This window comes from Lepidochelys olivacea (assembly GCF_965140295.1).
Source record: "Lepidochelys olivacea isolate rLepOli2 genome assembly, chromosome: 3".
In the NCBI taxonomy this organism is placed as follows: Eukaryota; Metazoa; Chordata; order Testudines; family Cheloniidae; genus Lepidochelys; species Lepidochelys olivacea.
The window spans coordinates 158,731,047-158,795,577 of record NC_140413.1 but is presented as its reverse complement, the minus strand read 5'-3'; the positions used below and the strand labels follow the sequence as shown (position 1 = coordinate 158,795,577).

At 41.4% G+C, this 64,531-nt stretch overlaps 1 protein-coding gene across 2 annotated transcripts; it reads right to left on the bottom strand.

Annotated features, from left to right (window-relative positions):
- Positions 1–5,113: 5,113 nt before the first annotated feature.
- Positions 5,114–60,392, bottom strand: LIN9 (lin-9 DREAM MuvB core complex component). Of its 2 annotated transcripts, XM_084623763.1 has the most exons (16): positions 60,211–60,261; positions 46,665–46,697; positions 46,340–46,448; positions 44,687–44,781; positions 38,644–38,748; positions 37,374–37,507; positions 33,509–33,634; positions 26,952–27,109; positions 25,985–26,118; positions 24,011–24,130; positions 23,730–23,831; positions 12,481–12,561; positions 9,566–9,691; positions 9,057–9,239; positions 8,769–8,866; positions 5,117–6,334 (listed from the first exon to the last, which is right to left on the bottom strand). In XM_084623763.1, exons 4-16 carry the CDS (start codon positions 44,687–44,689, stop codon positions 6,229–6,231), a joined length of 1,476 nt encoding a protein of 491 aa, XP_084479889.1. In that variant the 5' UTR covers positions 44,690–44,781; positions 46,340–46,448; positions 46,665–46,697; positions 60,211–60,261; the 3' UTR covers positions 5,117–6,228. The 2 variants fall into 2 exon arrangements, with proteins under 2 accessions (XP_084479888.1, XP_084479889.1); XM_084623762.1 differs by lacking the exon at positions 46,340–46,448 and having other exon boundaries at positions 5,114–6,334; positions 60,211–60,392.
- Positions 60,393–64,531: the final 4,139 nt, after the last annotated feature.

Sequence of the window (64,531 nt, the reverse complement as noted above, 5' to 3'; positions counted from 1 at the left end):
GCGTAGATAGCTCCTATGGCAATCCCATTCTTGGACCAAGGGGAGGTAGTATTTCTGTAGCATGCTACATTCAAACAAACCCTGGAGGGCTGATGACTCTTTGGGAACTATTGCTAGGTGGCATAGTTTAGAGGCTCCTGGGTTGCTCTAAACTACACTGAGGTTGGGGCTAGCATAGAACTAGACAAGGAATCAAGGAGTCACAACTGGCTCTTGGATGACTCCCTCCTCTGCTGTGACCTGTGGTAGTCCTGCTAAAGAAAGAATGTGGGCCTACATTTTTAAGTGACTTGCTAAAGGCTACACATGCAGGTAGCGGCAGAGCTAATAACACCTCCTGAGAAATCAGTTCTAAGACCCATAATTATCCACTAGACTGGTGCTGCTTGTACAACTACTTCAAAATTTTGTACCTAATTAGGTCAAATTAAAATAATAATGCTTACCTAACGCACTCTGAAATCTACAGATGGAAAACCTGTGTGTAAATACAGAGCATTATTAGATATATTTGTTGAGGCGGTGACTAAAGACTTGTTGACAGAGGTAATTTGTCCTGGCTGTAGCCATTGATGGCCAACCAGCCAGCATAGCTGTGCTATGTAAATGATTACAGATTCCATGGCCAAAGGGACATGTATAACAGTCCATAGAACTTCCCTGGAATAATTCCTGTTTGAACCAGAGCATAACTTTTATAAAAACATTCAATCTTGATTTAAAAAAAAATCACCAGTTGAGGCTACACAGGTACAGCTACTATAAACAGCAATTTACAATGGTACCACTTACCCCAGTTTCAAGCAGGGGTAAACCACCTGGGTAAAAATTGTGGCTTATTAACATCTACACTAATAGATATTTTTGCTGGCTGTTCATGGCTGGAAAGCAGTATGGACAAGGCCTGAGTTCCATAGTAACATGCTTTGTACAGTGTAGACTGAATGAGGCAGATCTCTTTAGGAGCCATTACTAGTTTGGGAAACAGAGCTAATTTAATGTAGTAATCTTATAACATATGCATTCCATCTATTTTATATGGTCTTCATTTACTTACCTAGCAGGAGAAAATGAAGGATGTCAAAAAAATCAGTGGAAATTCCAAAATCAATTAACTTTGTTTAAAATACCAGTAACAATTGCTAAGTGACAATATTATAGTAACCTATCACATCATTTAGAAAGCCCAGGCACTTAAAAGTAATTAAATTGGTAAGTTAGAACATCATAAAACTTATACTTCCCACATGATAAGATTGGTGTGTGTTTTATTAAGTATAAAGAAATGGAAGATTTCTTACCCAAAATTTCTTTCTAGTAGTAATATCCCCCAGAATCTATAATGAATGGACTAAGCCTTTTTCCTGCAGAATTCTGAGCTTTTGTTGTCAGAGGCTCCAGGAATAAAATCTGTCCCTCACTTCCTACCACCAGCAGAGTTCTTCCAAAGCTGCAGAGATACTCAAGCACAATATGATCATCATCACTAATGCACTTACCTTTACACAATTTCATCACAGCTTGGAAACCTAAAACACATTCTGGCAATCAAGACAACTGCTAGGGTGGATCAGATTGAGATGGAACTACCAGAAAGGAAATTGCTGGGTAAGGAATTTTCCATTCTACTATATAGCACATCCCATAGCAAGTGGAATGTAACAGTATATCACGTAAGCGAGGAGGGAAGAAGTAAGGCAGAATTATTTTGTTTACATTAAGGTAGAATAAAAGATATAAATTCCTTCATAAGACACTTTTTAAAATTAAGCAATTATTTGGTAACCACCATATGCAGCACCTTTCTAGCAAAGGATGCCTCTGCAGAAGAAGAGAAACCTCCTTTCTAGAGTTCAATAAACGTATTGAATGATTTTGAGGCTATGAGGGCCTGGTGTTTTGGATGGAATGAGATCAACATGACCTATATGTATACAAAGAGGAGTTGTCAAGCATTTGAACCTGGAGCCTCTTGTACATAAAGTGAGATCAGACTTGTAGACCAAGCAAGCTACTTGGAAGTAACCAAGCTATTTGGTTTCCACCAAGCAGATCTTCTTTACCCATGACAAGTCTAATTCTTGGTCTTTAGATGATCACTCCATGGTATAGTTCTTCTTGAAAGATAAGAGGCTTTTAAACAGGGCTTGAATTAGGGGCTTGCAAAGGCTTGGTGTCCCAATACATTTTTGATGTGGCTATGTTGTGCTCCTGAATCTAGACTTTCTTGAAAAAAGACTCTAGCCTTCATGATTGAAGAGATATTTTTCCAAATGTGAACTAAATGTAAACTGAAGGAGTAATGCCTACCTAAGTTTGTCAGAGAGCCTGAAACAATAGCTCTAAGAGCTCTTTCACGTCATTTAATTTTAATTTCACTTAGGTGTTAACTCAGATGTCCAAAGATGACAATTTAAATGGGAACATTGCTATTTCCTTGCTGGTCAAAGCATGTCAGAAGAAGAGAAAAGTGGTCACGTGAAGAACTGCAGTACTGGGAAAGACAACTTTTTTGGCATCAGGAGTGGACTGCACTTGGTAGAGTACCACCACTTAGGGCTGGTCTGAATGCACTTTTTGTACTGATGTAACTATACTGGACTGCAACAATTAAATCAGTACAAAAACTGTGCATAGACTCTTTGATATACTTAAATCAGTTGAACCCCCTATTGTAGATGTAGTTATACCAGTATAAAAATATTTAAATTTCAGTACATTTACTGAAATAAGCTATATCAATAAGCACTTTTCTATTGCTATTTCCACATTAGAGGTTGCAACTATTTCACTTTCTAACCAATATAGTTAAATTCTGTAGATAAGCCTTACATTTACCCCACAGTCTGACCTGTGGTTCCAACAAGTCAGAGGGCAAAAGCAGGGGCCCAGGAAATAATCTGAGCATTACCAACGGATAGCCAATCCTGCAGAGCCCAGCAGTGCATCCAAGTCCCACCAAGGAGAAGTGAAGCAAGGGGATCCAGTAAAGCCCTGTAAAAGTACTTGTAAGGATAAGCTAAGCCCAGGAGACCAGCAGGTAATCTGAGTCACTCAGAGAGGAAGATGAGCCCAGCAGTGGCCACTTAATAATATTTTAAACATCTGCATGATCTAAGTGGCATTTCACTTTGAAATCTTAAGTGGACAGAACTCAGAAGAATACCACTCCCCCTTGGTCAAGTTTGATCCCTGTTGCTAATTATGCCTGCTTAGCTGCGTACAAAACTTGGGAAACTTTACGGACTGCCCTTAGTCTCGTGGACTATGGGATCTTTTGGGCATAAGTCCCCTTCTAAAAGGGTGACTATATCTTTCATCTCTGGGGCAACTGCTGTACCACCCTTTGGTACCAGCGATGATGGTTCCTGTAATTTATGAGCTTTCCTTGTGGCTTAACTTAACATTTTAGTGTTACTCGCAGTTCCAATACACATCGCATGAGGTCCACTAAAGAGGAGAGTATGAGAAGCCCAGCTTCTAAGTCTGTTTGGAGGACAGATATTTTCCCTTAGTTTTGGGACCTTGTTCCTCTGTTTTGCCTTATCAGCCTTGCAGCTATAGTATAAAAACATGCAAAGGAAGAAAAGTATGTGGCTCTGTTGGCCTTGACTGAGCCTGGGTGCTTCTCTGCTGCTGTGTACTCTCCTCTTTAGTGGAGGGCAGAGAGAGCCCAGCAGAGGTACTGAACTGGAGGACCCAGAGGGTTGAAGCCTCAATGCACAGGCAATCCTACAATGGAGAAGAGGGAAAGAGGAGGACTAGAAATTGAAATGGGATCATTACTGCCTGAAAATTGAATACAAATAAAATATATAAAGCAAACTGGTTGATTTGTTCCAAACTACTAACTTGTTCCACTGCTGAAGGGAGAACTTAAAGTGGTGGAAAGTGTGGTAGGTCTTAGGGCCAGAGCCCCCAACAACAACACATGACCACCTCCAAACTCTACAGGGAAGAGGCACTATCATTTCTTACTGATTGTGGGAGAATTCTAGGATGCATATTTCATCACAACACAACAATCTGACCGTACATAAATATTATTCTTATATTAGTGATCTCAAGATTTAAACATGACATCCTTTTGGAAGAGCAATGTAAAAAATTCATTTAAGTTCACATTAAATACACGTATTGTTCTACCCTCAAATACAAGTGCACATGTGTAGTTTTACCATAAAAATCAATATTATACAGTTTTTCCTACAGTAATTATAGGTAATTTCAACAAAAAATCTCAGCAACTTTCAATTGATATTTTCTGTTTAAGAGTATTCTTTGAAAGAACATATTTAGATATCAAAATCAAGATAATATATAAAAAAACACTGCTACCATCATTCAGAGATAAGATTGTGGTATGGTGATGAAAATATGTCTCTCTTTATATTTGATAAGAGCATGTGTATTATGTAGACATTGGCCTATCTGGCAGCCTGATATTAGTACACTAAAGTCCTGATCCGAGCATGCAAGTAGTCCCACTGACATCAGTCAGTACCTCAGTACCTTGATGCAGTGGGAAAGACTGAGCACCTTGTGGTTAACCCTACTGTCAATTCAAAGAATATGGCTGATTGGTTCTGGCAGAGGACACATTCCGGTCTCTTTACCAGATGGAAGATAACACCACAACGTAACAGGGAAGTAGGGTGGAAAGGGGAAGCATATAAAAATATTCTAGGGTCAATCCTCACAAAATGACAAATTTAGGTTTAGATTTGTAGATCACCATATGCAACTCATTAGGATTACCACTTAGTACTATTCTGTAATTTCCCTTGTAGTTTTTAAAATCTCTCCTAAAACACTCACCTTGCCAAGCAAGCAAAATGCTTCATTTTTATAAATTAATTATGCATACTTTTTCTGTTCAAATGAAATTGGACCTGCCTTTCAGTGCAAGAAGTTTGCATTTTTGTAAAATATATCAACTCTCATAGGTCAATTTATTTAGAATTAGAAATGTCATTGAGAATAAAAGATTTATGGATTTCTTAATTAACAGAACAAGTTTAGGTAAATATAAACTCTGCACTAAAGTTTTGCAGTGGCACAATACCATCACAATACAGAAGCATTTTTTAAACTATACAAAATTCCAAAATTGAAAATAACGTTTACATTTTCTTTATACATGAACATATAAAAGACCTCATTTCATGAGGCATCCAAAAGAATCAAAACATCTCTACAGCTATCTCTGAAAATTCAAATCTGGAAACAATTTATTACACTGAAGCTTTACAAGACTATTAAACAAACAATCCAATAACCACTTTTTACAAGATTAACATTCCAGAATACACTTGGAGGCATTTTTAAAAAACAGTTCACAACACTGGTTATCTCATTTATTATCAAAATCTTTTTATTTATATATGTTGGGTATTGTTGAATAACCAGTTATCTAAATTGAAAGTTGTGCAAACAATAAAAAATGGAAAACCAATATGTTATCAGTCATTTGTATAAAATATCAATTACAGGACTTTTTGCCCTGTATGGAGGGAAAAAGCCATAGCAAATATGTTCCTAGGAATTTAGCAGTTATGTTTTTCTATTCCTTCATTAGACTCCTTATATAAGTTATGATAAATTAAACATTCCAAAAAGGTATTAACTGATTTATAGAGCAGCCAGTATCCAAGTGTACAATATCTATCTATTCACTCTCATCTATTTTCTGTCCATATTCTGCTGCTGTTTCATAAGGTCAGGAATATACATACTGCTTCACCACACTGTAGACTAAAGTCTGAGATGGTGACTCTCAGGTAATAGAACTGTAGCTTTCAAGAACAAAGGACTGCCATACAGCCACTGATTTGTACCATTTCCTCTTCATTGTCTTTAACACATCAATAAAGCAATCTGCATGAATTGGGCAAAATTTACCCAAACTTTTAAAAATAAAGTTGATATATTCTTAGTTGAAATTGCATGAAAGCATATTCATATACTTCCAGTTTAAAATAAAAACGGTAGTTACTAATAGAAGTTAGCTCTTAGCAAAACTACTGTATGTATATAACAAATGGAAAAATCTAATGTATGCAGGCCAGTAATGCTGGTTTCTTAAGAAGCAGTACAGTTTACCGAAAATGGCCTTTTTAGAGGTTTCTTCTCCCTTATCTCCCCGCAGTTAGGATATTTGGTGAAGCCTATGTTAAAGAAGAGGATTTCACAGAATTACATGCTGTACACTTGAAATAGACATCGCTTTCAGTCTCTGTTGGTGTTATTGGCTGCAAAGGCATGTAAATTTCCCATCTGGCTCAGGCCACTCTGAATATGTGCAACATGGATCTCAACATTATTCTGAAAACAACTAAAGAAAAGAAAGAACGGTTAAATCTCATATTTTAAGGCTCAATTTATTAACTTATCACACCTGAACATGACTATAATGAACACTAATTGCCTTCAAGACGAGGTATGAACATAGGAAGTAGTAAAAGTTTAGAAGGGCCAACATGCCAGAGAGCAAGATCTCTTTATCAAATTCTGTTACTGTAAGAGAAAAGAGCAAAAAACATTATCTGGGCTACAGCCCTATGAAGCCAGTAGAAAGGTTCCCATACCTACATGCCAGTGTATAGGTTTTGCATGATTGAAGTTCACAGAAATATATGAATATCGTGGTCTCTGATGATTAAGTATAAAGAAGGAAAGCCTCAAATTACTTAAATCCACTGCAATGTGTGATTTGTAATTCTGCTTATAGTGAAGTTTAGTTAAGAGTGGAGTTTTTCCAAAGGGGAAAAAACTGCTATAATAAAGGATGCCACCACTGTACTATGTTCTATGCTTTGGATAATTTAGAATACATTTACTAGTTGGAAAAAAAACGATAATTTTTCTTTTAATATTTAAATTATGGCTGTTCATTAATCACAGTTAACTCACGCGATTAAGTCAAAAAATTAACTGTGATTAAAAAAATTAATCACGGTTAATTGCACTGTTAAACAATAGAATACCAACTGAAATTTATTAAATATTTTTGGATGTTTTTCTACATTTTCAAATATATTGATTTCTATTACAACACAGAATACAAAGTTTACAGTACTCACTTTATAGTATTATTTTGATTACAAATATTTTTGCACTGTAAAAATGATAAAAAGAAATAGTATTTTTCAATTCACCTCAGACAAGTACTGTAGTGCAATCTCTTTGTTGTGAAAGTGTAACTTACACATGCAGATTTTTGGTTACATAACTGCACTCAAAAACAAAACAATGTAAAACTTTAGAGGCTACAAGTCCACTCAGTCCTACTTCTTGTTCAGCCAATTGCTAAGACAAACAAGTTTGTTCACATTTACGGGAGATAACGTTGCCGGCTTCTTATTTACAATGTCACCTGAAAGTGAGAACAGGCATTTGCATGGCACTTTTGCAGGTATTATGCAGGCAAGGTATTTACGTGCCATATATGCTCAACATTTATACGCCCCTTCATGCTTCAGCCACCATTCCAGAGGACATGCTTCCATGCTGATGATGCTCGTTAAAAAAATAATGCCTTAATTAAATTTGTGACTGAACTCCTGTTTTACCCACATTCTGCCATATGTTTCATGTTAAAACAGTCTCGGATGATGACCCAGCAGATTTGACAAAACCCAAAGAAGGTACCAATGTGAGATTTCTAAGGATAGATACAGCAGTTGACCCAAGGTTTAAGAATCTGAAGTGCCTTCAAAAATCTGAGAGGGATGAGGTGTGGAGAATGCTTTTAAATGTCTTAAAAGAGCAACACTCCACTACAGAAACTACAGAACCCGAACCACCAAAAAAGAAAATCAACCTTCTGCTGGTGGCATCTGACAGATGATGAAAATGAACATGTGTCAGTCCACTCTGCTTTGGATCGTTATCAAGCAGAACCTGCCATCAGTATGGATGCATATATTCTAGAATAGTGGTTGAAGCATGAAGGGACATATGTATCTTTAGCGCATCTTGCGATGCTGGCTACAATAGTGCCATGCAAACGCCTGTTCTCCCTTTCAGGTGACATTGTAAACAAGACGTGGGCAGCAGTATTTCCTGCAAATTGTAACCAAACTTGTTTGTCTGAGCGATTGGCTGAAGTAGGACTGAGTGGACTTGTAGGTTCTAAAGATTTACATGGTTTTATTTTAGAATGCAGTTATTCTTTGTACATAATTCAACATTTGTAAGTTCAACTTCCATGACAAAAAGAGATTGCACTACAGTACTTGTATTTGGTGAACTGAAATATACTATTTTTTTTGTTTTTTACAGTGCAAATATTTGTAATAAAAAATAAATGTAAAGTGAGCACTGAACACTTTGTATTCTGTGTTGTAATTGAAATCAATATATTTGAAAATGTAGAAAACATCCACAAATATTTAAATTGTATTCTATTATTAACAGTGCGATTAATGTTTTTACCGCCTGACAGCCCTAATTTAAATCTTCTTTAAAAACAATTACATACATCAATAACTACTTGTTCAAATTAAAGATACATTTTGAAAGACTGAATGGCAAAGGAGATTCTAGTCTATACTGGATTAATTTAAATATATATTTTAATATTCTTTTTATATCTACTGAAGTTAGGTAGCCTTTTTCAATAGGACTATTCCTATAAGAACTGCAGAATTAGACTCAATTATATAAATACATAAACATTTCCGCTCTGAAGTGTGTTAAGAATATGTAATCATGAAAGATGCATGTAGGAACAAAAATATGTATGTATCATTATTAAAAGTTAATACCTGATATTGGAAGAATCTATTGAATTCTTGATGTCATTTAATGAATCTGTTAGTGATTTAAATTCAAAGGAATTCAGGTCACCTCCTTCTGCTAGACACTAGAAGAAATTAAGAAACAAATTTAGAATTGACTCTACAATTCTACTACATAATTTTAATTTCTATTCAAATACATGTTTTGACTTACTTCAACACAGAAATTTGACTGATGTCTATGGGTTGCCAGGGCTTTAAAATGTTGTGTATTATGTGTGAGGAAACATTAGAAATTTTTAGTAAACAATTTACCTTAATCTGCAGTAATATTGCTGTAAGTCTAGAGATCAGATCCGTCAGGTTTTCATTTTCCACACAAAGATGTCCTGTTGTTGATGCATTTGCTTGTCTAACTATCTCCTGAGCTTCTTCTTCACATCGGCGCCTCAGATCTGTTGGCTGGTCTGAAGGCTGGAGGCCTTGGTCTGGAGCAAGCTACACAGATATAATTAGAAGTAAAGATTAAGGGTCTGATTCTACAGCTGGTGTGGGGTGAACCGGTAGTCAACTTTAAAGGGGGTTTCATAAGTGAAGAGCCTGCAAAAATAACCAGGCCCTCATACTGTTAACCAAAACTGTCCATTGACATCAATGAGAGTTACTGATATTCGGAAAGAGAGAAGTGAAAGCATATATGGCCCCAGTTACTTAAAGTTTGGCATTTGTGTCTAAATGGTCCTTTTTTATATATGAAATTTCAGTTGACTTATTTATATGTTAAACACAATGCCAAATAAACTAAGAGGTTAGCAACATATTACCTCATAACAGTACTGTTGAACCTTATGCAAAACTTTGTTTAGGTCCTTATTCAGTTGTTCTAGATCTAGAACAATAGTTGCATATCTTCTCTGAAACTCAATGCTGATGGGCATAGAATAGGATTTCTGTGAAGAAGACAATAAAGCATATCAAGTTTATAAATCACAAACACTATACATCTTTATTTACTAAAGTTGCACTTTACTGTCTAGATGCTTCCCTTGGATGACTAGTATCACCTTTATTTTGTCCTTCTTGTGAAATTTTAAGTAGAGAGTTTATACACCAATCCTTTTCACCCAGATTTGTTCTGCTATTTCTCCAAAATACAAATGACTTAGCTCAGTGGTTTTCAACCTTTTTTCATTTGCGGACCCCTAAAAGAATTTCACATGGAGGTTTGGACCCCTTTGGAAATGTTAGGCATAGTCTGAAGATCCCCAGGGGTCTGCGGACCACAGGTTGAAAATCACTGTTCTATGGTAACAGTAACCTTTTGCGGACCTCCTAGACATGGTCTGCGGACCACAGGTTGAAAACCACTACTTAGCTAAATGAATTTAATTGGCTTATTCATTGCTTAGATAACTGTGGCAGATACAACTTTTTTTACAGTCCTCAAATAGGAATAATATACTGAAGACAAAAACCTCTAAAGAACACTAACTGTTCCCTTCAAAAAAATGAAACTCAAAATGTACAATTGTGTGTATTAGTAACCCCTGTTAAGGAACCCTCTGCATTTTGTCATTAGAAACTAGTATTATTGCCAGACACTAATGTACTAATTTAGGATCTGCTTTGAGTATGGTTAAACAGTTCCACTTACTAAATATTAAACTGGTCACTAACTTATAACATGGGCACAAAAGGATTCCCCTTTAACCAAAACCAAAAATGTCACTCTGTTTCACTTTAACCAAAAATTATTGTATCAACATTAGCTAATTGATAAAATCTTTAAAGAATTTAAATCTGTATATTATTTTGGTCATGTTCAAGACAGGCAAGTGTTTGAGAAAATATTTTTGATTAAATGAAATACATTTTAAAGGCAGAAACTGACTGAAGACAGGCTAAGAACATAACCCCCTGGAAAGATATCACCTCCTGTAGTTTTATCAGAATAGCCATGAGCATTCACAAAAGTTACTGTATAAGAGGCTTATTTACAAAGTAATGAATAAAAAGGAGATTCAAAATATCTCATATCCCTAACTAAGCTAAACAGACCAAAATATATCAAATTGAATATATATCCTTGTTCCCCTTCCCTCCTGTTGCTTCTTTGTTTGTCCCAATATTCTTTATTTTCCTTCTGACGCTTCTCATTTCTCCTTTCCTCATTAAGTTTAATTTGTGATTTAGTATTTAAGTTTTGTTCATATTTTAAGGCAGTCATCTTCTTGTAATGAGAGAAGGCTTTCTGTAATCCCAACCTGTTTGATAGTTTATTTTTGTATAAGTGTCATACTTAGACTTTTAGTTAAATTTTAAAAACAAACTTTTAAAAAGCGGCATATTTTTCAGCATTAGATTTAAAATCTGTGACAAACTTTATATGTAATTTATTTTAATCCCTTTTTTGCTATAGTTGCATAGATTTTAATGATTAAACTGTACAGCTGAAACAATTTTCTTTAAAAAAAATTAAGAGAAAGCACAGTTAATGCACAGGAGAGTGAAATAATAATGCCAGCATTGAAGAATGGGATGTGGGTATGGGGTAGGAGAAGGGGACGGTGGACATGGGAAAGGGGAAGCAGAGAATGGAGAGAAAGAGTGAGCATACATGCGCCCACAGGTGGCCACGGGGGGCAGAGAGAAGAAATATTTTATCCATATTAAAAACCTTAAATGCTTTGTGAAAAATTTTAAGCACTTAGGTCTGGGTCCCCAAAGGGACTTAGGCGTTACAATGCAGAGCACTGCAATGCTTAACTTTTAGGCACCTAGCTAATCATAGGGATGACGTTTTGATCACCAAAGCCTGAATTAGGTGTCTAGGCTCCCTACATAATGCAAGTGGAGTGATAGGTGGCCTAGAATGTGGTATACAAAAGCCAGCATGCTAGGTGGGGAGCTGCCTAAGCTAGCAAATGAGAGATGCTAATGAGAACGGTGTATCGTCAGCCCCTCTGCATACCTCATATGCTGGGCCTGATCCAGGAGGCATGCTCAGAGGCTGCTTAGATTTACACAAAACAGCTGAAGGAGGCCCTCCCATATAACCTATAGGGCAACATATAGGGTCTTCACCTAGAATGTAAGAGAGCACTAGTTCAAGTCCCCACTCTGCCCTCATGAGGAGAAGGGATCTGAACAGGGATCTGCCACCTCTCAGGCAAGTGCTCGAACCACTGGATTATAGATCCATTCTCACTTGCTCTCTGGCCCAGTTAATATCTAATTATTCAGCTAAGGTGAAACAACTTCAACAGGCAAGACTGAGATAGCCCCACATCAGGATATCCCATAGTCCAGTGGTTAGAACACTCCCTTGAGAGGCTGTAGATACTTGTTCAAATCCCTTTTCCATCAGGCAATGGGGTGACCTAAGCCAGTGGTATCTCATGTGAGTACCCTGACCACTAGGTTAAAGCTTAAATGGGAGCTGCTGCTCCTCTTCCAGATCATCATTTTGCGTGGAGTTAGGCAGCCTTTGTAAGCTCAGGAAGTTTTATTTAACGATAAACACATTTTGAAAATGTTGACCGTAGTGATTTGCATAAAGTCATACCCCAGGTGGGAACAGAACCCAAACCTGTACTTTAACCACAAGATAATCCATTCCTCACTGATTATTAGTACTACTGTCTCTGTTTGTATGAAGATTATTTTTTGATTATAGCAGATACCTATAAAACAGGATATCAAAACTCATTCAAGAACTGAAAAAATAACATGTTTTTACCAGCTTTTCCGCTTCTGTGTTCATCTCCCTTAACTGCTTGATGTGCTCCTTCTTAATCATAAGGATTTTTGATAACCTAGTCTATAGACAAAGAGGAAATTTTTTTTTTTTTAGGACAAACATCTTTAAACAGTTTTAAAATGAATGATAAAATTATTGAAAAATATCAGACACTTTTTGCTAAAAGTGTAAAGATATTTCTCAGACTGACTACAAATTAAGATGTATAAATTAAAAATATTTTTTTTCCACAGAAATTATAAACAGTACTTTCAGGGAGCCTTACCTCTATGAAGCCAAAGCACAATGGTTGAAATTCCCTACACAAAGACTGAGTAAATAGGATTTGTGGACATATTTTGAGGATGAAGGGAACAGAATCCTTCCCTCCCTACAGCCTGAAGATATAATATAGGACTTTTGCACAGCAAGGCTGTGGATGTAATTATCGTGGGCTACAGTAGAGATCAGCTGTTTCACCATCGCCTTCCCCATAAGGTTTTCACCCTGTTGATGGACTCACTTGTCATGTCCCAGACTGGACACAAACCCATTGTGTGCACTCCTGCAACAACAGCTGAAACACAACATGGGTTTGCAGCAAACAAGAGGGCTCTGGAGGTTTTTCACTTCTTGGGCTCTTCCTTCAAAACAGAAGTGCTCTGTATCTGCTGCATTTGGGGTGTAATGTGCCCATAGAAAGGTCTGCTAGATTTTGTCCAACGTGAATCTAACTACTTGAAGTGTGGATGTCAGCTGGGACGGATGGGTGTAATCCTAGTGCCACTGCAGTCAACAGGAATTGAGCCATTGATTTCAGTAGGGTCAGAATTTCCTCCTGTATGATGACGGTACCTATACTGGAATTCAGTGCAGTTGGGAACAAGGTATACTAGAATTTTCACAGTGATATGTTATAATTGAAGACTAAATGAAAGTTAGTACGAAACAGTTTATTATAGAAACTAGCTACTTTCAGTTCCCAATCTTGTAGTCCTCTTCATGAAGGCAGAACTACCACTGAAATTAAGGAAAGGAACGCAGGAACAGGCTGAATTAGTGTATGTTTGTTTGAGTTAGCAATTTATACTTGAATTTGAGTTACTACAAAACAACTATAGGGACACCGAAGTATTTTTAGTGTTTAAATATTTTACTCTATATTGTTTGTAGTATCTTCTGAGAAGTTTGAAAAACATGCATTTTTTCCTACCAATTTTGTATTTTCCTATTTGTTTTACACATCCCTCCTCTCTTTCCCCCCTCACCATTTAAACTAGAATTTAGATTTATTTCCTTGTATTTAATTTACACTAGTGAGGAAAACGTGCACAGTTCTGGGAAAATACTGCATTAGTTAACATGCTCCCTCTACTGGACATGCAGGAGCACAGAAAAAAAAAGTCATTTCTGTCTACATTCTGTTTTTATTATATCTTAATTTTTAACTCATCCTCAAAAAAAGAAGGATACTGCTAATCATTTGGAAAACTAGATTCTAACACAGCTGACAAACTGGGACCCCATACAAAGGGAATCCCATCCATCGGTTTTGAACTAAAATGTAATATATTTTAAATTGAATCCAGTATCCCCAGAAACATTTAATCTTGTACGTGAGGATAAAATATTTTCATGATTTTTGTCAGTATTCCATTTAGCTTGGATGTAAATATTAATGTACAAGAGATGGTCAACTGATATAGCAAATTCCTTTTGGAGCTACCATTTCTCTAATATGCATAACTTTGTCTTAATAAAAGAGAAAGTTACTCACCCTGTGCAGTAACTAAAGTTCTTTGAGATGGTTGTCCCTGTGGGTGCTCCATTTTAGGTGTCTTGGCGCCCTGCGCTTACAATTGGAGATTTGTAGCAGCAATGCCGCGGTTCACTGTGCATGTGTGCCAGCCTTCTCTTGCTGCTCTGAGCGGCTACCTCGCATGCGCAGCCAACTGACCCCCAGTTCCTTCTCTACCCCAGAGGATCAGCGTGAAACTCCGAAGTAGAGGGGAGAAGGGTGCATAATGGAGCTCCCACAGGGACAACCATCTTGAAGAATCTGAGTTACTGCACAGGGTGAGTAACCTTCTCTTCTTCTTCTTTGAGGAGTGTCCCTGTGGGTGCTCCACTTTAGGTGACTATGGAGCAGTACCCCTTGGTGGAAGAAGGGGCTTCAGAGTATCTTTGTTGAGGGTAGATAGCACCGAGAGTCTGAATTGAGTGTTGGCAGAGGAATGTTGTTCCAGGGCATAGTGTTTGGTAAACGAGTGGGCCGAGGCTCAGGTAGCTGCCCTGCAAATGTCTACAATGGGTACATTATTGAGAAACCCTACTGACGTGGATAGCTCTCTGGTAGAGTGTGTACAAATCACAGCTAGAGTCGGGATGTTGCTCTGATGATAGCAGAGGTGGATATAGCCAGAAATCCACTTAGATAGTCTTTGTTTGGAGATGGCCTCACCCTTCAATCACTCTGTGACTGACAGAAAGAGACATGACGATTTTCTAAATGTCTTTGTTCTTTCTAGGTAGAAGGCCAGAGCTCTACAGACATCGAGTGTGTGAAGGGATGCCTCCCTGGCATTGGTGTGGGATTTTGGAAAAAAACATAAGTAAGTAAATGGGTTGGTTTAAATGAAATGAGGAGGCTACTTTAGGTATAAATTTAGGGGGGCTCTTAGGATCACTTTATGGAATGTGGTATATGGTGGGTGTGCCATTAGGGCCCCTAGTTCCCCTACTCTTCTTGCTGAAGTGATCGCAATAAGAAAGGAGACCTTCATCGATAGATGTAGCAATGAGCAAGTCGCAAGGGGTTGCCCATGAGGGTACACAGCACTAGGTTAAGGTCCCATATAAGAGTAGGGTGTTTTAGGGGAGGGTAGATGTTGGTCATGCCCTTTAAGAATCGTTTAGTTGTTGAATGAGCAAAGATCATGGTTCCATCTACCTTATCATGTAGTGAGGTGATAGCTGCTAAGTGTATCTTTACGGAGCTATTGGAGAGGCCCGCCTTTTTAAGGCGTAATATATAGTCTAGGACTCTGGGTAGAGGGGCAGAATGAGGAAACATATGGTGAGCCTCGCACCAGATGCAGAAACATACCCACTTATGAGCACATATTTTGTGTGTGCTTGGTTTGCGACTATTCAAGAGAATGTCTTTAACCTCCTCAGAGTAATCCTGATCCAGCCCCGTTGGCCATGGAGTAACCAGGCCTTGAGGCAGAGAACCACTAGGTTGGGGTGAATGACATGGCCAGTGTCCTGTGTCAGGAGGTGAGGAAGTTTTGGAAGGGTTTGAGGAGGTTTCACTGCCATCTGTATTAGTTATGGGAACCACGTCTGTCTGGGCCATGTGGGTGCGATGAGTATGACCCTGGCCTTGTCCTGTCTGATTTTGTGTAAAACCCAGCTCAGTAGAGGAATCGGCGGGGTGGGGGTGGGGAACCACATGTACATTAGTGGTGCTTCCCATTCTGTGAGGAGGGCATTGCCCATTGAGTGGTGCCTGAGCCTTGCTCGGGAGCAATATTAAGGGCATTTTCTATTGTGAGCTGTCGCAAATAAATCTACAGTAGGGAACCCCCACTAGTTGAATATGGGGGTTTGGTTGAATATTCGAGGGTCGGGCAGTCCATCTCTCACTTGTGGGTTTGTGAGAAGTGTCTGCTCAGATGGTCTGCTGTGGTGTTCTGAAGTCCTGGAAGGTAAGCTGCAGAAATGTCTATCTTGTTGAAGATGAACCATTTCCATAGGTGTAGTGTCTCGATTCAGAGAGGGTATGATTGAGTTCCACCCTGTCTGTTTATATAAAACATGCAAGTTGTGTTGTCCACGGGGACTCTGATGGTATTGTTGCAGATAAGTGGAAGGAAGCGTTCACATGCTCTTCTAATGCTTGGAGCTCTAGAATGTTTATGTATAGGTTGGTTTCCGCTGCGGACCAGCGTCCCTGGATGGTGGTGTTGTCCAGATGGGCTCCCCATCCCATGAGGGAGGCATCTGTGGTGATTGTGATAGTGCGAGCTTTTTGTTGAAATGGGACCCCGAGCAGATGTTTTGCGGTTGCATCCAACGCTTGAGGGAGTCCTTCACTCTGCGGGGCATAGTGAGCCGTTTGTGGAGGGAATGCTTGTCTGGTATATAGCAGGTGCAGAGCCAGGCCTGTAGGCATCCCATATGCAGTCTGGCATGTTTGACTACATAAGTTGTAGCAGTCATATGCTTAAGGAGTTGTAGACAGGCCCTGGAGGATGTTTGGGGGCTGAGTTTGTTATCATCAGCCTGGTTAGGTTGAGGAATCGCTGTTGGGGTAATCTCACTTGTGCTGAGAGGCAGTCGAGATAGGCCCCTATAAACTCTAGTTGCTGGACAGGGACCAAGGTGGACTTTTGGACGTTTATTTGAAACCCAAGGTTGGTGAAGAGGGTTATAGTGGTTTGTGTAGCTTGTACTGCCATCTGCTGAGTTGGTGTTCTTATGAGGCAGTTGTCCAAGTATGGGAAGATCATTATCCCTAGCCCGTGGAGGTGAGCTGCAGCGACGGCTAGGACTTTGGAAAATACCCTTGGGACTGTCGATAAGCCGAAGGGTAGTACCTTGTATTGGTAATATTGATGGCCTAGTGTGAAGTGCAGAAATCATTTGTGTGCTGGAAGAATGCTGACAGGAAATTATGCGTCTTGTAGGTTGAGGGACAAGAGCCAATCTCCTTTCTCTAATGCCAGAATTATGGTTGCCAGGGTAACCATTTTGAAGGGCTGTGTCCTTATGAACTTCTTGAGTTTGCATAAGTCCAGAATGAGTCTCCAGCCACCATTCTTTTTCTGTGTGAGACAAAACCCTCTTCCCCTGTGTTGGAGAAGTACTATTTCCATGGCTCCTAGTTGCAGGAGATGGTTTATTTCCTGCTGCAACAGGGTCTCGTGAAATGGGGGCCTGAAGAGGGATGGAGAAGGTGGGTGGGTAGGGGGATAGAAATAAATGGGAGAGAGTATCCCTTTTGGACAATTTCCAGCACTCATTTGTCTGTAGTTCTTTGGGTATTTAATCTGCCCTGTTTTTTCTTGTGGTGGTTCTTGAGTCCTTTAAGGTATGTAGAGATGCATCTGTGCGTTCCGCAAATACTTTTTGTCCCTCAAAGGGCAAGTCCTCAACTGTGACTTGTACTTTCCTAGGAAATCCGGAAAGGTGGAGCCATGATGCTCGATTCATGACCAGTGCTGTTTTCCCCTTTGGTTTACTGCCGATATGACCAGTGAATTTGGAGCTGGGTAAGTAAATAAGAACTCAGCCCTTTCGCTGGTACATAATATTTTCTGTCTCCATTTACAGGAGGGTGGGTCAGTGGCAGGTGTCTGCCATATTATCTTTGCAGGATCCATTATAGCAGTGTTGATGGGCAGAACTATCTTTGCTGATGGGGATGCCTGCAAGATGTCAGTAAGTTTGTGCTGGGTCTCTGGCAGCTCTGCTAAAGAGATGTCCAGGGATTCTGCAACAATTTTGAATAAGTCCTGGAAGGACTTAAATCATCTCTTATGGCGGGAGGCAGTGGCATAATTATTTTGTCCTGGGACAAGGACAAAATATGGGTGAGCGGCAATGTGTTGCCTTCAGGAGCTTCTTCTGGCTTTTCTCCCTCTTTCTCCTGGGCCTCCGATGGTGGTGGGTTCATGGGTGAAGGGGACCAGGTGGCCCTTGATGCTGGTGGGTTGTGGGGTTTAAGATTTTGGGCTCTGTAGATTGCCCGTGTGTCCCAGCCAATTGGGTGGCATAACAACGGGCGGTGGCATCCATGGCTGTGCCTGCCAGCTTTGCCCTTGCATAGGTGGCTGTTGGTGAGAGGGTCCCAGTTTTGGGGAGGGATGATGAGGGATATAAAGACCGGAATCATTCTCTTCATCCTCATTACTAGATAGTGCAGATCCACTAGGAGTGCCTATTCGGCTCGATCCTGGTCTGACTAGGGTACCATTGTTGCCAAAGAGGGGGTTCCTGGCGTGGTGGAGATTGCCAGGTCTGCCAGTCAGGTAAAGGGTTGCAGTACTGGGAAGCTCGGTGCCACAGATGGCAGCGTAGTGTGCTCTGACGGTGCAGAGGTCTTGTTAGGCCAGGGGTTCTCAAACTGGGGGTCGGGACCCCTCAGGGGTCATGAGGTTATTACTTGGGGGGTCACGAGCTGTCAGCCTCCACCCCAAACCCCACTTTGCCTCCAGCATATATAATGGTGTTAAATATATTAAAAAGTGTTTTTAGTTAAAAAAAGGGGCGGGGGGGAGGCGGGTTGCACACAGAGGCTTGCTATGTGAAAGGGGTCACCAGTACAATAGTTTGAGAACCACTGTGTTAGGCTGTGTATATGCAGCAGGTGGTGCCATTACACTAGCCGGTGCTGAGATGTTCTTCGGTACTATTGGCACCAAGCTAGGGAGCTTAGCTTTAGCTCGTGCACCGGAGTCAGAGCCTGGCCGTGTCAGTGCCTTGGGTCCTCGGGATGTCTCGGTACTGGACATTCCCGGTATCTCTCGGTCCGAGGTTCTTGGTGCCGTTGGTACTGGAGAAGATTTCTTGCCAGGAGACCGCTTCTTTTTAGGAGGATCTCTCTGTGGTGGATGACTGCAACCGATGTTTGGTCACCTACTTAGGTGCAGCGTCCTTAGACACGGTTTGTATAGAGCCCTTGTCTGAGGCTGCTGCTGGAGACGATTGGCCAGAAGGAGTTCTGGACTCTGGATTGGAGGCTGGCCTGAGGGATTTCTCCATCATTAATAATTTTAGTTGGAGGTCCCTGGCTTTCAGTGTCCTGGCAGATAAATTCTTGCAGTGTGGACACTTCTGTGGTACATGGGTTTCCCCGAGACAGCGGATGAACTGAGCATGACCATCCGATACAGGAATTGATAGTGCGCAGGTCAGGCAACGTTTAAAGTCAGGGGAACCGGGCATGCCTGAGGAGGTCCAGGTCTATAGAAAATAGCCGTAGTTCAGTCACTGTCGGCAGAGACCCGCTGGTGGCAGAGGGAAGCAAACTAAAAAAATTTTTTTTTAAAGTGGGTAAATGATGGGAAAATGGAAGAAAACCAACAAATAAGGATAAATAAAGGTGGGAATATAAACAATTTACAAAATAGACAGGGGTGCTGCTCTTGCTCTGATTCAAGCCAAAGGAACTGGGGGTCGGTTGGCTGCGCATGCGAGGTAGCCACTCAGAGCAGCAGGAGATGGCTGACATGTGCGATCAACTGGGACACTGTTACTACAAATCTCCGATTATAAGCGCAGGGCACCGAGATACCTAAAGTGGAGCACCCACAGGGACAATCTGTGAAGAAGAACTAGAAAGATCATTTAGATACCAAAAGAAGAAAGGTCAATGAACATATTGATTTGATAAAGTGGGACCTGTCAGTCTTCATTGATAAATTATGGTAAAAATCAGTCTTACAAGGCCTGATTTTGGACCAAATTTCTTTTAGAATACTAACTAAATTTTTGCTTACAATCAATTGAGGGTGCAAAATTACTGGTGCAGATCACGATGTCTTCACATCTAATCATCTCGTGACCAGAAATCAACTGTTAGACTTCTAAACATTATAATTAGTTCCCACAATTAATTACAGGCACAAAATTAGAGGCTGGGTGGAAACCCCTTTGAAGATATATAACCTGTTATATTTATTTTTTTCAAACTGAAATCTTTCAATGAATTTAATAGATGTTACCAAATAACTTGTCTTGAATACTTGTATAACCACTATGTAATAAATGCATAATGTTAACAGTGATACTTCATTTTTGTAAACACATTCCAATTTCTGATGCGTTAGATTTTGAATAATTAGGTAATCTAAATGATAGATATAACCACCATCAATGTGAAGCATAGTTCCATCAAGCTCCATATAGATATCTTGAGGAATCTGGTCTACAAACCACGTTAAAATATGCTGACCTTCCTTATGTACCCACCCATTGCCCTTTGGATGGAACTTGATAAAATCTCATGTGTCAGGATCTAGTATGTCAGTATTCTTCCAGACCAGTGCCACAGATTGTATACCTGATTTTCTCTACTAGTTGTGGTTTTCATGAAGGTAAAAGTTTTGAGTCACAGCATAAGATTCTCTAAAGGAGATCTCTAATTATCTGGTACTTTCTTTTGTCTTATCAAATCATGTATTAGTCATGACTCTCATGTCTGACTTTCCATATAAAGTGCAAATGAAACTTTTGATTGTTGTCATGTCTGAGGAAATTTCAGCTGTTTATAAGCCCTGAGCATGTTCTTAAAGCTTCTTTGGGCTTTTCTATGAACTGAAGAGGACACATTTTTCCTTTGCACATGCCTAAAGCATTGTAATTATAGCCTGAAAAAAGCAATAATTTCAGGTAGAAGAGCAAAGGGGAAATTCCATTTTTGCAGCAAGGCTGTAATAACTTCTCAGTCCAAGATCCAGCCATATAATGGTAATCAACCTTTAACATAACAATATTACAGTACCTAGACAATATGTTTCTGTTACTCTCACAACGGTGCTGGCCATCAGGTGAAAGAGATGATTCACTTACAATACAATCAGTGTTAGCTTTTTCACAGCAACACCTAAGCTCAGCAACACTGCTTGAAATGTCTTCAAATAAAAATAATTTATACTCTAGGCTTAAATATAATGTGTGGCCTTTAAGCAGAGCTTTTTTTGCATCCTTCTCTCATTCCTTTATTAGAGACATGAATTGGGTAGCCCTGAAATGACCAGACAAGAGTCCACACTGAAAATCTTTGCTCTGATTTTGTTCAGGCATATTTTGGCAATTTTTGCTTGCTCGGTGTCCTTGAAAAATGCAGTCAGAAGCATCACAGGCAAGAAGCCCATGCTTTGTAAGCTCAGTTTACTTAATGTGAGTAGGTGAATATAACCAAATATAGGTTGAAATTTGAAAGTTTTCTGATTTAAAATACAGCATCAACATCACACAAATCAACTGTGATTGCGTAACTGAGATTTATTGGCTCTTCAGTTTCTTGGTCAGTTTGGTCTTATCAGTTTTGCAGATCATTCTCCCTACTATGTCTGACGAATCAGACTGAGAGGATAACTCTAGATCAAGTGTAGCAGTAGAAACAAATCTCATGCCTTGCAATTAATGAATCTTCATATATTAGTGCCTTATTTTTACTATAATTGTATTTAATGTAACGTCCTTGACCTTACTAAACACTATCTTACCCTACTTCTTACTATTTTTGGCCATTACATTTCCCTTAATCCAGTGGTTCTCAACAGAGGTCTGTGGCCCCCTGGGGGTCTGCAATCTCTTTCAAGGGGGCCACGGGGCTCTGTGGCTGAAACCTAGAGCCCGAGCCCCAGCACCCCCACACAGGCTGAAGTCAGGAGTGGAGGCTGAAGCCCCAATCCGCAGAGCCAATCACGTAGCTGAAGCTGGGAGGTGTGGGGCTGAAGCCCTGATCCCCGGCACCCACCGCGGGGTTGAAGCTGGGAGGCACCAGGCTGAAGCCCCAATCCCTGGTGCCCCCCACGGGGCTGAAGCCGGGAGGCATGGGGCTGAATCCCGGAGACCCGAGCCCTAGTGCTCCCTGTGGGGCAAAAGTCCTGAGCCCATGGGCAGAGTTGGGGACATGAAGGGCTTTGCCCCCTCCCCACACCAAACTGCAGTGCAAGCACAGGACATTTCTGGGGCAGCTCCACACCTCCCCCAGGTCAGAAGCAGGAAGCTGGGGCTGGGCAGTGAGTGCGGGGCAGCTGCTGCTCTGGCTGGCGCCATGGAGCAGGCAGCTGCAGCGTTCCCTTGTCTCCTGTTGGTACCCCGGGTTGAAGCTGCTCCTCAGCTTCCAGCCCCCTTTGCTCACGCATCCAGTAAGAGCTGCCTGGGCTGGGGGACCTGGCCCTGTGGCTGGCAGAGCCCTCAGGGAACAAGAACTGCAGGGGAGCCCTCCTGGCACACAGCCTCTAGCTACCCCCCTCCCTGCACCCTTAGCTACCCAGTTTGCACACAGCCCCTAGCTATCCCCCTGCCTGCACCCTGAGCTGTTTTCAAACCCTCCACCTTTGAGTTATAATTGTTGGTTTCCCGCCCCCGACAGACTGAGTGACCTGCTGAGGTTAGTCAGGGGGTGGAGGTGCCACTCCCTCCCTGGACTCACCGTGTGGAGCTGGCTTGAGCCCCACTGGCTTGAGCCCCGCTGGCTCCTGCTCTCCCAAAATAGACGTCAAACTACGCCTATGCCCAAGTCCCCTGCGCCTATGCCCAATGTCCCATCCCCGCTGGGCCCTGGCGTTTTTAATAGTGGGGGGGGGGGGGGAAGAGTGTCTCAGAAAGAGAAAGGTTGAGAACCCCTGCCTTTATCAGTTTTATTAAGCTCTCTGACAAGCAATATTTACTGCAAGTAATACGCACCATAAGTTGAATGGCCAAAACAGAAATATATTTTATATGAATTGAAGATAACTGATTAAAGAACTGAATTTTATGTAATCTTTAAGAACTTTGTCAGAACTTCCTTCAGTTCTTATTCGAGAATATCCTGTTTTGATTCGCTTTATGCTAGTTTTTGCAAAAATTATAATGGAATTTAACTTCTTTCATTATCAAGTTGACATTACTAATGATATTGTTTTGTCATCTAGAATAACAACTTGCTTAGATTAGTTTCTGTGCTTCCTGGATCTCGACTTCCCAGTATTACATTTTCACACTTCGCTGAACACATTCTCAGAATAAGCTAAACTATTATCTTCAAACACATAAAAGGAGGATAAAGATAGATTTGGAACACTAGAATTTATATCTTGAGGGATAGGAAGCGTTTGGTTTAGACATATCTTTTTCACCTCCCTTTGATTTTGGGAATGCAGAGCTGCCTCTCTTGTTCTCAAAGTAGGCAGGACATCCCACTAGTTGCCGTGGCTTACTGGATGGGATGTGTCGAATACTTTTTTTAAAAAAGGATATATCAGTACCATGCAATGTGAAAATTAAAATCTTAAAAAGCAGTAACTGACAAAACAGTACATACAAAGAAGTTCTACATATAGTGAAAAAAACCCCTCAACATGTCAAAACAAAGATTTTGACTAACAATTCATGACAAGTTCCTTTTTTATATTAGCAAGCCTCTTATGAATTAATATCTAGTGTGAGTTAACCACATAAGAGTTCAACACAATAGATGTAAAAAGGCCAATGCACATAAAATTAAAAGAAGAGCAGTTAACACTCACCACTTGGATAAGAAATTCTACTGGAAAACCACCTAGTGTTTCGCTATCTGAGCCTGAAATTTTGTTTTTCCAAGAGGATTGTCCTAATAAAGGATCACTGTCCTATACAAGAAAGAAAGTTGCATTTAACAACTTATTTCTAGAAAGATTTTTAAAAAACTTTTATCTTGTTAAATATCCTCAGGTAATTCATTTCAATAATATACTGAATTACTAGATTAATGTTTCATATCATATTGAATAATTAAGCAATGACACATTTTCTGGTACATATTACTTACTGTAATTGGAGACTGGAGAGAAGGTGTGTAGTGTAATCGAGGAGGGGTCATGAAAAATCTAGAAGGCCGTTGTTTTTGTCCAAAAGCAGTAATTGGCATAGTTTCATGAGGCTCATTGCTCTGTTGAGACAGAAAAATGAAGAAAAAACTATTCTAGGGTGACTTTAAAGAGACCAAAAGTTTTACACACCTCTTGAACATCAGAAACCCATGGATTTATATTTCAGACTAAAACATGTTAAGAGGGTTGGTAGGCTAGCATTAATGTAATACACTGCTTTAGAAAGATCAAGCTTAAGATACTCCCTTTCCTCAACCCTTTGCTTCCAGGCTACCATGGATGGAGAACATCACTTAAATAACCTTCTCCCCAATAAAAGGGGATATGTGGCATTGCATCAGGGAATGCAATAGTATTTTGAAAGGATGCTCCACTTTCCTCATTGGAGCTGTCGTAGATCAACACTGATAACAAGCAGGAAGATGCTCAAGATTGCCAGAACAGAACCTGATCTGTTAAGCACCTACAGTTGCGTTTGACACTTTAGAGGATACAGAAGAAAACCTGGCCGCTGCTCTAACTCATAAGGCAGGAGAATTCCTTTAATTGCAGGTAAACCAGCCAGGTAAGGTAAGATAATCCCCGAATTAAGTTTCAGTCCAAGGCACTTTTATTGTGACAAAAGGATCTGAAACAAGAGCGAAACAACTCATAACACTTGGTGCCAGTCATCAGAGGCATTTCCAGTTTTCAGCAAGTTAGGAGAGGACAGGACACAGCCTTCCCACTGGGTAGCCTTTCCTGAATACCCTCCAGGACATCTGCCAGTACCCCATGGAAGAACTCCCTTTGAGGTTTTATTGTAACCATGGGCGATGGGTGAAACCCCCATTCGGGCAGGCTAGCCCAGGCCCCACCCCTTACCCGCTGGAGCCCAGAGGCCCACCCTCTCCCTGTGGCTGGAGGTGCCCCAGCTGAACTGCCCCGACCCACGGCTTAACCCCAGGGCCTGCCCAAGCAGTGGCCCGAGTCCCAAGCTCCAGGAAGATGGGGGTGAGGAGGGACGCAGTGGGCAGCCTTGTTGGGGAGGGAAGTGGAGGGACGTGGTGGGCTGCAGGGGGTTTTGCAGGGGTGTTGGGTGGAGGAGGGATGTGGTGAGTTGGGGGGGGGAAGGTCTCATGGGGGAGAAAGGACTCACCAGGCAGTGGGGGCCTCAAGGAAGAGGTGGAGCAGGGAGGGGAAGAGGCAGAGCCCAGGTGGGGCCACCACAGCCCAGGCATCCGGCAGTGGGGTTCATGGCGGCTGCATCAGGGGATGCTTAGCCTCCCCCATGCCTAGTATACCCGCCGCTCATTATTGTAACCCTTATATTGCTTCATACTGAGCTTAGGATAACCCATAGTTCCCAAATGTGATCACCTGATTCATGGTCACATGACTACAGTATGTTCAGACCCTTCCTGGAATGCCTGGTCTTTTAAAGGACCTAAGGACTGTAACAGGTACACTGGGATGCAAGCATCTGCCCCAAGGCCCAGTGCCCTATTACAATGGGGTAAGAGGAAGTTTAAAGGAAAAACTGTTGACCTTCCATGCAGGTCAAGGTTATAGCCTTTCCACACAACTGTCTCAACCTGAAGGTTTGTGCACATCTCCCTGGGCAAGGACAGCCATAAGACAGACAGCAGGGAAATGGGGAACCTGAAATTATATTAAAGATCAAATTCTCCCCTCAAATATATATGTGCAACTCTCAATAAAGATATTAAAATATCAAGTATTTATTTACAGAAGGATACTTTTATGGCCATTTTCTATGTGTTTGATTTGTCTTTTTTCTGCTTTATGGCCAATAGCATCTGGATTTTATTCCTGTACCATCTTTTGCTTAATTTATATATACACATTGGTATATTTTGGAAAAAATCATTTTACATTCCAGCTAGTTTCACAAATGGATAAATAATACTTACAAGAACTTCATAATCTGGGACTGTATGTGTTCCAAGCCCTGCCCTGTCAAAAGTTACTCTGTAAGTAGCATTAAGTGTGTCTACAGCATCTATCTGTCCAGTGAACAGTCCATCATGTACACCACGCAACCGTGCTAAGAAAGGAAACACAAATATCAAAAATACTTATTTGAGGAAGATAGATGTTAAGAAGTCTTTTTCAAGCACTGGCAATATACAGAATACCTCAGATGGCATATTCATTATAACACATACACATTAACGAAAAACACTGTAAACTCAGAAAAATAATTCTATGTAACAGAAATACTGTCAAGCTTTAATCATAATTTATCTTTACAGGTCAAATGTAATATTTAAAAAAACACAATCATCACCACAGGAATCAATTTGAAAAGAAATTTTGCTTCATAACCAGTACCATCTACTACTCTGATTTTATGGAAAATTTTTTGTAGGTATCATGGCAAAGGAGAGTTTTGAAGAGGGATCTGAAGGTAGATAATGAAGTAGCTTTGTAGATGTTTATGCAAACGCCTCCCAAGGGTGTTATATGGGTGCTTGTGTGCCTGTTCTTCAACAAGAGTCAGTGTTTGGACAACGACACCTAGTAAAGGATTGTTTAAGATTTAATGTTTAAAGGCCAGATTAGGGACTGCAGAGATATATGTATTTAAACTGTTGTCTTTTCAGGATTTGATGAACTGTCTGGATTTTTAATAAATTAGATCACTTACAACTGACATAGTAGTAGTAATAAAATTATTAGTTATTTGATGTTTAAATCTTCAAAGCATGCTACTTCTTTAGAAACATTAACTAATCCTCATAACTTCCCGCAGTGAATTAAGAAAGGTAAAAACATAAAATCTTCACTCAAAAAATGAAATAATTAACTTATCTGAGCTATACGTTAGTGTGCAGTATTTACTGATATATTTGCAAAAATATTTGTTTTTAAAATTACCTGTAACTTTTGTTCCTATAACAAGTGGTAATGGAATTTCATCTGGAAGATCCTTAAATTGTGAAATATCTGCAACTTTCCGTTGTTGTAAAAGTCGGATTTTCTGCCGTTTCTGTTTTAATGCTGACCTCTCCTCCTCAAAGAATGCAGAAGAACATCTATAATACACAATAAGGGAAAACCATATATTTATAGATTCCAAGGCCAGATGGGACCATTGTGATCATCTAGTCTGACCTTCCTGTATAATATAGGCCCATATAATTCTCTAACTAATTCTTAGGGCATATTTAGAAAAACATCCAATATTGATTTAAAAATTTCCAGTAATCTAAAATACACCACGATCTTTGCTAAAAACTGTTCCAGTGGTTAAATACCCTCACAGTTAAATATTTACACCTTATTTCCAGTCTGAACTTGTCTAGCTTTAACTTCCAGCCTTTGGAGTGGGTTATACCTTTCTCTGCTAGACTGAAGAGACCATTATCAAATTTTTGTTCCCCATGTAGGTACTTATAGACTATAATCAATCACCCCATAACTTTATCTTTGTTAAGCTAAATAGATTGAGCTCCTTGAGTGCATAACTATAAGGCAGATTTCTAATCTTTTACTCATTCTTGCGGCTCTTTTCTGAACCCTCTCCAACTTATCAACATCCTCTTGCGTTGTGGACAACAGAACTGGACACAGTATTCCAGCAGCAGTTGCATCAGTACCAAATACAGCAGTAAAATAAAAAATGGTTACTCACCTTCTTGTAACTGTTTTTCTTCGAGATGTTCATGTCCATTCAATCAGGTGTGTGTGTGTGCATGCGCATGGCAGCTAGAAGATTTTTCCCCTAGCATTATCCTTCAGGTCAGTCCGTGTGCCCCCTGGAGTGGCGCCTTCCTAGCGCTCAATATAGGGCCCTACTAACCCGCCACCCCCTCTGTTCATTCTTGACGGCTACTCCAACAGAGGGGTAGGTGGGTGGGTGTTGGAATGGACATGAGAAACACATCTCAAAAAACAACAGTTACGAGAAAGTTAGGAACCATTTTTTCTTCTTCGAATGCTTGTTCATGTCAATTCCAACCAGGGACTCCCAAGCCCAGGTTCCAGAGGCAGGGTTGGAGTTCAGATGTCTACTGATTGGAGCACTGCTCTGCCAAAGGCTGCATCGTCTCTGGCCTGCTCGGTAATTGCATAATGTGCTGTGAAAGTATGTATGGAGGACCATGTCGCCACTCTGCATATTTCCTGGGTTGGAACTCGCGCCAGGAACGCTGCTGAAGAAGCCTACACCCTAGTGGAGTGCACTGTGAGCAGAGGGGCAGGCACCTCTGCCAGGTTATATCATTCACGGATGCAGGATGTGATCCATGACAAAATTCGTTGGGAGGAGTCTGGGAGATCCTTCATCCTGTCTGCCATGGCTACAAACAGTTGAATGGACTTCTTAAACGGTTTCGTTCTTTCTACATAAAAGACTAGTGCTCTGCAGATATCCAATGAGTGAAGCCTCTGTTCCCTGCTGCTCAAGTGCGGCTTAGAATAGAACACTGGGAGGAAGATGTCCTGGTTGATGTGAAATTGGGAAACAACCTTTGGGAGGAAAGTTGGATGCGGCCTGAGCTGAACCTTGTTCTTATAGAACATGGTGTAAGGAGGCTCTGATGTTAGGGCCTTGAGCTCAGACACCCTTGTGGCTGAGGTTACTGCTACGAGAAACGCCACCTCGTATGAGAGATAGAGCAGGGAGCACGTTGCCAGTGGTTCGAAGGGTGGTCTCGTCAGTCTAGAAAGGATCAGATTAAGGCCCCAGGCCAGGACCGGTTGTCAGACATGTGGGTATAGCCTGTTGAGACCTTTCAGGAAACGGCTAACCATATGGTTGGCAAAGATCGACCAGCTGTCTGTGCCTGGATGGAAGGCAGAGATGGCAGCCAAGTGAACCCTTATTGACAACATGGACAGTCCTTGGTTCTTGAAGTGGAGAAGGTAGTCCAGTATGAGCGGTAAAGAGGTGAGCGTCAGGGACGAATGATGCTGCGCTGACCAGATGGAGAATCTCTTCCACTTGGCAAGGTAGGTAGCCCTGGTGGAGGGTTTCCTGTTGCCAAGGAGGACTTGTCTAACTGGGTCCGAGCAGGAGAGCTCCATAGGGTTCAGACATGGAGCTTCCATGCTGTGAGGTGCAACGACTCGAGGTTCGGGTGCTGAAGACAGCTGAGTTATTAAGACTGGGAGGAACGACAAGGTTGGGGCGTCCATGGAAGATTCCAGTAGAGATGCATACCAGTGCTGGCGGGGCGAAGCTGGAGCTATCAATATCACTGAAGCCTCTTCCCTCCGTATCTTGAGGAGCACTTTGTGAATGAGAGAGATGGGCAGGAACGCGTAGGGGAAAAGGCCCACTTATGGGAGGAGGAACGCGTCCACGATGGAGCCTGGGATGCAATTCAGGAAGGAGCAAGACTGCTGGCACTTCCTGTTGTGTCGTGTGGCAAACAGGTCTATCTGGGGAAAGCCCCACCACTGGAAGATTGAGTTCACAATGTCTTGGCGTAAGGACCACTTGTGGCCGTGGAACAACCTGTTGAGACAGTCTGCCAACTTGTTCGGCACCCCGGGGAGGTACGATGCTTTCAGGTGTATTGAATGCTCTATGCAGAAGTCCCACAACATGAGGGCTTCCTGGCACAGGAGAGAGGATTGTGCACCCCCAATTTGTTGACACAGAACATCGCTGTGGTGTTGTCTGTCATGACTGATACACATCTCCCTGTCAAGTGGGCTCAGAAAGTCTGGCATGGCAGACGCACTGCTCTCAGCTCTCTGACACTGATGTGGGGAGCGAGTTCGGCCTGAGACCAGAGGCCTTGTGTCCTGAGGTCTCCCAGATGTGCTCCCCAGCCCAAGGCTGACACATCCATCACTAGTGAGAGGGATGGCTGAGCACCAGTGAAAGGGACCCCTACACACACTACCTGTGGGTCGAGCCACCACTGGAGGGAGTCGAGGACCTGGTGAGGCAGAGTCACAACCCTGTCCAAACTGTCCCGAGCTGGCCGATACACTGAGGCTAGCCACAATTGGAGAGGCCAGAGTGTGAGTCTGGCGTGTTGCACCACATAGGTACAAGTGGACAGGTGCCCTAGAAATTTCAGGCAATTCCTTGCTGCGGTGGTGGGAAACTGCCTGAGCCTTCGAATGATGTCGCCCAGTGCCTGAAACCTCACTTCTGGGAGGTATGCCCTGGCCTGTGTCGAGTCCAGCACTGCCCCTATGAACTCTATCCGCTGAACCGGGGACAGAGTCGATTTCCTCACGTTGAGGAGAAGGCCCAATTCATCAAACGGCATTCTTATAAAGTCGACTTGTGCCTCCATTTGAGCCCTGGAGCAGCCCTTGATCAGCCAGTCGTCAAGGTACAGGAACACCCGTACCTGGTGCCAGCGTAGAAATGTCGCCATGACTGCCAAGCACTTGGTAAACACATGAGGCGCCGCTGACAGGCCAAAAGGGAGGACTGTGAACTGCTAGTGGTTGTTGCTCACCACAAACCTGAGGTACCTTCTGTGGGATGGTGTAATTGCTATATGAAAGTATGCGTCCTTCAAGTCAAGGGTGGCATACCAGTCCCCTGGATCCAAGGAAGGGATGATGGAGGCCTAGGAGACCATGTTGAACTTCAATTTCTTCATGAACCTGTTGAGCTCTTGCAGGTCTACGAGCCCACCTTTGACTTTCGGTATTAGGAAATATCGGGAATAGAAGCTCTTGCCCTTCAGCTCCCGAGGAGCCTCTTCCACTGCTCCTAGCAATAGGAGCGAATGCACCTCCTGTATGAGGAGTTGCTCATGAGAAGGGTCCCTGAAGAGGGATAGAGAAGGGGGTGGGAGGGCAGAGAATTGGAGGGAGTATCCCCTCTCTACCATGCGGAGCACCCAGCGGTCCGGGATTGGTAGTAGTCCGACTCCGACGTCTCCGAAAAGGAGGACCACGGAGGAGCGGTACTTCAAGGCGCCGAGAGTCCGTGCAGAGGGCTCGGGGACTGATGAAGCTGCTGACCCTGTTCTGGCACTGGGGAGAGGTGCCCCGGGGATGAGACCATCGGGACATCATTGAGGGTTTTCCCATTGATAATGCCAGGGGAGCGACCGGTGCTGGTGATCTATCCCATCTAGGCAGGGAGAATGGTGCCATGAGCTGGAGCAGGTCCCGGGCTCCCTTGAATGCCTCCGGGGTTGACAGGAGGTGTAGTTATTGGCTTGGTCTTGGTGAGCGAGAAGGGTCCGGACTTGACTGCCCTTCCATGGGGGTAGGAGTTGACATGACCGTCTCTGGCAGTGGGGCCGAAGTAGTGTGGCCTGACTCGGGTCTCACAACGGATGGCTCCTTGGGTCTAGCTGTGGGGGAACGACCCCCCTCTGGCCTCCTCTTGTTTTGCGGCACTGGCGATTGAGATTGGTGCCTGCCTGGGGCACGTAAGGTGCAAGTGGAGCCATGATGGTGCAGAGAGTCCTTGTGTTTACTTGGCACCGATCCCTGTGCCGATAGTGCCGGGGCACTGTGTATTGAAGAGGAGATACTTGGCGCTGGGTCTGCTGATCCGGGGTCAGACTGGGGCCAGAGTACTGCTTCCATTAGTAGGATCTTCAGGCGCTGATCTTTCAGTGTCCTGGGGCGAAACGCCCTGTAGATCCTACAGTGATCCTTTTGATGGCTCTCCCCAAAAACACTTCAAACATGAAATGTGAGGATCGCTTCTGGTCATACACTTGCCGCAGACTTCACAGGCTTTGAAGCCAGGAGACCACAGCATGCCCTAGCACCGGGATAGTACTAGAGGGGAAACCCCCACCCCCAAAGGAAACTTAAAAACTAAGTGAAGTACCTATTAACTACTTAACGCTAACTACAAAAACTGATTAAATATATATAGACTATCAAATGTGCTTGTCACGACAAGAGCAAGGGGAAGTTCCAGCTAACTGTCAATGGCGGTAAGAAGGAACTGAGAGGGTGGCGGGTCGGTAGGGCCCTATATTGAGCGCCAGGAAGGTGCCACTCTAGGGGGTGTGTGGACTGACCCAACAGATATGGCTAGGGGAAAATTCTTGTGGCTGCCGTGCACACACACACCTGACTGGAATTGACATGAACAAGCACTCGAAGAACCACCTCTGTTTTCCAACTCAAAATTCCCATGTTTATGCATCCAAGGATCACATTTGCCCTTGTGGTCACAGCATCACACTGAGGAGTCATGTTTACCTGATTACCCTCCACAACGCCCAAATCTTTTACAGAGTTACTGCTTTCCAGGATAGAGTCCCCAATGTGTAAGTATGACCTGCACTCTTTGTTCCTAGATGTATACATTTGCAGTTAGCCATAATATGTTATCTGCTTGTGTTTAGCTTACTAAGTGATCCAGATTGCACTGTAGCAGTTATTTATCATTCTCCCAATTTTTTTGCCATCTGCAAACTTCATCAGTGATGACTTTATGTTTTCTTTCAGGTCATTGATAAAAAGGTTAAATAGCATAGGGCCAAGCACCAACACTTGTGGAACCCCTTTAGAAACACACCTGCTCAACAATGATTTTCCATTTATATTTTGAGATCTAACAGTTAGCCAGCATTTAACTGTCATTATAGTTTTTTAATCAAATGTTATGCAGTACCAAATCAAATACCTTACAGAAATCTAAGAATATTACATCAATACTATTACCTTTAGCGACCAAACTTGTAATCTCACCCAAAAAAGTTATCAAGTTACTTTGACAAGACGTATTTTTAAAAAACCCATGTTGATTGGCATTTATTATATTACCCTCCTTTAATTTTTTATTAATCAAATCCTGTATGAGCTACTCTATTATTTTGCCCAGGGGCTAAGTCAGACTGATAGGCTGATAATTACCCAGGTCATCCTGTTTACCCTTTTTAAATATTGGTACAACATAAGATTTCTTCCAGTCTTCTGGAACTTCCCCAGTATTCCTATACTTATTGCAAATCATTATTAATGGTCCAATGAGTTCCCCAGCCAGCTCTTTTAAAGCTCTTGGATACAAGTTATTCAGACCTTCTGACTTAAAAATGTCTAACTTCAGTGGCTGCTGTTTAGCATCATAGTTAAAGTCAGCACTGAAAATACACATATATGGAGAGATTTAAGAAGTTATGCTGTGGAAAACAGCTTGGGTTCCATTACCAGATGACATTGGAACATGAGAGATAATTATTCCACTATTTTTTCATCCTGTTTCGGAAGGGCCCAATGATCTGCAGGTTTGGCAGCATTGTATGGGCTGGCCATACTCAAGTAACTTACTTGGAATTTAAAAAAATACAATTCCTATATCCATTTCATACAGACACAAGTAAAGGCATGTTGCTTTATGCTCAGTGATACCTGTATTCAAAATAAATGCAACCATATTTTAGTAAGATGATCCAGAAACGATTAAGAAAACAATATTAATCCTCAGAAAAATGCATTAAAAGTAAAATAAAATTCTCTCTCTATATATAGATAGATATATTTTTTACCTTCGTGGTTTTCCCATTAGTCGTCTGATTTTTCCCCATTCCACTCTTGTTAATTTTCGGGTTTTCAGGTTTGGAAAAGACTCTTTCAGGCATACACAGAAATCATTATCTCCCTCAAATAAAGGTCTGTTAAACACAAGTGACACTCTGTTAATTACAAACCTGTTAACTACATCCAGAAAATGTCTGTCATGAGGAGCTAAGAAATCTCCATCCTCACAAGAAGAAATGTGTGGAACGAAATTACTGAAAATGTTAAAGTATAAATTGCTCTGCAAGGGACACTATCAACTTGAAATTAAGTTAATTTAAAAAAAATAAAGTGTATAAAATAGTTTTAGGAGCTACATTTGCACTTGAATCCTCCTACCAATAGATATGGGTTACAATGAATCACATTTTCTCTCTCCTTTTAAAATGTTTCTCTCTCCCTTGTTGCTGTGTGGAAAAACACACAGAAATGGAGGCCCTGAACATACATTGTGACCCATGCACGTGGGCTGCTGCATCTGGGTGGACCCCCACTGAAGTCAATGAGACTCCATACAGGTACATCAGTCTACCTGTACAAATCACAGTAAAGGAGTGAGATTTCAGAGGAAAATGAGTGACTTACACAAAAGAGGTGTGAAAATGTCTATGCAGAAGGTGCTGTCATATGCACTAAGTAAATAAACTGAGAAAGAAAATATATTTGTATTCCAATCTGTTTCAAATAGAGCATGGATTCTCAACTTGGGGTCACAAATAGGTCCAAAAGGGCTGAGACTACCCTGCTTTTTTCTATGGTTAGACAGAAGGGGTTATCTATTGTAATGTGGGGTCATGGGTGGTATGAGAAAATTGAGAACCACTGAATTATTGTAATCTTAGGTTTTTCTTGTATCAATAAAAAGTAAAAATTTTCAAACAGAAATATGATTTTTAAATTGATGTAGTCAATATTAAACCCATCATAACCCATATCAAAGTAGAAATATTTTACAATAGTTAGATTAAAATAACTAACAATGGTTGTATACTGAGTAACATTGGTACTTGACAAATACATCTGTGCAATTTCTAATTCTGTTTCATATAAAATATTTATATTAGTATTTATTATGTAAAAGAAAGGTCTAGATGAAACGATTCATAACAAAATAGCTCATTCTAAACAGTTTGTTAAAAGATATGTTGTTTCTAAATAAACTGCAATTTACAGGATGGTCATATATCTTATTAGTATTTATTTCAAACTGTGACAAATTTACTTTGAAAATCACCATTTTCAGAGCTAGGAGACTTTGGGAATTACCTACTACATACCTCACATTTCAGTTAACTAACGGACTGAACAATTATATACATTATTATTACTAGTATAAGCTAAAAAGTTCTTAAAGGGACGTAGTCAAGGATGGTGGAATACAAATGTTACTTATGCAAAAATATAACAGTAATTTGTTCCCAGTATCCTAGTAAAACATTTAACAAGACCATCTGTTGAAAAAAAACTCAACAACCCCCCTGTATGCTGTGAATGTAAAGCAAATTAAGTGTAATTTTTATACCCATAACAGGCATATACATAATACTTTTTCTCTGCTGTGCCTATCTGCTGAGTTCAGAGAATATTGTTTCAACAATCCTGACAGAAGCTATTCTGATTGAACATTGGAATACATTTATGTATCCTGAACAAATGCTAAGGAAAAATATTGGTTAACAAAGATGTGATCTTTTAAAATAAAAAGTGGCAAAGTATGGTTCTGGCTTGTATTGTATTTCACTGATGGGTCACACCAGTTTTTGAACAACTCTGAGCTGCTACTGACCAATTTTCCAATGGTCTTGCATTTAGATTTGAACTGTTACAAATCTGTGACGGGATATACAAACCACACAGTAGGCAAGAAGGGGTTAAAGAGCAGCTTTGGGCTCACGCAGCCCTGCCCCACTGCCCCTGCGAGGTATGCCAATCTTGGAGAAGACCTGAATTTCTCTCTTTTCAATTCAGAAGGCCCAGCCTGGAGCGGGGGACGGAGCTCTAATCCTCAGTTCCCACGACAGAGAACTAAACTATATTGACTGAACACAGAAAAGCAGGACAGACAGCTGGAAGATCCAGGGTGGGCCACAGAATCTGGAGGAGCTCTTTATTTCTGTTAATTTATTTTCTCTTCCATTGTTACCTTGAGGATTGAGACCAGGGGGTTGTGAATATGAGCCCTTTGAGGAGAAGGTGGCCACATTGTAGGAAGCAGCTCAGGGAAGAAACAAGAGGTCTGATGAGACAGACCTTAACCGCTTGCAACCACTTGCCGCAAGGCTCCCTCAGCTGGAACCTAGGTAGGGGGAGGGACTGGATTCTCCTACAGCCTCACCATAAAGACTAGCCAGAAGACCCCAGGCACAAGAGCCCAGAAGGACTGTTGGGCCTGGGCCAGTACTGTCAACCTGGTGTGAAGGCCTGGGACTAGTGGGTGAAAACCCTGATTTACCCCAAAAGGGGTGAGACCAAAGAGGGCCACATCACAAGGCAAGAGGGGACCAATAGCAGACTTCGGCAGCAGGACTACAAAGAACAAAACCCAGAAATGTTTCTCCTAGCCACAAAGTGGCCCACAGGCAGGTAAGTCACCTTACCACAAGTGATGGAGAACGTAGGCATCTGTGCAGCACTGCTAAAGGGTGTGACATTAAAAAAAAAAAAAGCCTTACGCCCCTTAACAAGGTTGAGGCGGAGTCTAGAAGACAGTCAAATCTGGACTCATTTCCAAGAGGGACAACTGCAGTTATTGCAGCAGCTAGTATAGCTGTAGTGGAAGATGCAAGTGGTTCTTATTGGCAGAGATTGATGCAGAAGGCGCAGATGATACAACAATCCCCCAACATGACAGGTGCTCTATGGACTGTGCATATGCAGAGGTGTGGACTGTGGGCCTGCAAGCAAAGCCGGGCTAACTTGCAGGTGAATGGAATGGAAGTGGTGGAGATGTTGGACTTCAGTTGTAACCAGTATCAGGAATTAGGCCCTGCAGCAGAGCCAGACTCTGGGTAATCTAATGAGTGCATTTTACTGTAGTAGGCTAACTGATTGGCTACACAGCCTGATTGGCTGAAAGGATGAGCAGACCTGCTCTTGAGCAGAGGTAGCAGTCTATTCTATTCCATCTATTCAAAGGATTGACCCATAGCTGCGATAGCTCCTACCTGGACCCAGCCCTGCTCCTGTGTTGCCTCACCCAATTCTAACTCTGGGCTCCAATTCCTGCCTCTAGCCCTGACCTGAGGCTCTGATATCTGGCTTCTGACTCCAGTTCTGACCCTGCACTTTGATATCTGGTTATCGACTCCTTCTCCGACTATTATACATGACTCCTTCTCTGACCACTAGGCATGACTGCCCACATCCCAGTCACTGACAGCCAGACTGTGGTCTGCGACCACCTGATTGGCTCAGAGGAGGTCCCAGAGAACTTCCCCCCTCCCCCCCATTGTGTCCATGGGTATGTGAAGTTTACTCCATCCAGTGAGTTTAGCTGACAGTAGATCTCTACTGGTAGGACTGACCCCAAGACTTGCTTATCCAGTCATCCTATGCCAGGATTGGGAATCCTTCGTAGAAGTGTTGGGCTGATCACTTGTTGGAAGGAACCTTGGAGACCCAGGGTAGTGCTGACTTGGAACCAATAAAACTGGTAGGGCTTCGGGAAAAAGAGGATCCCAGTGAAGGAAACTCTGGCCACTCAGCATCCCCTTCACATTCTTGGGCAATTAGGGACCCAGAGGCTGCTCAACTGTGAGAAAGTGTCAATTCCAGGGAGTAACTTTAGTTTCTACAGTAATAAATAAAAATAATATATAAAGAAATAGTACGTACTTATCTATATTTGAGTAGAACCATTCATATATGCACCATTTGTGTGCTTTGGGAAGTTTGAGTAGATTACGTAACCGTAATCCAATCTTCTGTGATGCTTTTTTGTCTGGCGTTGGCATTGTTGCAGTAAACTTCTAAGCAATAAAATAAAGGAGAGGTTACTAGCAGCTGAACTTCCAAAGTGAAAATGAAAGCATTTGCAGCATTAAATGTGCTAAACAGTAAAATTAATCAAACGAACAGGAGCCTTCTCAAATTCTTCAATTGTTTATTAAATATTCAGAATCCTTTAACTAGATAAACAAAGTTCATTTTCTTGATAAAAATGAATACATTAGCAATTGCAATGTTTTAATTCAAATGTATTGTTCCATGGTTTCTTTAATTTTTATTTCAAAGATAATACTAATATAAAATGGCAAGTATTATAACTATACAATAAAACACACAACTGATGCCAAGAGCTAGCAGAGATAATGCCACAAACTATTAGCTGGTCAGGGTCTCTACACTAGGCCTTTTTGTGAAAATTTCCCACTAGCAGTTCAGCTCCAGTGGTGGTGGCCCTCATATAGACAGGACTCCAAGTAACCTTAATGTGTTAAGGTTAATCTAACTTGGCTCCATGCAGGGCTGCATGAACATGCTGGCTAAAGTGCTACCATCACTCAAACTGAACCAGAAATTTTAATGAAATAAGCATAATATAGACAATGCCTTCTTGAGCACAGTTTCTAAATAAGTTTTTAACAACTGATAACCATGCTTGGTGTAGACACAAACCATGTTAGGTTTTGTTTGAAAACTGTTTTACAAGATATAGTAAGGACAAGACCTTAGGTCCTACCTACACTACAAGAACTATAAGGTGCCTGCAGCTCCTGGTGGTTTTTTTTTTTAACCCCATGGCAGCTCCAGCATTGCTGGGTCCATTTAGTCAGTGTTCCCTACTCTGCCTGATACAGCAGAGAGTGCTAATGAGATGAGTGTTCCAATAGTTCTGCCCGTGCTTAGGTATGGTGGAGCACCAGTCAGCATTTTCCCCGATAGACTCAATGGTAGAGGATCAGCATGAACAGAGCTCTCTATGTCACTGAGGGACCCACTTGTGGGGAGGAAAAAGGATGTATTCTGAGCCACAGCCTTTACCTAGGAATAGGTCCTCCCACCCAAAATTAATAAACTTATTATGCAAATTGAGAAGAAAACACAATTTATTTTAAAGGCTTGCTTTCCCTTTTGGTAATGTTACTGCATAACACATACATACCTGTGGAACCATTGCAATCTTCTGATTTCTTTTGGGGGACCTTGTATTTAACTGTCTGTCTTCTTCTTCACAAAAGAGACGACTCCGTTTTGAATTTCTGAAGGGCTGTATATATCAAAATTAGGAAGTAATTAAACAAAAAAGCTCATTTCTTCCTTTGATATCCAGAACCCATGATAACACAAATATAATCTATTTTCCTTTCCTAGCTAGATACCTTGGACACTTGAAGTGCCTCCTAACACAGTTATGGTCAAAGATTCAATCATTTAATTATTTCTTTGTTTATAAAACATCTTTTAAACAGCTTGCCCTTAACTTAAAAATAAAAAGGAAGGGCCTTCAAACAATCTATTTATTTTGATAAATTCTCATTAAAAAGCCAAGCTGGATAGAACAGTTACTTACAGAAGTAAATTAATCTACTAGTATTTTTAACATGTGCTACTGCCCAGGACTGTAATGGACGTGTCTTTGTGTAATGGACGTGTCTTTGAGTAATGTCATTCATAATGGTATCACACTTTAAATTATTACAATACACTTCATGATGATGTTTCAAGGATCACTTATGTATCAAAGTATTTTGACAATTTTTAAAACTCATACCATAAAAACTTCCCTCACACCCGAAAATGCCAAAAAAACTGAGGAAATTGAACCATCAAATGTTCAATTTATGTAAAGATCTAACATGAGAGAGGAAGGATTTTCAAATTTAAGGCTGTTCAATGCTAACTGTAACCCTTTCCTGTGCTAAGATACTACAGCTGCAATAAAATTAGTGGAGTTTGCTGAAAAAAAAAAGTAGAAAATCATATATTGCAAATTTGTGGCATGAAGTTTTCACACACTTAAATTTTAGATATTTCTTTACAAAATTTCTTCATATGTCAAAGAAAATTGTCATAATTGAAGATTGAAGGACAAATTCTGGCTCATTCTGGCATGGGAGTGATGAGTGCAAAGAGCTTCCTTCTCACACACCTTGTGACCCAATACGGGAGCCAGTCCCTGCACTCTGCCTAGCACAGGGACTGAACCCTGCTAGCTTCTCCTAGAGTGCAAACTACTTACAGAGGAAGAGATTGAGCTGGATTCAGATCTCACTGATTTCCTTGGTTTTCTGACACCCTGTGCCAGATGAAGAGAGAGAGCCAGAAACTTGAGGGCCAATGGCAGAAAACAAAGGTTGATACAGACCAGATGAAACAACAAATTCCTCCAAGTTGTATATGGTTGCCAACCCTCCAGGATTGTCCTGGAGTCCCCAGGAATTAAAGATGAACCTTTAATTAAAGAAAAGGAGTACTAGTGGCACCTTAGAGACTAACCAATTTATTTGAACATAAGCTTTCGTGAGCTACACTGAAGTGAGCTGTAGCTCACGAAAGCTTATGCTCAAATAAATTGGTTAGTCTCTAAGGTGCCACAAGTACTCCTTTTCTTTTTGCGAATACAGACTAACATGGCTGTTACTCTGAAACCTTTAATTAAAGACTATGTCATGAGATAAAACCTCCAGGAATACTTCCATCCCAAAATGGCAACACTATTATGATGAGGCTGTATTCCAGGCCAAGAGAACCTTCCTATCACCACCTTTCACTAATGCTGCCAAATCTTGCCCCAGGGAGCTGTCCAGAGCGGTAAATTGTTTCCCCAATCCTGAGTGTCTACAGTCTGCATCAGAACAGGGTGCTGAATGCTGTGAACTATCATCATGCTTTGCTGAAAAAATTGTGCATATATGAGAAGGATTTTCGAACAACATGGATCTGCTTTGCCTACACCCACCAACTAATAATCCTCCCATGTGGAGTTCAATACACTCACTCATCGAGAAATTCTGGACACCCTAAAGAAGCCTTGACTCAAGACCCATGAATCTGACTCTCATCTTTCCTGGCTTGCGAAAGAGAGGCACAAGCAACTGGGGCCTCTCATGACTGAAAGAGCCAATGCCTCATTCAGGGAAGGAACTTTTCTTTCCTCCTTCAAATATGCAATAGTCTGACCAACACTGAAGAAACCCCCTCTGGATACACTGGTTTTAGTCATCCACTACCCATTGTCAAACTTCCTGTTCCTGAGCAAATTCAGAGAGAAGCTAGCCTAATTGAAGTTAATATCCTAGACCTGGCACAATCTGGATTCTAGTCAGGATATGGAACCTAAACTACTTTAGTGGCAGTGATGGATAATCTCCTGCTATCAATAGATCAGAGGGCAGACATCCATTCTCATCTTCTATAGGCTTGTCTACACTACTGAGTTTTGTTGACAAAACTTATGTCAACACCCAAAAGTCGACAAAATAAAAACTGCCAAAGGGTGTTCACACTTGTTCCCTCTGTCGACAGATCATGTCCACACTGGGGACACCATCATCGACAGGGTGAGCAATGCACCATGGGTATGTATCCCACAGTGCAGTGTTATGGGAAGGAAGAGCTGATCGCTGCGCCTCTTAGGATTCTCTCTGAATTCTCCCACAGCCCCCTCAGCTGCCAAGAGCAGCATCATGAGTAGCTCTGTGAGCTCTCCGTGCTGAGGAATGGCAAAGCAGCACAGCAGTTTGTCCCCCTCCCCCTGCAGCAGCAGGCTGCCTGCTGCTGTGTTTCTAGTGCAAGGCAGAACAGGGGCATACCAATTATTTGCTCTTTGTTTGTTCCCCAAATGGAGCAGCACACAGATACTTCCTGGAGCTTTGAAAGGGGAGGAGCACATGCCTCCAGGGCAGCAGAGATCAAAACACTGAGCAGAGCATTCAGGGCAGGCATTGTGGGATACTGGTGGAAGATAGTTCTGTTGACAAAACAATCAGCAGTGTCTACACTGGCTCTTTGTCGACAATAAAGGGAGGGGAAAAGACAAAGGTCTCTCGTAAGGGTGGACTTTTTTGTCACCAAAACTGGGTATTTTTCACAACAAAAGTCCCATTGTAGTGTGTACGCTCTTGCTGTTTTGTAGCCAAAAGTTTTTGTCACCAAAACTTTCCAGTGTAGACAAGCCCTAGGACCTCTCTGCAGCACATGTCATCAGATATTGCTGTCTTGTTGAACAGAGCTGGCTGGAGTCCAACATAATACATTACAGTGGTTTGTGTCTTTCCTAAAGGGACACACCCAATGAATAGTGATGGGAAATTGTACTTCCACCACTAGACCTTTCATTTGTGGAGTCCACAAGGATCAATTCTTTCTCCAATCCTATTCAACAAGTACATGCAGCCATCTGGTGAACTAGTCAGATGATACTGTTATGAGCTGGGTGAAACCTTTTATGGGTCAATTTAAAACTTCAAAGTTAAAATCAATCTGAGACTGAGGAGTGTGAACTCACCCTTCAGTTAACATAACTGTAAGGATAAATTAATCAAAAGTCCTTACCTGAGATAAAGGGGTTTTGTGAACACACCCAGGAGTTTTGTGTGCGTGGAGGGCCTTAGCTGTGTATTGTTCTGGGTAAATCAGTCTGTCTGTGAGTGAGTTAGTACGCAGAACACTGGGGACCAGAGAGCTAGCCTGTAGGAGCTGCTGAAAACAGTGTGTGACCCTGAATGAAATCTGGGGAATGGTTCTTTGGCTCAGAGGTGTTGGCTGAAAAGAGTGTTCTTGCTGCTGGGAGCCAAAGAAGCTGTTTCCTGCTATTTGCTTCCTTCTGTGTTCAGAGACAAAGGTACATTCTTTGTAAATAAACAAAACTACATCTGAGGCTTTGTCTACACAGCCCAGTTGTAATCAAGGCTCCAGCACTGGGCAAGAGCTCTCCCAGCACTGTAAAAAAACCCACCTCCACAAGGAGCATAGCTCCCAGTGCTGGGACACTGCCACCCTTACTTTCGTACTGCTTTTTGTACTTTGTGCTGCTGGCGGGGTGCTGTCTTCAGCGCTGGGCACCTGGCCAACAGCCGCTGCTCTCTGGCCACCCAGCTCTGAAGGCAATACAGAAGTAAGGGTGGCAATACCGTGACCCCTCTAAAACAATCTTGTGACCCCCCTGCAACTCCCTTTTGGGTCCGGACCCCGAATTTAAGAAATGCTAGTCTCCCCCATGGAAGCTGTATAGTATAGGGTAAAAGCACACAAAAGACCAGATTGCACAGGGGGAGACTGGATTTCATGGTCCGTGATGCGTTTTTCATGGCTGTGAATTTGGTATGGCCCTAACTATCACCAAGATGTCCCAGTGCTTGGATGAGATTAACTAATGGATGAAGAACAGCTGGTTGAAGGTGAACCTGACCGAGACAGAAGTTATGCTGATGGACAGAGGAAAGCATTTAAGAGTTTGCAGCCATAGTGCAGTCTCCTTTGGTTGATGGCACACACCCACCATTGGCTGATTCAGTTAATAGTTTAGGAGTCAGCTTTGATTCCTCACTGATGCTAAGCTCTTGCGTAACAGCATTTGTGAATAATGCTTTCTACCATCTTTGGTTGGCAAGGAGACTCCATCTCATCCTGGAGGAAGACGAGCTGACCTCAATTATTATTGATGCCTTCATCACCTCTCAACTGAACTATGTTGTTGGCATAAACCCTTCAGTGCTTAGGAAACCGCAACTAGTACAGAATACTGCAGCATATCTCCTCTGCAACACAGGCTACTGTGAGCACATCAAACCTGTTCTCCGCTTTCTACACTGACCTTCCATAGAATATTGAGTCAAGTTCAAGGTCTCAGTCCTTTTCTTCTTAGGTGTTCAATGGCCTGGGTCCAGGGTATCTAAAAGTTCACCTGAAGCCCCAGGATAAAGATCAGGGTCAACAACTTTGCTCATCTGGCAGAATGGTACTTTCCACAATAAGTGCAAATTTTATCTGTGCAGGAGACGCAGCTTCTTCAGGGGCCGCCTGAGACTGTGGAATGAACTGCCCCGGAACGAAGGACTATCACAAACCTCACCACTTTCCATTCCAAGAATAAGGTGCATTTTTGACCTACTATGATGGGGAGAGTGATATAAGTGTCTACATAGAATTGAACAGAATTCCTCCTAACAATACATCACTCCCCTCAAGATAAATGAGCACTTCACTCATAAAATAAAGCAAATAAATAAATAATGTAGTCAGCTAGTTTCTTGTGGGTGTTGTGGAAGAAGTGGTGTTCAGGAGGGAGTTCAGAGAGAAGAGGCTCTGCACACTAGTTCCCAAAGGGTGTTCTGTGCATATGGGAGGTGCCATGGAAAAAGCACAGACACAGTTACGGAAAAAGTGGACAAACAGGGAATCAAGACTGATAACACTGGCAGAATGAACTTTGCCAACTGAGAGGGGTTAGGAGACAATGCTGTACACAACAAAATAAGTAGGTTATGTAGGAAGCTGATGGTGATCACAAGAAGCTTGAACCTGATGCAATGGAGAAGATTTAAAAAGCGGAAGATGTGGTCGGATCAAAAGAAAGGGAAATCACCTTATAGGCTGTAAAACATTTCATAAACACAGTTTTGCTTTTTTGTTTTAAATGGCAGTTCTTTTTTAACTTGTTTAACTTCTCCCGATATTCCCCCATCCCCAGAATATTGCAGGAAACTCTACTTCTATGCATTCATTTTTATTAGAATATCCCCCATAGAATGGCACAATAATGTAAGAGCATCATAGGATTTTCCCACCTTTTCCTAAAGCACCAGTAACCAGCCACTGCCAGAGGCAGAATATTGGACTAGGCAGAACAGATGGTCTGAGCTGGAGTGGCAATTCTTATGTTCTTTATAGTACAAAATAAACACAGTCCATATAACACTTGTAAAAAGGTAGCAAATCATTAAAACTGGTTCATTAAAATGTGAAACTGGTTACCAATGTAATTTTCATATTTATTTATAAAACATGCTTTCATTTCACATTAGAGTTGTATACACTGCTTTATTCATAAAGGATATTCATTTAGATATTCACAAATTGTGAAATAAATATATTTTTAAGCAGTTGATCTGATCTGTGACTATGAGTGATTTTATGCCATTACTACATGAACCCCAAACTTAATTGACTTTTTTATCACAGGCATATCAATATTTACTTCTTACCATTTCTACAGCAGAACCAGCGTTCCTGCTTTTCCAAATAGGCGTTTTCTGTAGAGAACTGTACTTTTCATTCCATGTGCTGGATAAACTTCCCTCTGTCATGAACAGTCACATACTATTAATGCATTCTTTTAATCTAACTATTGTCAAAATGGCAGCAGTATACTCTTAAACACTACCTTAATGTTTTTTTCCCCTTCACTGTTTGTAATGCCTTCTTAAATGGCAATGCAAATGGGTTTAAAATTCCATCATCTTCAGTCAATTATGCTGAACGCCTCCACTAACCAGGCTATAAGAGACATTCAGACCATTTCTTCCCACCACAAAGTTTGTCTCTCATGAGGTCTATCTAGCTTCAACTCCCTTGTGACACCCATCTAGATAGCTATGTTGCAGCTACCACAGAACCACACTGGAGTATAAAGCCAGTTTATATAGATTAGTCTTTTTTAAAATTACCTTTTAAAAGCTTACCAAGCTCTGAAAATTTTGGCTCAATAAGGGCACCAGTAACAGGAAGGAAAATGAACCAGGCCCTTCTGTCTCCCCACACACATTGTTGATCATACATCACTAGTAAAGGAGGAGTAGGATTCTGATTCATGCTTCTATCTTCTACCATGCTCCTTAGGGGGCCAAAAAATAATCTTCCAAATATTGGAAATTCTACCTATCCTACACCAGAAAACTGAGATCCAGGAGTGATACTCCTACACAGATGGTACCTTTACCAGAAAGATGCCTCTCCTTTGTATGTGACTATGTTTCCACTATTACCTTGTTTATGCTCATCAATTAGAACAGCATAAAGGCTCTTGGAATATAGTTTGTTAACTTTTGAAGCACCATTTAATATACTGTGGGCCTTATATAATGAATGGTGATGGCATTGTTTTATTACTTAAATTTCTATAGGACAGTTAGGTGCATTTATTTTTAAAGAAATATTTAGAATTCAGAGAACATTTCACATTTGATTATAACAATTTTAAGACAAATAAATATTTGGCCTGTAACTAATTGACATTTTCCCTTTAAAGTTAAGCTCTTCCAGAAGATATTTGACTATAGAATTTATTTCTTCCAAGGACAATATTCCAGCAAACATCTGGAATCCATTTTGAACATGTCAGTTTGAAATTAGTATGTTTAGGCATTCCATTTGCCAATAAAATAGCTTTAATCTATGCTGGGAATAAAATTGCTTTTAAACGGTTTAGAACTTTGTAGGCTATAAAAACAATTTGCCTAGCATGACTGTTACAAAATGTGCTCTAGAAAATGATTTTTGAATGGACATAAGCTGCACAATAAAACTGAGTGATCTAAATAGCCTGCACCAAAATTTAGACCGTTCAAAACTAGTTCAGTAAACAGGTTTTCTCCCCAGTGTAAATGGGGATCTTATAATACATAACAAAATTTCTGGCACTAGGCAGAGCAGAAGGATTCTAAATGTTGATGCAATATGCATGAATAGAATTTTTCTCCAGTGTTAAGACAATATAAGCAACAGCTCTGTTGCGTTGGCCCACTAGTTATTGGTAGAAGACAGTGAGATTACAAATTTCCTTTACAATATAAATTCCATCATAAGTAAAGGTCCCACTGGTAATCCTTCTATCTCACCCCCAAGAAAGGAAAAATTACCTCAAATTTCATGTCAGACCTGATGCCTAGGCAGTACTTAAAGTGGAAGCACCTATTTCAGAAATGGCACTCCAAAGGGTCTCATTTTCAAAAGCAGCATCCAAAGAAGCTGCAATATAAGTAGAGTTTGACTAGTGAGTACCAAACTACTCAGGCTACAGATATCTAAAATAAAACAATTATCAGCATATATTTTATAAAAACTATCTTCATAATTTTCCTTTGGAGAGGCTTTCTGAAATCAGAAACTCTAGTTATGATCTGAAGTCAATTTACATCTCTCATTTATACCACACATAAAGAATACATTGTATTTATTTCTTACCTTTCAAGCTCACAAGTGCTTTTGCTGAAGAACCTGCAATTTATTTAAAAAAAAAAACAAAAACAAATTTTTCATAGTTGGTTCACAACTGGTGCAATAGCTACATATCAATTATATATTTTTCTTCAGAGGCAGGGAACTATTCTGAAATTAACCCCTTAACTACTGAGTGGGTGAATCCATTATACTCTCCACAACACAATGTGCAGTATTGTGTGAGGTGTGGCCCAGTAAGCACTGAAGACATATATTTAAATTTTAATTATGCCCTTTAGTTTTACATCCACAATGCTCCTTGAACCTAGAGCTATATAAATGAATGTAGCCAACTCTAGGCAAACTTTACTTCTGAAATACACATTTCTATGTGGATTCACATATTTGATACTGTTTTAATTAGGACATGTAAACATTATTTAAGTGTCACCATTTTGTGGTAGAATGTAGTCTACCAAGGTTCCACAATGAAATTTAAAAAAAAAAGGGGGGCGGAATTTCTTTTGCTTCTTCAATCTTGGGGTACAAGTGGGGGACAATGAGATGGAAGGTTGTCTCTGTGGTGCAATGCTCCCCCCACAGATATCCAGTAGATTCACAGATTTTAAAGCCCAGAAGGGACTTGAAGAGCACTTCTACAAATCACGTCACATGTCTCAAGTTAGGAACTCAAAAATATGAGGAACACTCAATTTGTGGCCAACTGTAAAAATTTGTTTCAAGGGACTTGCCCAAAATCACACAGGAATTCAGTGGCAGAGGCAGGGATAGAATTAAATTCTCAAGGATGGCTTCAACTGCCTTAACCACAAACTATCCTTTCTCTTTCTGAAATCCCATGCCTTATTAGCGACACACCTTCCAACTTCTTCAACAGATGAGGCAGAGGTTCTAAAGAAAACAGTCTCATTCGCTACACAAAACCCTGAAACACTGTTCATCCCAACTAAAAGAGGATGGGGTTGATGGAAAAAAAAAAGTGTAATATGTTCTTGTAATTAAAGATGGTATCTGCGACACTGGCAAACCAGGTGTCAGCTAGGTCAGAACCCCAGCCAATTCACTTGGGTGTTAGTATAGATCAAAGCATTAAATGAGTAAGTGTGTATTCAGATGTTTAAACTTCATGAAAACTAGTGGAATGTTACTTGTATTGTGTTCACTTATCTATATCTTATTATAATGGAATGGCAAACTTGTACATTGTGTATACACCCCTGTAACTAAATAACGCATCAAAGGAGAAAAATCTTTTGGAATGCAAATGAAGAACTTTAACATAAAAAGCTAATTTCAAAGCAAGTGGTCATTGTGTGTGATGACTTAGGACTCTAAGTGCATTCCTCATTCATTGTCGTCAAAGGAAAAGCCCATGTGGGTAATGACACTGCTTGGTTTCTGTGAGAAGCAGCTATAAATTGTATTCCTGGAAAGATCCTTTCTCTCTATTTGGATTCTTACAGGGCAGTGTACCAGACGCAAAGCAGAGATCCCCAGAGATAATCTGGGTACCCTGAAATCACTTTTGGGAAAATGGCATTTTATTACATTACTGCTACCATTTGGAAGTACAAACTGTGATTTACCTGTTAACATATTTTACATGCTTTAACCTCTCAATAACTCTCATTTCCTTTTCTTAGCTAATAAACCTATAGTTAGTTTACTATAGAATTGGCTGCCAGCAATTGTCTTTGATGTAAGAACTGGAGTACCAATTGATCTGGGGTAGGTGACTGATCCCTTGGGACTGGGAGCAATCTGATGTGATATGGTTTTTGGTTTATCACAAAGTCCAGTTTGCCTGGGTGGCAAGATAGACTGGAGAGTCTAGGGGACTGTCTGTGACTCCACAGTAAGATTGGTATACTGATCCAGGAGCGCACATTTGTTACTAGTTTGGTGAAATCTAATTACAGAAAATACTACCAGTTTTTTTGGGGGGCTCTGTCCTGTTTTTTGACAGTTTGCGTGAGGTAGGCACTCACAGTTATGAGCCACTCCAGAAAGTGTGACAGTATCATAGTGCATACATACAAAAGAACCAAATTAACGTTGCACCTATTGCTTGACTTTGCAACGTTAACATCATTTAAATGTAGGGGATTTTATAGGTAAATCTACATTAAAAAAAAAAAAGAAAAAACAACAAAAATCCAGTAGTATTTCCATCATATCTAACTATACTGACCCCCACATGAGTCATCAACATGCTGGAGCCTTTAGTTTTCCACCATGCAGAGCAGTCACTAGAAGAGTCTGAGATACACATTTTGCCAGTGGATTTACAGCTATTTGCTGGCAACAGAGAAATGTTGGGGTTCAGGAATTCTAGATTCTGTTCCACGTTTTGGAAATGAGTAGTTTTTAGTGGTTACAAACCTTTCTGCTCTTGTTCCCCACAGCCTGTCCCCTTCCGCACCCCTCCTTTAGCATGTTCTCACCAGAGCCTATTTCTCTGCTTCTGTCTCCCATTCCCACCCCAACCTGTCCCTATTCCCCTTTCTCCTATCCCTGCTCCCATGCTGGCACCATGCCTCTGCCCCCTCTGCTCCCCCAATAAACTTTTCACGCTTCTTCAGCTGAATCTGCGTGTTCTCTTCTCTTCTATAGTGCCACAATATCAACAGGGCGAGCATGGCCAGCACAGGAGAGAGACTCCCTACTTTCAATTCTGGTACATGTTGCCACAGTGGCCTATAGCTGCCAGGAGCAGCAACTGTAGAAGTCCTGCTCAGCCCCAGGATTGAGCATGCTCAGTATAACTGGGACAAAGAGTGGTGAAACAGCATTCTCCAAACATTATACTATATTATGTAAGCATTTTGCTCTCAGACTCTAAGATGCCTATAATGATCATGTGCGATTTTCAGAGGCTATTAATTCAGCCAAATTTGGGTAGATTTTCATGAGGAAAGAAAAGTAATTTCTCATTCACCACTGTCATCTCCTTTCCAAATTTCTAGTCACTGCTCCAAAACATGGAAGTACTAGAGTTTCTCAGTGCAACTGTAAAAAGTATTTTAAAAAAAAAATACTGGCAAAATATCAATTTCCCCCTAACCTAGTTCTTGGAAATGACTGAACAGTTTTTGCTGAAACTTTCCCTCCAAAAATAAGCTTGAAGCAGACACTTGGTATTGGAAATTTTATCCAAATGGTTGAAGTCTGGCAAAGTTATAAGTAACTGAAGACAGGTTTTTATAAAATGGGAACTGTTAGGCAACCTTAACTACAGGCAGCATTGCCAGCTCTGCCTATTCTAGGAAGGTGAACTAAAAGCTCAGAGAAATGTAATGGTTGAAAAGCTCTCTCAATACAAGACCATTACTTTTTATTGTAGATATTTCCCCCCCCCCCATACCTTGAACATAGATAGGAGATGAAACATGGAGAATGTGTCTAAGAGCAATCTATAATAGAAGAGAGGTGTGAATCTCCATACTTTTTCAGTTCTTTATTTTGAAGTATATTCATAGTTTCATTCATATAGGTTACAGAGATGGATTCCAACAGGGAATGGGCAGCTCCAATGGAGGAATTTTATTTTAAGGTGGGCAAGACAGTTTGTCTTGTCCAAACTGGCCCTCTGTTAAATTAAAGAGCAACAAGTCACTAGAGTGGAAGGTCCAAGACACTAGCTGCCATACTGTAGCAGTCACGCAGAAAAGGTAGATGGGGCACTCCCATTTATCCTCTCTAACAACATGAGAACAAGGGAACAAACATTCAAAAAACTGAAAGAGAACAAATTTAAACCAGGTGAAATATTTGAATTAAAAAACATCAAGAAGCATAATTCATCTCTGGAACTCACTAACACAAGAAATCACTGAGATCAAGAGCTTGCAGGATTTCAAAAGGGATTAGGCGTTAATGTGGATGATGAGAAGTTACACCATATATAATATTTTTCAGTAGTGGATATGAATGCTCATACTTCGGGCCCTAAGCCAATCATCAGGTAGATTGATTTAAATCAGCAAACAAGAAATCTTGATATAATTCAAAATAATCAATTTTAATATTGTTTTGTATTTGTACTTTTTGGTATTTTCATAAATATTTAAAATTTTCATATAAATTTAGCAGCTTCCTTTTTTGTTGTTGTTGTTATCCAAGTGGTTATGCTATGTCTATATACATTTATTCAAGTAATTATATAGCTTAACATTTATTCAGAGTTTTAATTTACATTTTTTATTATGTACTTATTTACTAGGTGATAAAATCACTAATAAAAAATTAATGTCAAACTCTTGGATGAAAATTGCAAGTCAATTAATGCACAAAACAGTATTTTAAATTTGTTTTTTATTAGTTAAATAAAACTATCTTAAATATGCTGGATACATAAGAAAAAAAGGAAGTTTATCAAAACATGCTTTGCATTTAAAACTAACTGATGGATTAAACAATAGTGAATTGAAGTGATTGTTTCTGGTCACCATGTTCTTCACAATTTTAAAACTAGTAGATCTCATCCTCTCAACATTTAGCTTTTATTCATAGATTGGAATAAGTTTTCCTGCTAACAAGTTTTAACAAGTTTTCCTGCTTTTCCAACTCCCAAATGGTATCTTAACATTGAACAACAAATCACAGAACAGAATTAGCTGAATAAAATGAAAGGAAGAAAATATTCTCTCTTCATCTGCAGAAGAGGCTACTGCTGTTAAAAGCTGGTTGCATTTCAACACACTCTGGTTACAGGCACTTAGTCAGCGATTTCCATCAGTACAGCAGTTTGACTTTTTTGGCCTTAACATAGATTGTCATAAATTTCAAATTTAATTTTAAATAACTTTAAATTAAATACATTTTTCTTTTTAAAAATAAATGTAAAAAATCCAATTTTTAGTTTTTAAATCATCAGTTTTTATTCACTAAGCCAACTACTAACAGGGAAGTTAGAAAAAAAATTCCTCTGAGGACTATTCCCTAATGGCCACTATGAGGTTTCTTGCACTTTCCTCTGAAACATTTGGTACTGGCCACTATCGGAGACAGAATACTAGACGAGATGGATTATTAGTCTGATCCAGCATGGCAGTTCCTATATTCAGGATGGGGCTCATGGGCAGGTCCATTAGTACTGAAGTTAGTGATCTCAGATACCACATGCAGCACCAAGGTTCAGTTTCTAGGTCCAATCTTTTGCTCTCAGCCCAGGAAATCACTTAAGAAGGCTTACAATGAAGATGATCTGAAGCATCTCCTCTAGCTGATTTGTGAGCAACATTAATGAGCTCAGAAGGAAACTGCACCATCTTCTATGAAAGAAAGACAGATCTAATATGGGGTAGAGGTCTTTGAGATTCCAAGAGGCACACAAAGGACTTGCTTAAAACTACTTCTCCCCCATTCAAAAAGTACAGTTTTGATAGTGATTATCCTTCCCCTCCTTTTGACCTAAAACTGAACTAAGAAGGTTCATAAAGTGTAGCAAATGTGACTTAATACCAGTGATTGTGGAAGCTTTGACACAATTTTCTACATATACCCATGTAAAACAAACTAGTGCATTTGAAGTTTAAATTATGCCATTTTCACAACTGGTCTTACATGTTTATTTAAAATAAGAATACTGATGAGCCCTGGTTTAAAAATAGTTTTTGGGGACCCCCCCCCCGCAGTGTTTTTTAACTCTGTATCATTTGTAATATCCAACTGAGACTTTGAAAATAAACTTTTTAATATCTACAGCTTTTGTTCTTCCTTGTTTAGCAAACCTAGATAACATGCGTACACAATCCAAAAGGGGGACTATATGATTCAGATGAGGGACAGAAGGATGCAAAGCCTTTCCCCCTCTAGGTTGCTAACCTGTCTGAATCCAGCCCTGACCAGCAGCGACTTTGAAACTGATTATATTACAACTTTCAAATAGGTTTGTAATCAATGTCATGGTTGCCTTTAGATGTTTTTTGTCCACATACAACATGGTAATACTCTAGGAGTAACCAGGATAGCTCTGAGAGTTTCATTCCTGCCAGTGGCCTCAGAGGTATCTCTTCCTGTAATTAAGTGGGCATGCTTTTTTCCCCACATCAGAGATGGGATCCCCTAATCACATCAGTGCAACTAGTTTGGCTTATCCTTTCTCCCTGTTCTCTGTGTAGGAGGATATACCAAAGTGCATTGTTCTATGTACTGTTGGTGTCACTCTGTTAGCATGTCATGTCCTCCAAGTCCTATGCCCTAGTGATGCAAGATGGGATAGCTGCCCAGATTTTCCCAGAATGCACGGATACAAAAACAGGCAGTGTGGCAGCTATGCACATGCAAACGGGGTTGATACAGTTGTCTTGTGAAAAGCAGTGTACAGTACATAAACAAAACTCAGCCATATGTGTTATAAGCTGATCAAAGAAAGAGTTAGAAAAACCTGGTTGTGCTTGTACTGTAGACAGAGGCAAAAGTTATTACAATTTGACGGCTGGAAAGTAACCTGTAGCTAGGTGGTGTCAGTTCAGTTATTACTGGTATATACTACTGATGGCCATTTCTTCAAACAATTATCACTGTCAATACTAATTATAACCACTTTTGGCTAGTCTCAGTAGAGATACCAAGCCTGAATAGACCTGGAAACTGAACTATGATCTCACCCAGAAGTGGTTGAGGAACATGGATGCTGTAATACTACTCCTGGTGGTATACCTATATGGAGGATGAATAAGACTGTCACACCACCATACCTAAAAAGCAATAAATTCATTGTGAAAAATACAGAAGCTGACAGTACACAACTTCCTTGCTTATGCATCGCGCTATAGAAATGCCATCAGAACTGTTCACAACTCTGAGAACAGCCTTTGTTACTTTGCGGCTGCTACTCAAAGTCAGAAGAGCAAGCAACAAGTGCATTAAAACAAGTTTTACGTAGACTTTTCAAATATAGTATCTTTTAAAATTATTTGACAGAGGTGTTGTCATAAATATAAAGGGAAGGCTAACCACCTTTAAATCCCTCCTGGCCAGAGGAAAAAACCCTTTCACCTGTAAAGGGTTAAGAAGCTGAAGACAACCTCGCTGGCACCTGACCAAAATGACCAATGAGGAGACAAGATACTTTCAAAGCTGGAGTGGTGGGGGGCGGAACAAAGGGTTCTCTCTGTCTGTCTGTTGCTTTTGCCGGGACCAGAGCAGGAATGCAGGTCAGAACTCCTGTAAAGGGCTAATAAGCAATCTAGTTAGATATGCATTAGATTCTGTTTTGTTTAAATGGCTGATAAAATAAGTTGTGCTGAACGGAATGTATATTCCTGTTTTTGTGTCTTTTTGTAACTTAAGGTTTTGCCTAGAGGGATTCTCTATGTTTTGAATCTGATTACCCTGTAAGGTATTTACCATCCTGATTTTACAGAGGTGATTCTTTTACTTTTTCTTCAATTAAAATTCTTCTTTCAAGAACCTGATTGCTTTTTCATTGTTCTTAAGTTCCATGGGTTTGCGTCTGTGTTCACCTATGCAAATTGGTGAGGATTTGTATGAAGCCTTCCCCAGGAAAGGGGGTGTAGGGTTTGGGAGGACTTTGGGGGCAAAGATGTATCCAAGCGGGCTTTTTCCCTGTTATATATTTGTTGGACGCTTGGTGGTGGCAGCAATAAAGTCCAGGGGCAAAAGGTAAAATAGTTTGTACCTTGGGGAAGTTTAAACCTAAGCTGGTAAAAATAAGCTTAGGGGGTTTTTCATGCAGGTCCCCACATCTGTACCCTAGAGTTCAGAGTGGGGAAGGAACCTTGACAGGTGTGGTGGATCAAATAAAAATATTTATGTAGAGTCTGGACATTCCCAATCATATTATAATCAATGTTTACATAGATCAAATTTTAATCAAATTAATCAATATATTAATAATAGCATGTAAGGGATTGTAAGTGTCTTCCTAAAAACTGTTTACTAAATGTATTTACAAGGACTGAAAGAAAACTACTTGGAACCGCACGCCAACATTGTCTTAAATATTCCTAAATAAACTACACAGTTTTAGAATATTGTAAAATTTTATTTATTTTTGTAGCACTTGTCCCCTTGGCAGTAAAGTCTCATACTTTCTGGTAGCATAAAATTGTTTTTTTTTCATGAACTGCCACAGTTTCCAGCCAAGAGACTGCAACACCAGCTTGAGGACCCCAGTTATAAAAGACATCCAATTCACTTAGCCGCAAGTATATGTATACAGTATTCTACAAATTAGACTGGCTAGCACTGGCAGCATAACACAAGAGGTGTAGCAATCATACTAAAGAGTACAGCTATTTTTAATCTTACTTCTCAAAAAAAACCAGAAATTGATGCCACTTTCAGAACTGCAAAATCATCAACCATTTACCTCAGAGTTCCAAATTTACCAGGATATAAAATAAAAACAAATGCATTCATTTAGTAAAATTAGCACAATAATTCCCTGGGTAGCAGCCATACTATGCGCACAACAGTCTTAAATATACAAATCCAATGACTGTTATGCCTGAAATACTTTTACTGCTACAGATCAGAAACTTCAGGGAAATATAATCAGGGCCCTTTGTATTCTGTGATTCTTCAGCTATAGGATCTGCCATTGACCCTACCTACCTCTTGTCACAGAAATGTGAGCCACATTCTCCATTTGCATTTAAAAAATGATTCTAACCCTCCCAGCTGTGAAGCCTTGAAAACATTAAATGAGTATAAACCGCTTCATTATTGTCTTCCTGAGTCTGCAGTCTGAACCAATGAATCAGAAGTGTGAATTTCCCTATATTAATTTCAATGGGATATTAAGTCTTAAACCTGAAGGTAATAGTTTAACTACTTCACCTATGATAATTCTAGCAGAAGCATACACCTAGTGTGTTCATCCTACAATTTCAAACTGCCTCCCCCCCATCTCCAGATGTTAGGAGTCCCAAATGTTTCCTGCCCACTTATCCCAGCCCCGTGACAAATTCTAGAATGCAATTAGGCAATGTCAAGATAACAATCTTTGGCATATTAAAAACTGAAAAATGTCAGGATAGTGTATAATAAACTGAACGTATCAAATAAATAACAGGGTTATCAGCTGCATTCAATGCCACATTTAAATCGATTAAAAAAATTTCTACAAAAAAAATGAAGCTGCTGCACAATTTCTCATCTAGTGCAAAAACTGGTAATCATGAAATAGAATTTAGGTCCATCTTGCCATAGAGAACAAGGGGTTTAACTACAACCTATTTTATATAAAAATTCACAATGGTAAATTCTGAAAAAAGCTAACAAAATGTAATGTTCCTGAAAATCCACTTGGGTTAATGGGCTATGCAGAAGACGGAAAGCACGGGGGTCCTATATTCTACCTCTATCGGACACTGACTCGTGTAATCCTTTGCACTGTTATAGCAATTTACCAGAATATTTTGTAGGTACTGTTACTTCCATTTTACAGATTGAGAATCTGAAGCTCAGAAAGGTTAAGTGACAAACCCAAAGTTATACAGAAAATCAGTGTCAGAACCAGAACTCTTAAGTATGAGACTGGAGGTGAAGAAACAGATGTTAATTCACAAACAAAAACTGTGTTTAGTAACACTTAAAGTGACACCCCAGCAAACAAAATCCAAAGAACACAGAAAGAAGTGATTAAGAAAAAAGCTTCCTGCATTTCTTGCTATCTTCATATTGCCTACAACCCTGTCAATAACACATTCTAACACTCCATAAAGCTTTCACTTCCATCTTCAACAGATACTGAAAAGCAATACATATCCCAGCTTCAAACTTCCACTCTAACCCAAAACCTTAATCGTGACCTCAGCACTATTAATAATACCTAGCTCTTATATAAAGCATATTAACTTGACAAATACGTGGATTGTGCAACAGTCAGATGTGCCAGTCTAGTCACATAAAATACACACCAATGTGCCACACTGCCAATAAGATTTGTGCAAGTTTGATGAACTTGAGGTACATATTGTTTTTCAGTTTATGTTGGAGATGGAAGTGAAAGTCTTATGAAGTGCTAAAATGTGTTATTGACAGTGTTGTAGGCAATATAAAGGTGGCAAGGAATACAGAAGAATTTTCCCTTAATTTGTTATTTTCAAACTTTTAAGGTTTTGGATGGATGGTGTGTGTACCAATGCAACCTTAACTATCCACTAAAAGCAGTTTTTTGTTTTTTGTATTTTTTTTAACTCATCAGTGGATAGCTCCCAAGGGTCAGGGAGAAGGAGAACTGTGCCTGCCTGGGAATCAGAAGGAGAAACTGCACTGCACAACCCTTCGTAACTGTAATGACCCTTCTGAAGGGTGTAAGAGACTGTAACAAGCCTTAGAAAGTTCTGTATCTCTTATAATAATTTTATACCTGTTAAAAAGTAAGTAGGCCAAGAGCAACCCACCATATTTAGTAGTGGCTACAAAACCAAACAGCTAGAGAGAACCTCTATGAAGGAGTTTGTACCGCTGCCTACTCCTTGAAACATACTTCTTCTGCCTCTCATGGACTTCTGGAAATTAGATATATCCAGGAACTGCTGCAGCAGTAGGTCTGCCTATTGCGCTTTCCCCTCCCCTCGGTCTCCCATCCTTAACACTATAAAACATAATTCTCCATCTTCAAACCTGACAGTATGTGACAGCCACCACCTTGGCTGACACCAGAGATTAACCCAAGGTTTCCAGAGCTAAAAGCATGAGTTTTTACAGCTTGTGCTAAAGAGCCATGCTTTCAAGTTGGGAGCTGTCACAGGCTCTAACCCACTGGTTCTCAAACTTTTGTATTGGTGACCCCTTTCAAATAGCAAACCTCTGAATGCGACCCCCCCTTTATAAATTAAAAACACTTTTTTATATATTTAACACCATTATAAATGCTAGATGCTAAGCGGGGTTTGGAGTGGAGGCTGACAGCTCGCAACCTCCCATGTAACCCTCTGTGAATCAGATACAAATGGGAGGTGTGTGTCTCTCTCATGCACATTCCAGAGAAAATAATAAAAAAAACAATGAAAAGTAAATAAAAAGATTTCTGGGTCATTCAAAAGTGTCTGGTGGTTTGGATTTGGCCCACAGCCCGCCTATTGACTACCCCTCGGTTAAATTAACAAAATATGTGACACGACTGAAATATGAAACATATTTTGGCAATTTACACTCTAATTTACAGATTATCCTAGTTCTTAAAGTGCAAAATCAGTTTTAAAGAGGTCTTCTTAATGTATGACTTATACACAACCATGCCATCCTCTCACATAGGCAAGCAGCAGGATTTGAATGCTGTGACCTTCAGATCCTCAGCTCAGACCTTTAATATTTCACGTACTGGAGTAATTACCAGCTGGCAGAGGAGTATGGTTTATATTGGTTAGAAATAGGACAAGCAAAGTTGGCAGTCAGTCAGTCAGAAAGGCAATGTGGTGTAGTAGATATGACTGTGTAGTTTGCCATGTTGGAAACATGGGTTCCATTCCTGACTGTCTGTAGTAACCTTGCATAAGCTGTATGTTTTCAGATAGGGGAACTTGAACAATGTATTGAAGATGAGGCCATAGGCTTCTACAGTTGCATTATAATATTTTTATATTGTTTTCTATCCCATGGGTTCTCAATCTGGAGGTCATGAACATCCTCCTTTTCTTCTGGCTAAGTGGGAGGAGGGTCCTAAACTTTTTCTGTTGTAACAAACGGTTCACGGAGGGAAAAGGTTGAAAACCATTGCTCTGTCCTTGTTTTAATTCAATCTAAATTTGTGCTTATTTGGTTGAGCATCACTGTGCATCAGTTTTCATCAGGTTGTTCTAAATGAACCCATTTAGGATTTTACCTTGCATTGTTACAGTTCATTTAGAACACATTAGTGCGTACAAGTAGTTCAAATGGTTATTTCCGATGTACATTCCTTGTACTTCTTTACACGGACTTAATCTGCCAGGCTGTTGTCCAAATGCTTCTTTGCAATCTCTATCCTCCCACTGTCTCTCTGTTTCTCATATAAACAAGAAATTCTTTAGGTATATCTTTGATTTGTGCTTCAAATTCTCAAATAGCCCTCCTAGTTTCAGTTATATGAAGCTAGCCCTCCTAGTTTCAATTATATGCTGTATCATATGCTCCTTTTTAATGGATACACTTTACAGAGACTTACATGTTTTAGCTTGAATAAACTCTTGTGCCTTTTCAATTAGCCCTATCATTTTTCTGTGCCTTTCTGCTTTCTTTCTTCAGTGTCTATTTGTATATTTATGTATAGTATGCATGTCTGTATGCATATAGCTTGCATAACTCCCATGAACGAGCCTACATCTCTATTTGTCTGTATTTGTAGTTTTGTTTGTCCACAATCTGTATATGCAATGGTGTTGTAACCATGTTGGTCCCAGGATATAGAGACACAATACAGGGGAAGGTATATCGCTTATTTATGTTGGTGAGAGAGATAAGCTTTCAGGCTAACACAGCGCTCTTCTTCAGAGTAACAGAGCTCTTCTTACCAACACAAGTTGGTCCAATAAGATATTACCTCACACACCTTATGTGGTATTACCTCACATGCAGCAAGTCTCTGACAGTGTACAGCACATGTATCAACCTCTCTGTACGTTCATTTGCATCCACATATACAGTGCATGTCTGTGCCTTTGTACACAGTGTAAGTGTGTGTGCCTTCATATCCCCATCATACTATGCTTAGTTTGCATCTGTCCCCACATGCAGTGCGCGACACTGTGCAGCATGTGTATCCCCGTTCTTGGCATGGCCCTGGATGCAGTTTACATGTCTGCATGACCCGCATTTCTCTGGTGCCTGTCAGACAGCGTTTAGTGTATGTTTGTGTGCCTTTGTGCACCCCACACCCCCCATCTCCCTGGGTCATTTTAGTGCCCCCAGTACAATATGCATGTCATTATGTCCCACCCACAAACCTCCCTAGGGGCAGTGCACTTGCTTCTGCCACCCTCTCCCCAAGTGCACTGTTAGTACCTCCCAAGATACAGGGCACAGCAATGGCCTGTTCAATGCACGGCACTCATTGTGCCCCCCCTTTCTACCTGGGCCGAGTCCCATCCCCCCAGTGCAGCGCTCCTGCCCCAGGCGCTGACCACCCCCGTCCAGGAGCAGCTTCCCGAGCCCCAGGGGCAGTATCGATGCTCACAGCTGTTCGGCGCGTCCCTATCTGTTGACAGGCAGTGCCCTGGCCCGGGTGCGGCCCGGCCGTGGCCCGGGTGCGGCCGTGGCCCCGGCCTGCCAGGCTGCGCCCGAACTCGGGGTGCAGGTCCCCTCCCGCCGGAGGGGAGGGGCGGGGCGGGAACCCGCGGGTCTCCCTGCCCCGCTCCCTGGGCGGCCCCTCCCGTCTGCGCGGGGTAAGGGGTGGCGGGACGGGGTGGGGGCCGGGCCGGTTCCAGAGAAAGAGGAGGAGACTCGGGCTCCGGCCCGAGCAGCGCCCGCAGCAGCCGGTCCCGGCCCGGGGGAGGCGGCCAGGCCGGGGCGAGCTGAGCCCAGGAGCGGCTGTGCCCCGCGGGGAGGGGGAGCGGGCGCCGGGCCGGGCGGGGAGCGGGCGCGGGTCGCTACTCACTCTCGTCGGGCAGCTGATCCAGCTCCGCCATCTTGAACGAGCCGCGCCGCTTTTTCAAAGGCTGCCTGTCGCGGTGCATTGTGGGGAGGGGTCTGGGCCGTGCGCGAGGCGGCGCTGGCGGCCCGGGCTGCTCGAACCCGTCGGGAAGCGCTTGTGCCGCCGGCCGGGCTGCTGCCGCGGCGGAGGCGGCGCGCGGGGCGAGACCAGAGGGCTGGGCGCGGGGGGCAGCGGAGCCGGCTACGGCAGCCCCGGCGTCTCCTGCTTCCAGGCAGCGCGCACCGCTCTCAGCCTGAGCGCGTCACAGCAGCTGCAGGGCTCTGCACCCTTATTATTGGTAAGCACCGTCCCTCTCCCCACGCTGAACAATTTGCTGGGGTCTGTCCCCCCTCCCCCCCCGTTTTATTGTAGAGGGAGGGTGCCTTGGAGCTGGGCACCCTGAATTTAGGGAGACAGGAGCCGCTTTTCGTACTGTTATCGTTCAAGAGCCACGGTCCTGTTCTAAGCATCCCTCCCTAGTCCCTGGTTTTCCAAATAATGCTCCCTCCGCCCTCTCCAAACGGTTCCCCACCCAGCTTATTTGCCCTCCTCCCAGCGAGCTGGTGACATGAGGCTGGCAGGTGACGCTGCTACGTGGCACTGCAGGGGCAAGCGAATCAATTTAGTTTTTAGAACATGAGAGTGGCCCTACTAGGTCAGCCTAACGGTCCACCTAGGGCAGCGGCTCTCAAACGTCATTGCACCATGCCTCCCTTCTGACAACAAAATTACTACCTGGCCCCCACTGGGGAGAAGAGCCCGACCCCGAGCCCCATCGCCCTGAGTGAGGGTAGAGCTCGGGCTTCAGCTTCAGTCCTGGCTCCCAGCAAGTCTAAGGGTAGCCCTGGTGACCCCATTGAAATGGAGTTGTCACACAATTTGGGGTCCCAACACACAGTTTGAGAACTCCTGCTCTAGGGCCTACTCTCAACCTCATCTCCTTGACTCTGCTTGCCCATATGCATGTGTGCAGGATGTCTATAGTAAGTGGTACTGACTGTCCTGCACTTCTAGTGGGATCTCAAGAGCATTGGCTATCCTGCCTAGTAGCTCTTGAAACTGACCATAGTCATCTGGTGAGGAGGAGAATGTTGATGACACAGCCACGTCTAAGGCCAACGAAGGGTCCGTTGGCACTGTCTACCCCCGGTTCCAAGTGTTTACTCTACGAAGGATGGGGTGGTAATAGAGGAGAGTCCTCCTGTGTTGAAATAGTGAGGGCATAAGCTCTAGTATGGCCAACCTGGTTGATCCTGTTGTGTCAGTGCCTAAGGAACTAGATACCAGGGGCTCCTTGGCTGAGGTAAAGGAGGGAACTGCCACAGTGCCCTTGGAAACCTCTGGTAGTACTGGCTCCAGAATGGAAACGGCAGACTATGTCAAACAGCCAAATCCTCAGACTCAGAAAAACTGGAGTCTGCATGAACTGTGGTGCCAATGGAGCGGTCGGAAGGGGATGCATTAAAGGGGTATGGCCAATGCAGGAGAGGGGGCCCTCTGAGCAGGTGAGCGCACCGGAACACAGGGAGACCTCACTCTTTCCAGGGCAAACAGTTTTGTGAGGTCCAGGGTCACTGCCAAGTCTTCCCAGAGTTAGTGATTACCAGTCCTGGTCCCAGTCAGAAACTGGGTAAGGGATGTGTCTCTGGACCAACAATTCACAGGATGCTGGTAGAGCTGAAGCAGGAGGGGTACATGGTTCCAGAACCAGGACTGGTGGATCCAGTGAACAGATAAGCAGCCTCTTACTGCTCTTGTGAGCCTTGGAGTACATTGCTCCTCAGTGGCCAGAACTCATGGATGATGCAGCGTCCTTCTTGGATTTGGAGGAAGACTTACTGTGGGGTCCATAGCACTGGTACTAACGGAGCTGGACAGAGGCTCCATGGTAGGGGGAGTGCTCTTAGATTGTTCAGACTGACGTATGGGGTGGGGGGTTCCCCCCGGCCAGGATCTGATTGCAACCCCATGGTAACCTCCACGAGGTGGTGTTCGAGGCAAAGAGCTCGGCCTTCCCATGTACGAGCAGGGAGGAAAAGGCAGATACTGAACATGGATGCAGTGTGGGCTTCCCCTAAACCATAGAGTGTTGGAGCTCGTTGCTCATGGGAAACATGCAAGGGCAGGAAGTGCAGACTTTGAATCCCAATGTCTTCGGCATAATCCAGTACCCAGATCCTAATGCTGGAAAGGGGGGAGGGTGGGAATTGTTTGGCTGGAAAACTGCCAAAGTGGCATCCCAAGTCCTTAATCCTATAAAACTTCTAGGAACTAGAAAATTACTGTAAAAACAATAAAATCCTAACTTTGAACAACAGTAAAATCAGTTTTTCTATAAAGTTTGGAAAATGGGCAAGAGGACAGCAGAAGCTCTGATGCGGACCGTGAGAAGGAACTCAGCAGAAGCTCTGACACAGTGGTGAGAAGGAACTGGAGACATGGTCTGTCTGCCCTGCTCTTTATCACCTTGGGCGAAACCATGAGGCAGTACGAGGGTGCCTGCGCAGATTGATGAGCAATACTGTACTGTTTTGAAAAAGCTCTGGCTCCAGGTGCATGCACATACCCCTCAGTGGAATACAGTAGGAATCCTCACTTGAAAAAGAAAGGTGGATTTGTACTGTTTGCCTAATTTCACACATTTGGATCCTTTATATGTGAGGCTTAAATAGCTGAAGTTATGAAAAATTCTGCAGTATGTAAGAGTAACTACTGTGATCTATGTGTTTTGGGAAGAAGATAGGAGGGGTTTTTCCAACAAACAGTGTGCTTAAAAGCAGTTTAGTTGAACAGAATAAACATCATTAGCAGGACAGACACAACAGTCTGAAACTTAGCATCCAGTCTCCATCTAATAATTCAGAAAAAATATTATCTACAAAGAGAACTATTTAGCAGCCATTCTTCCCCTTATCTTCCAGTGACTGAGATGTATCAGCACAAACATTGCACAGTATGAAATGAAGTGATTGGAGCCGGGAGATGCCAATGGAGATGGTTAGTTTAACTGCATTGTTTTATGAAGTGTTTGCATCAAATATATCAATAGAGAACATCTGATCATTATAGTTACACTGGTTATTACGGCAGAGAATACTTTTCATCAAATGACTCACCTTGAGTAATATAGAAATAAGTGCACAAACAGCAGCAATATTTTGAGTCGAAAAACTGTTCAGTTTTATTTGTTGTAAGAATATTTTCACTATTAAATGTTGAGTTGAGGTTCACAAAGCCCTGCAGGTCAAGATGTTCTAGGACAATCACTGCATGGATGTTTGCTTGTTTAGGATACCAGGAGTCTTTGATTTTAGACTATGGGTTAGTCTATGCAGTGAGGGACAGCCCATGGTGGTGAATCACAGACTCTGGATCTACAGACTCAGACTCACACAACAGTGTTAAAAATAACTGTGTAAACGTTCAGGTGCAGGCTCTGAAGCCTAGCAGCCTGCTTCTAGCTGTGTAGACATACCTTATGTTGTCCTGGAACCAAAGAAATTCAGAATTAAGGTTGAAACTGTCCATACCTCACCATTTCCCCTCCTTATTATAATAAGTGTGGAATATGAAATTGTTCCCTGTTTGGTAAAACATGTCATTTTTAAGCAAAATGGATTCTATGAAGGGTATACTTTAAATGTAGGATTTCCTTGGTTGTGTGGGCTAAGTTATGCTTTTAGCTACTTTTCAATTCTCACCCCCCCCCTTTTTTTAATTGTTAATTTTCTTTAAAAGATGCTATGGGGGCTTGGATTTTGTACCAAAAGAGTGACAACTGAAGTTGTGGCAGAGTGTTTGACTGCTTCACACAGATAAGATGTTTGATTAATGACAATTAAATATCTTGAAAAAACTTCAGCTGAAACATAATTCTAAGTTGCAACTGGTAGCCATGCCTTAAGTGAAGAAGTCATCTACTTGGAAGTTTCCAATATAAAAATTTAGCTTGGCTTCTGGCAAAATTTTTCATGGAAGTAGGAATTTGTATTCCCAGGAGTGGAAAAAGGTGACTAGTAACTTGTTTGACGGGTACATTGGTGCTAGAACTTAGTCTCCTGTACATGTTAAAAGGGCTCTGTATTCTCTTCTACTACATTTAATCCAAGTGTAAAGGCACACACAGATAGGCCATCTATGCATGATATTCCCTGCTATTGCAGATAGGGAAAATAATATTTGTTTATGAACATCCAGCCCCCCAGGAGACAATTACAAGGCAACTAAAAGTGCCATATGTGTTTTTTTAAAAATGAAGGCATGGACTTGCACATTCCAACTGACA

What these genes read in the sequence shown, in the direction of transcription:
- LIN9 (XM_084623762.1), bottom strand. Translation starts at nt 60,289, where the DNA reads ATGCACCGCGACAGGCAGCCTTTGAAAAAGCGGCGCGGCTCGTTCAAG. An exon ending in TCCCAGATTATGAAGTTCTT is followed by an intron (nt 24,131 to 25,984) that starts GTAAGTATTATT and finishes CTGTCTCAACAG; the next exon opens with AGCAATGAGCCTCATGAAAC. An exon ending in ATAGATTCTTCCAATATCAG is followed by an intron (nt 6,335 to 8,768) that starts GTATTAACTTTT and finishes TCTTTTCTTTAG; the next exon opens with TTGTTTTCAGAATAATGTTG.